Source organism: Bemisia tabaci, chromosome 6 (assembly GCF_918797505.1).
Source record: "Bemisia tabaci chromosome 6, PGI_BMITA_v3".
NCBI classification, from domain to species: domain Eukaryota; kingdom Metazoa; phylum Arthropoda; class Insecta; order Hemiptera; family Aleyrodidae; genus Bemisia; species Bemisia tabaci.
Genome location: NC_092798.1, coordinates 28,578,157 through 28,650,245, shown reverse-complemented (window position 1 = coordinate 28,650,245; position 72,089 = coordinate 28,578,157). Strand labels below are relative to the sequence as shown.

Genomic DNA, 72,089 nt, shown 5'->3' with positions numbered 1-72,089 from the left:
TGACGAAAGTTAGAATAATTAGAATTAAAATGGAGATATCTTACAGTTTTATTAATGGGATTGTTGATGGATTCCACGAAGACAACCATTTCAGGTTTTTGAATTGTGTCCAAGTTGGTGCCGTGAACTGTTATCATTCGACCGCCAGAGATAAAGCTCATTAAAGGTTTGATTTCGAGTATTGTTGGATCAGCCTTGAAGATGAACGGCCGACTGGCTAGAGTTCTATTGGCACCATCGATGGAGACAGTTAGCACGTTGATTGGCCGAGGGGCATGAGAGCGAGAAGTGATGCACGTGATCCGAGTGCTGGAAGCTTGTGTGATGTTCACTAAACAAGGAAGCTCATCCAAATAAGCACTGACATGGCTCCCTATGTTCAAATGCTGGCCTGTTATTGCTAACTGGGTGCCCCCGCTGACTGGACCAATCATTGGCGTAACTCCTTCTAGTTTCACACTCTGTGAGAGAAAATAGGAAAAAAAAGGAGAATTATTAATGATAAGTTGCGAACATATTGAGGCGGTTTCCAGTTGGAAGTGGCTGTTATTCATCATATTAAAATGGATCCTCCGGAGGGTCCATTTTAGTATGATGAATAATAGCCACAACAAACTAACATTATTTTGCTGGATAAATCAAATGGGTTAAATTCTTTCAAAGGGTAGTTTATGTAAGATGCGTTTTGAAAATTTTCTGCTTTGTGAAAAATTTAACCCGTAAAGAGTACTGGTAATCACAATAACCCAAGTGATGGACGAGAGGTTTTCCTGTAAAAACAGGAATTCGAGGGATGGAAAAACTACAGCAGTTGATGCTATTAATATGTAAAAGTCACTTCTAGGAATGTCCTGAATGCAGAGAATAAAGTCATAAGGTGTTGATGTTGAGAGCTACAATGATTCTGCGATGACTTATTGACCACTGAACATGGCGTTTTTTGTGAAGGAAGCATATGACCTCCCTGGCATGATAGCTGTCATTCCCGGAGGACATTGTTCGAGTGAGCAAGTATTATGATAGTAAAACTTCCTTTCCCTGTCAGCTTTCTTAAGGCTAACAATAGACGCTGACTATAACTTTTCAAATGGAAAATGATAAAAAGTCATGTTGGAAGAAAAATAAGTGGCATACCACATACCTTATAGCTAAAATGGACGGAAGATTCTGTTAATCCTGCATCGTTACCGACAACGACAGACGCAACTTTTTCAATATCGGATGCACCAGTTTTACAAACGATCTTGACGGAGACTTCATACTCAGTAAGGCGGCAAGGAGTTTTTCCTATGTGAATTTTTCCAGCCACATCTTGTTCTTTCAAACCAAGGTTACTTCCCTCAATAGTAACTAGAGTGCCTCCTTCCACAGGACCGCTCAGAGGTTTGATCTGCAAGACGATACAAAGTCAATTTAAGAATCTACACAGCGTAAATAATTGCAGGGGTCATCATCAATCAAGAGGTAAGCAGTACCATAGACTGATTACAATAAATTTAGATCTAGCTTTATTGGGGAATAAAAGCGGCTTGGTATGTTTTCTGACTCGATTTCACAGAATTTATAAGATAAATAGAACTTCTTCAACTAGGTGATAAAATCGTTCTTTTGCCACTTCAATACAAATAAACTTATTTAAAGGGGAAAAGCATCAAAAAGGCAAATTGGGTTTGATTAGTAGATGAAATTCAATGATGAACAGCGATATAATTTTTTTTTGCAATCAGTGGCTCCACAGAGAAGTTACATTTATTTTAAGGAGCAACAAGGAATATTTTTAAAAAAACGATCAAGCGAATATGCAACTTTTGATAGAGAACATTCAAAGAAATTTTAACAACCCGGTAGTAATAATGATATCAAGCCAGAACAAAACCAGAGTGAAAAAAATGATGTGCTGTTGGGATTTCATCATAGTGTAAGATATCAATTAAGCTTAGAGGTGGTATTTAATTACCACTAAAAAATGAGAATGACTCGGCTATTTAAAGAGAGACGACAATAAAATTTAAATTATCAAACAATTTGGAACATGATCATTGAAACTAACCATATCAATCCTAGGCTTGGGACACTCCTGGGCTGGTGGTTGTAGGCAAGATTCGAAGAACATACATGAGTTGATACACCAGGTACATTTATACTTGACATTCCTCGTCATGCACAATGAACAATCGGGATGTTCTCTGTGTGAACCGAGTATTTCACACTTGTACAGAGTCACTTTGATTGTATCGATGTGATGATTACGGTTCCATACCATAGTCACTGTTGCCTCGTACTCACCGGTGTTAGCTTCATAAGAATACTGAAAAAAAAACGGAAAAATTTCAGTAATTATCAGAGCTCTGTCAAAAATGTTTGACTACATCATATAAACAGAGATTTTGATCCATCATGGATATTGCAAAAATATCCAGGTGATAATTCGTTTGCTACATCTTAAAAAAATAAATATACTTATGCTGGAGGTAATTTTCAGCAATCAACCAAAACTCACTGAAACTAAAATCTGTTTAAGGACGTCTCCGTTCTTCAAAAAATACTTTTGATCGAATCATCATGTGATGTCCACTTCCTTCAATTCTGACTTCTTCGACTTGGAAGTATTTTCAAAGAAAGATTAAGCTTGTATAATTTATGATCAGACTCTTAAGTACTTTAAAGTCCTTAAAGGAAGGTTTCTTATGTGGCGGAGAGGCACATATATCATATATCATCTCTCAATGATATGCGTGACGAGCCGACGCACCTTGCGCACCGCCAATCTGATGGGGAGCTGGCGACGGAGTTTAAAAGACAGCCGGGGCGTAGGCCGTTCAACCAGTCCGAAATCCAAATTTCAGAGAATGAGTCTCCAAAATTACGGCTTAGACCCATTCCTCGCGGCCTGGACCTGCTTCACTGGTCACGGCTTGGACCCGTGCTACCCCCCCTCACGGCCTGGACCCGTGTTCCCCCCTTGCAGCCCAGGCCCACTTCTTGCATATACTTCAGCAGTGTCTATTACATCGATATATTTATATTCTTATGTCAGTAACCCTCGGCTTATTATTTGTCCTTACTAAACTTACCACCAACATATCACCCTCTTCACACTCTTTTGCTTTGATCTGAATATATACACACCTTTGCAGTTCAATACAATTTTCAGATCAGTAAAACATTAAGTTAAAACCAAGACCAATCCACACAGGTCAGTCATTCTTGAGGACGAGTTTTGGTGCTCTACTGCGCAGTGACGTAGTATTGAGTGCCTGCAATGCATTTCTTATGGGAGCACACATTGTGACGCAGCATTGAGTGCTGCGAATTAGGGCCGGGCGGGGGAGTGGATTTCAAAAAAGCTGCGCAATGACTGACCTGTGTGGATTGGTCTTGGTTAAAACATTGAAAAGTAAAGTTAAGACTTACAGTTGTTTTATCACAGACAATAAATCGATCCGTTTCGACACGAGCAGGCACCATCATTTTTGCATCCTCTATGTCAACAACACACTGAAAACCTGAATGACCAGCCTGAGGGTGTGGCAAGTTTTCTACTTGCAAAATAATCTCCTTCGGTACACCGTTGGGAAGCAGAATGGGAGTGGGTGGTTTTCTGAATCTCGGGCAAGCATTTGCTCCATGCATCGATAGTTTCGCTGGATTCTGAAAAAAAAAATTGAAGATGAATTAAATACTTTGTCGTAAGAAAATTTAGAGATAAACTTAATGGTTAGATAAACTTTCGATGGTGGCTTGATGGAGATATTTTGAATCATGGGGACTACACAAAGATAAGCCTATAGGATTACAGGAGTCCATACATTAATCATCTGAATGATATGCTAGTTGATAGAAGGTACTCCCCCTGGGACCGATTTTATAATACTTTGGGTCCTGACTGTTCTTGAAGTTTGGAATGGGCCACTACACATGGTCTGAGCTATAAAAAAAGATTCATGTTTGCTCCTCAAATCTTAGATAGAAAACAATTCAGACAACAGGAAGTTTGGAGATCAAGTCCGGAGCGAGATATTATCAAGTATTCTTAACCTAAATCAAATGTTAGTTAGATTATACAAGTGACGTCATTTGCACGTATGCACTTTAATGCATGCTACTGTGGTAAGTTTAAAAAAAAATGTGAAGGAAGGATAGGGTAAAGAAAAATAAAATATTCCTGGCTATTACTACTTACATTCACACCGCTGATAATTGTTGATTGACAAGCTGAGGCATTGTGTGTACACTTGTTTTCGTAGACACACCAATTGCAAGCCCATTGGGACTGGACACAAGATGAGCATTTGTTGTGAGCTGAGCAGTCATAAAATGCGAAGTTCCTGCTTACAAAGTCTTTGTTGGTTTCCGAAGATCTCACTGATAAAGCAACATTTACGTGATCTTTGCCCTCTGGGATGCTGGGTCGTTTGCTAACCTCTGGTGTTGGACATTGGAGGCCAAAACTAGTGACTGATGCATCAATCGGATCCGCTGAGCCAAAAACACATCGATACTTGGCATTTGATGGTAACTCTGGAAGTGTGCGAATTGTTAGCCTCACCTGCAGGGCAAATAGAATTTTAATTAGTACGAATGATTTCAAATCCATGACATAGCTACTACCATGTATGCTATGCTTTTTTTTCAAAGATGTTAGATAACATCTTGAGGATGAATTGTGCACTTTCTGCGTCTGAAAAGTGTTATTAGGATGGCTATAAAAAGGATGTTTGACACTATCATAGGAATTTGACATTATGAAGGGACGAAGTGCCTTAGAAAGTGGAATTGAATAAGATCTTGAAGTAAAAAGTTGAGAATTAAATATTCAATACTTCAAGGTTTAGTGAAGCAATTTCCAAAAATTAAAAGTATTACATATTTTCGTGCACAGAATAATTGAACCATTGAGTTAAAAAACGCACTGATTTGAATTTTCTCAAATAATGTTTACAATGAGGAAATAATTATGGGTAGATGCGCCTTGTTCAGCGCATTTATTTTAACTTGATCTTTATAATATTGCCAAGAATTTGTCACTCAGCACCAAAACACACCTCCACAGGCCTACAATGCAGTTTGTTGTACTTACAGAATAATTTTAATATTCGAAAATGGCATTATTTCATTCTCACTAAATCATGTGAAGCTCTAAGTTTACAGGGATACAAATGCTCAAAACTAAAGGCACAGTAAAACTTTATCTCCAACTTACTCATTCTCTTTTCCTCTATAACTCTCTATACTTATTTTCTATTACTAAAGACACATCTATCATTGCACTTAAATAGCGTCAACAAACTACAACCAAGGTATGGCTGGAGGTAATATTTGATGGCTTTCAACTGAGAGGTTCAGTTGTTAGTTTTGTCAGTAAAGTGTTTAACTTACATTAGCCATTTGGTTGATCGGAATTCGATCAGGCAAGATCTGCTCGAAGTCTATGCATTGTTGCCCAGCATCTAAGGAAAGCCACCGAGGTGAACTGTGGCTTGCTTTCTGACAAGTGCTCCGCACAGTGCATCTGAAAAATGAAATAGATTCATAATGGTTCTGTACAAGAATTTACCATAATTAATAAATGCTAATGCGGATGTTCCCCAAATAATTGTGTAAACTGCAGCAGTCACACCAGTTTGAAAAGTTTTTCCTGTTTACTAAATTTAGGAACAGTGCCTACTACCCATAGGTACCGCTTTCCCACTCCATGCGGGCAGTGGATACGTGGTACTGGGTACCAGTTCCACATCCCACATACAGAGCTAATATTCAACATTTATAGCTTGGTCTCAACATAATTTTCCGCCAGAGGAAAGGTAGGCTCACTCAAAAAGGCTGTACGTTGTTGATAGCAACAACCAGTGTTCAAAACTCACAGACGCCAACGCACCAACTGCGCCCAAGAAATCAGTCAGGGCGCCTAGAAAATGAAGGCTCAGCGCCAACGTGGCGCCTGAAAATCCCTTTTTTTTTCGTTTTCCTTAATTTTTCATTTTCCCTGTGTGGCGGCAAGCCACCCTCACTTCCAATCAGCTCAGCTCATTGGCTGTAGCTCGCTACAGTCGCAGCTACATAAGCCACGAGCTCATCACTCCTGCTAACTTAGCACCCGTCAGTCACACGGGACTCATCACTTGCACAGCACGCGGACATCATGCAGCCGGCCGGCTCACCCTTTTTCAACGGCCCTTCTTAGGTCCACCACACCACTCGTTGAGCACCTTTCATGGCTTGGTCCATAACTGTTTGGGTCTTTCAATTAATGAAAGGTTTTTTTCTTAGCATCTTATTGAATTAGAATTTAATAGAAACTAACCTCCTTTCGAGAGAGCACCAGCCACAATATGGATCTTTGGATTCTAGACAGGTGGAACAGCTTGTAAATCCACTGCAATGCTCCACGTTTATTTTCAAGACCTGAAAAAAAGAAATGCAGATCATAAAAAAAATTAAATTTTAAAGGAGACTAAACTTGAAGTAAAATAAGGCCTTGAATTACCATTTTTACCTGATATTTTCTATCAATTTAGGATTTAGAGAAAGATAAAATGTGCAACTAGTTGGACCACTTCAGCTGAAAATTTTCTTGATTTTTCCAAAATTACGGGTTGAATTTTTATTGATATCTGAGAGAGAGTACTTACGCAAGATAGCTGTGGACTAGTCATACATAATGGAAATTTATACCTCTCTGTATTCTTACAGAGAAATCTTTTTTTATTAACGGACCAATTTTTCTTTTAAAGAAAAAAAAAACATGAAGTTTTAATGGATTTAATTGCTTAAGAGGGTAATGAAATTAGTGTTCCATGAGTGTCAACTGCGTATTATTACTTCTTGATTAAATAAATACAATGAGAGTAAAAGTCTCAAATGGTGTGAAAATCTAGTTTTGTGACGACTCTGACAAGTTTGTAGTCTGACATGACGCCCTGAAGTCAGAGGCTACTTAACAATCAAAGGTTCCATCAAGGAACCACAGGAGAATTCTAATATTCTCATTTCTACGGATAGGGATGCAAGTGCCTATTTTTAAGGTCCCTACTGATAACCTCAGCCCACCGGGGTAATTCGAAGCACATACTTATTTTTAATGGGTAGAATTTCTCGGTAGTGGAATATAATGTCTTCCTTGCTTTATTTTTTTGAAGTAGGGGCTACTACATGGTAAGCTTTACATTTTGTCAATAGTTACTAGTGTATACAGTTTGATCCTAAGTTATAGTTATAATTGATCCCTGTATGAGTTAAATCTTCCCACTGATTACAAAAAATTAATTTCTTGAAAATAATTCAAATACAATGTAGGTAACACAAACCTTTGAAGTTGTCAGAACATAGAGGAATTCTTGATTAGGACTGATGGTTGTGTCTGGCAGAATGGCTTTGCCTTTGTCAAGTATCAATTCTTCGTATAGTATGCCTCTTGATGCACTTGATAATAGCACCTGGGGGTCAAAGAGAAAGATGGACGTTAGAGAAAAGTATACATTGATATGCTTTGGAATTAAGCCTCAATGATGGCATACCGCAGTTTCCTCAGAAAAAAATTATGTAAAATGCAAACAGTAAAATATAAAGTTGAATACAGGAAGTCCTCTATAAGTCTTATGATCTCTAAAGCGAGATATGTTAGTCTCGATTTTTAAATCAGCAAATTTTTCAGACTAAAGTTGAGCTGCAGCTATAAACACTTCTTGTTTCAACTGTTTTGTTTTTCTTTGGGATTTTTCTTTATTACAGTTCATGGAAGAAAAATTAAACATATATAGAGCAGCAAGATGTGAGCTCAAACTTTAAACATAATTATCCGACTCCTGACAATTAAGGCATTTTTTGTGGTCGAAGATAATACAGAATAGTGGGTGCGATAATGACTACAGAGTAAGGTACAAGGTAGAATATTGATTTCCAGATATGAGTGCCAAAGAAAATTAATATAAATTGGTATTCAAGAGGAGAGTATTCATCTTCATTTTTGTTCTGAGTGTCCCTTGAAGTGAATTTCAGAAGCGTACAACTTCAATTGCAAAAGTGTCTTAGCTGAGATAGAATTTCTTTAAAAACTGCATTGTTCTCCAAGCAATTGAAGAAAAACAAAATCTAACTAATTTAGGGTGAAACAGAGAGCAACTGGAGGTACTGATTTTGGACATAGGTTACAGACACATTTGGACAACAAGTTTAACAGGTAGAGAAGAATTCCCTTCTTTGCAAAACTTCAAGATCAGAGACTTCACTTACTTTCTTCAAAGATCCAGTAGAGGTCCCCAAAAATGCAACTACATTGCGGCCAGTTGTTGCAACAGTGACTGAGGTTATCAGATCCGTTGGTGCATGGAATGATGCCACAGCTGTGATGGGATCAACACCTGATATTTTCAAACCAACATCACAGAAGTTCAAGATGTTTCCGGCAGTCTGCAAAAAATAGTAAGGAGAAAAGAAAAAATTAATCTATGGAGTGGATGCAGCTGTAAAATGTATGACAGTCTTTTCAAAAATTCTTTAAAAAATAAAGAGAGGGTTGCCTCTTCCTTTCTGTTTCGTGCACTGCAATGCTTGCAGACTTTGTAAGCCGCGTAAATTATCAAGCTATTTTAGATGCATTGTTTTGAGAGTTGCAAAATATTTGAACGAGGACAAAAAACTGCAAGGGTGGAAACCAAAACCTTTGGTTTTTCTAAACTTTCCTTGAGCTTTAGATCTTGGATAGGTACAGCAACATCAACATTTTTGGGAGTGAGAAAAATTGATGATTAAGAGATAAAATGGAATTGAAACTTACTCCTGTGGTTGGACAGTTGCCATCAGAGATGAGTCCTGATATGTACTCCATATTTCGATACTTGATCGTTCCATTGAAGCACATGTGTATATTTTCATTGAATTTCATTTCAATATCTTGTAAGCTGTAGACACATAGTGCTGACTGCTGTGCTGGATCGTTGGAAATGCCTCTACTAGGTGAAAAGGAAGCTACTAAGATTGGTCTTCCAGGATCAATGCCAAGGCTTTGCGCGAGTTCATCTTCAGCTGACAGAATTTTGGCATCTTGAATTAAATTGTAGTTTATTTTCTGCTCCTTGTCAGGATTTGATGAATTTCTTACAAAACATTGTAGTGTTACCTCTGTGTAGCTATCATAATTCTGGTCTGTTATGCAGACTCGTGCTAGCCTTGTCGTATATCCCAGCTCTTCTTGTCCAGGTAGATGAGACTGTTTCTGAATTATCACAAAATAAGCAAAATCGCTTGAATTAAAACCGTAGACATATTTAACTAAAAAGTGGTCTCGATGTTTGACATCGATCTGAAGAAGAGACTCTTTGAAGTTACTTTCGAACACATTTAAATCATTTAGATTTCGGCTGGAGATAGCAGGAACATCATTCCGATAGTCACCACGGTTCGTAAATGTCGTTCCAACATAGAGGACATTTGATTTTTTCCACTTGTCATAATTTTCTGGGCCAATGAAAGCGTAAGTGGAGGCATTTTCATCATTGGCAGCAATACTATTAGGAACAAAGTCAGATGAGAGAGAAATATTCATACGGTATTTTACACATGCTCCTTGGGATACAGAGCCACAAGCTATCACAGACTTAGATTCAGGGTCAAGAATAAGCACTTTGTTCACATTATCGGTGGGTGTTTTGGGGATATTATCAGTACACCCGGTAGCATGACACAGAGGACTATCTTCTATGGGCCCAGTCACTTTGCATTCTTCCAAACGCAGATTTGAATTGAGTTGAATCAGCCGATTGACACCCGCAACATAAATGCGGCCCGATGCACTGTCAACAGCCAGATGATTCAACCTGGTGACGGAGCAGTTACCATGTTGTGTGGCAGAGGGGAAAGAGGCAACAATCAGGTTGGAATCATGACTACCCACTCCACGCAACAAATTCAAAAATAGCGCTGCCACTAGTACCTCTAAACCCATTCTGTGGCACCCAGTCGGCTGATACTCAGGAGTTCATCACTACTCCTGTAACAGACAAATGAAAATAATATAGAAAACTCAATTTCTTTTGACACATTTAGATCAACATCGTTGAACAGCATTGGCATGTCTGTGTATCAGATTAAATCTAGTTTCAGTTTTATGGTAAGGATCTTCATTCCAATTGAGAATTATTTTTGCATGGTATGACTGAGAAGTTGTGACAATCTATTTATTGGAAAATGTGAGAACGAAATTTCTCCAAATTATCTCAAAATTTCATGCATATCTATTAGGTACAGGTAAGTATATAACCTGGCAATATGCAGAGTTGACGCCAAGCAAGTTTAGACACTCTTAGAGAGCAACTGAAGACCGGCTGTCCTCAGTTGGAAATTGAAACCGATCAGTAACTTAATGAGCAAAAGTAGCAAAAGAATACAGGATTGGAAACCATAAGGCAATTCCATCTAAATTTGGTGCAAATGATCTAGTTTCAAAGATACCTGTATTAGGCATTTGAGAAGAGTACATGTCCATTTAAAGCGATGGATTTGATTTTGTCGAATTAGGTGAAAATTAAGTGATGCACATGGGCTCTGCGCAGAGGCAAAAGAAGAAAATAAATTGGAGCTCTCCAAAAGTAACTAAGTAGATGTATAATACCAGTGGTCAGACAGAATATCCAATGGGCAGTTCATTTGAGAGAGATTAACTACCTTTGAAACTAGCTCCAAATGTAAGTAATAACACTATCTATTTTTTTCTCCTTCTTTTGAACAGTTCAAGGGGGATTTCATCAACTTTTCATATTTTTTGCTAAGTATTAGAAAAGTGTAGGTGAAGAGCCTGGAATTCGGACACTTACACTGATTTAATGAAAAACACTTGGTCCAACTTGGTTTAAAGTTAGGCATAACCATTCTCTTGAGTTCCATATTTACACAGTTACATCTTAAGTCATTATTGCAGCAAAGCTAATGTTCTCTTCTGCTAAATTGATGGAAATGATGAGCTCAAGTGACCGATCGATTCACTCTGGTAGGGCAGTCGATAATATATACATGAAAACACTTCATGCCACTTTGAGATGCCATCAATTTAAATTTTGAGTTTCATAGTACAGCAGCATACAAGCTCTTTCAGTTTCGGCACTCAGTTTCTGTAAAAATACTGCAGCAGCACTTTGACATATCTCTAGAGCTATATACTCAATGATTCAGGCAACTTGTCTGACATTACCCTAAGATACATTCTGAACAGTAGTATGCAGCGGCTAAGATGTCAGATATCAGATGGGTGTGATCGGATTAAAACATTTTCATAATATTGACAAAAGATTTTGCTTGGTCAAAATGCATAATAAGAAAAGTACGAGTACCGCCGTAAGCTGTAGCTCAGAAACTCATAGTGCTATCTTAAAACAGACATGATCTGTTTAATTGTATTGGGTATGAAGTAGAGTAGAGTTGCAAATGAAAAAGAAGTGGAGTCCATGATTTTTCCAGCTCTAAGATAAGGGGAAAGGTATGATGAGAAAAGTTACAGAAAAGTTCTTGAAAATGGTGTTCCTTACCTACTGCCGACGGGGGCCTGATTCTGATGAGGATTCCACGCTCTAGTCTCCAGATTGGACATAAAGGCATAGCTCTTCTTTAAAATAGTAGAAATTTAAAACAACAACAAGTTTCAGTGAATGCATAGCTTGAAAAAAGTCATTAGAGTTTTGAAAAGTTGATGTTGATATAACTTGAGCACTTATCCAGTGATAACGTGTAAGATGAATTATGCTTCAAAACTGGACTATGAGTGCTTTCGGAGCACTCTTGCTAGGACCGATTGCAAAATAGTTACTTAATAACGCCATGGATAGTATCTAAAACTGATCATATGGACAAAATAATAAATTTAAAAACTGTCTCCGGGAGATTAGGTTAATGGATGGTCAAAGTAAGAATCACATCCCAAGTTAGATGGGTATTTTCGAGGAGGATCGAATGAACTGACGCAGTTGTTGAGACGGATAGGGCCAGTTATTGTAAAGGAAGAAAAACACTCGGCGGAAAAACACCATAAAGAAGCGATATTCACGTAAATTGACACTCAATAAACACTTGAAACTGACACACTGAAGCGGCACCTTTCGATACGATGGAATTCCATTCAGACTCGCGTTGAAACGTTCGTGAACTCTTTCCGACAAATCCGCTACGAATAATTTCTGGGAGTTGGAGGAGAGCAATGATAAATTTAAAGGAAACTTATCATGAATGAAAAAAAAACTTGCAGCACAAAGGATCTTCTAGGTGATAACTCTCCCGATACACAAGATGGTAAGCCTACGGAAAGGAGTTCTTGCGAGAAAGGAACACTTGTCATTCGCTTTCGTAGTCTTGGGAGGGAATGTGGGAGGGGCGCAATATTTCAAAACAATGTAATTGTTGTTTAATCCTTAAAATGCCTGCAGATAATAAGAATATTTTTTGTGATAGCGATGATGAAAGACATTTTCGAGCAAGAAAACGAGACAATTTTTACAATTACTCTAGAATTTTTGAGGATTTTTCATCAATAATTTACGCCGTCAAGTTGGCATACAGTAAAATGTATTCAGGGTTGTAATGTTGTCATTGTCAAAATTACACCAAAAGAAAAATCGGTCAAGCATTCCTGAGTTAGATGGTTACTCAAAACGTCGTAAATCCTTTGATTTGGATTAAAAAGTCATTTTAAAGCTTCAGTAAGAGAATTCAATCGATAGAGGAATTTACCATGGGAGCTTTTTCATCTGGCGTTCATTTTTCAGAATTCGATATATAGAAAGAATATCTCAGTGAAACTATTTAGGAGTGTGTGCCATCACTGAAGACACATTCCGGCAGCGCCATTTCCGGTTTTGGATTTAAAAGGAAATGATGGAAAGTCACTTTAATTTTATTTTAATGAGTCATGTAGGGAATGTAAAAAAGAAGAAAATAACCAGCACGATAGTACGTGCGAAAATTAATTTAAGTAAAATAGGCTACACCGCCGTGGTTATCGGTCTCATCAATACTTTACACCAGCTTTAAGTTGAGGACTGACTGTGAAGGGAGGGGGAGGGTGGTTTCGTATCATTCTATACCTAAATTATTAACTAAGTTAATTTTTATCCGTTTCTTTGATTTAGGACACGGACAGGGACACAGTAGGAAGTAAGTTCTCGTTACTAATAAGTAAGGGGGTCAAGAAACTTCTGCAAGCCAATTGTTGAAAATTCAAATCAGTGCAATATGAGTCATCTTGCATGCAAAAAGGTCTATTGCATGTTTCAGATAAGGATAATGTCTTATCTTGTTGTATACCTACAAAGAGTCAATAATTGGGAAGAATCAAGTGGATATATTGGTCATGAGGTCTACAATATTCTTTTGTAAAATGAAGTAGGTACTTAGGTACCTGTGTATTTCAATGGGAATTTTTTCCCCCTTATATATGCTATTTATAGTCCTTTATATCTTCCAGTGGGTTCTTAAAACTTTCCTCTTTTGTTCAGACCGTCAAAAGTTAAGAGAAAACCCTTCGCAATATGGTATGCGACGTTCTAAACTCCTTTGTCATAAATAGTTTTGGCTAATGGTTTGGGAATCAGGAAATTTCACAAAATTCTTCTTTCTGCAACGATAAATGTTCCAGTGTAAAATTCTTGAGTTTTCTTTCGAAAAATCAAAGCAACCATAATTCCAAGACAGCAATCATGATACCTACAAGATTTGCTGGCTTCACTCTAAGATTCAGGGACTTCCTTGAGCCAAAGCTTGCACCAGAGGCAAGGAGATTTTTCAATTAAACTCTATTCTTTTATGGGCAAAAAATGAAAAGGCTGAACAGAAAAGTGCGCTGATTTTTTAAATTTTTGGCTCAACTTGTGCTTTTGACCTATGTGCAAAAATGAGGAAAATTTGAAGCTGTTATGACTAATTTTTCCTTTCAGAACTTTCTGCACTCGTCTATTCCTCTGCAACATTGTAAATTAGCCAGTCACTGTAATATTGGCTTTGAAATCTTGATCATTTTTGAGTGGGAAATTAATTAAATTTGATACAACGTAATATTTTCAGCTGCATAGGATTCTAGGTAGGGTAAAAATTGGAGATGCACACAATAGTTTCTACCCTGGTGTAGAAAATGATTCGCCATGCCTACTGGCGTTCTTCCCCTTTTTTGAACTGGGTAATGAATGAAGTGAATGTGTGCAGTTGCAAGGGGAGGGGGGAGGTAATTAATGGGGAGTTTGACCTTTCCAGAGCAAATCCTGTCAGCATGTTTCTTAAAATTGTTTCCATCTGCCCACCTAAAAGAATTTAGCTCTCCCTGACTTGAGAGTATCAGACATGAAAATCTGGAGAGGGAAGTATGGCCATTCATTTTGTTACTGTCCAGAAAAAATGCACCTCTATAAATACTTGAGGACCACTCTCATGCCATACTCTGCTTTTAGATGACTGCTTAACTATCATTACGTATGATGAAATAATAAAGAAACTTGTAGGTGTGCCAGTATGGCAGAACCAGCTGGTTTCGGACATTGACAGTGAAGGTAGCTCTGCTCCACTTCCTCCAGCAGCAACGCCATGACGCTATCCAAGATTTAGAATTTTTTCTATCATGCTTAATGTTACGTATGGTGAGCGAACAAATTTCTTGGTGTCCTGTGTTTTCAGTAACAGCTGCCAATGCTGTGATGAATTTCACATATTCATCATACATGCTCGACATTCTCAAAATACTGACAGCGAATGGAAACAGGGGTTGATGGTTTTCGTATGACAGAAAATTTCTTTGGAAGAAAGAAAGAATATTCAGAGTAAACAGTTGTCTTTCTTGGTTGAGATGGCAATGATCCATATAATGCACAAGTTAGAACTTCATTTTCGATTTTTGCATTTCATCCCAGACTCAATTTTCTGTTACTTGATAGTAATGAAAACCTAGACAGCTTACTTTCTTTCAAACTAATGCTGTAATGTCTTTCTCCTAAAAGTTCATTCAAATTCACTGAACAAGGAAGAAGGAAGCTTCCTTACAACAGAAAATTGAAATAAATAAATAAATAATAAGTCTCTGTATTGTTCATAGATTTCTTGCCACAGGAGACACAGCTGCCCCAGAAGAAAATGTTTAAGGCAATGAGCATTTGAATCTTGCAGAGATTAACAAAATGTGACATGCCTTTCAAATTTTCAAAGTGATGCTATTTTTTGGATTTTCGGGAGAATGAAGAAAAATTTGACTTTGTAAAATAATGATCAATTTAATATCAATGCTTCTATAATCGAGAATTATAATATACATTTAATAACAAAAAATAACAATCCGAAATTCTAACTGAATTCTTGACTTACTAACATGAATGATTTACCGAATTATCTAATAACCAACGACATTATGGATAAATCAACTATGTACTCATGAAAAAATAAATAAAAAATAGAATGAAAATAATAATAAAAATATTAATATTAATAAAATAATAAATAGATGTCCAGAGGTAGACTAATTAGAGAAGTACTATATGATAACCCATAATCCCATTTATACTAACACGTTTTTACAAGTTATATACACAGAACAACAAAATTGAAAGAGGGAAAAGAGAAGCAGTTTAAACAGAGAGAAATTACTTTGAGATGTTAAAAAAAATAATAAATAAAATAAATAAAAAAAAACAAGTATATTTACAAAGAAAAGTTTACGAACTTGAATAATTGTTATTGGATACAGATCAAAATGTTTGGATTTTGATTGACAAGAATTTCGTTGTCTACTGTTAAATTTTCAGGGGAAAGAGAAAGACAAACCACTGCACAGTTACTGCTGAGTTAACAGGTTTTGGAATCATCTTTGATGAGAAAATAATTTTGCATTCCAACGAATGAACAGGAGTCCTCAGTAATAATCCTAGGACAATGACACAATCAGCTCACCCAGTACTTTATTAGGTAAGTAAAGGGGAAAACATCATAAATATTCCTGGAGATTTCTCCCCTATCATGAGCTGATCAACAGTACATGATTTGAGAAGGTAATTCAACGCTACCCTAACGTAAGCGCATATCTCAATTTCCATTAGAGCCCTCTTGTGCATGTGACATCATGCTTCTCGGGGCGTATGTAAAATTAAAGATACACCCTTGCGTCAGAGGAGCGAGGAATCGTGAAAAGAAGCATTTTTCAGTAAGCAATTGGCTCATTGAGTTTGGAGTAACATTTTGTAACTAAAGGACTTCAAGAGTTGAGTGATAGTTGTAATCACTTTTAAAAATTCAGTTATTAAAAAGATATTTTATCTTATTTCTTCACTTTACAGTGACAGAATCTAGTAACAGTGTCCTTTCGCGGTGCTTGCTGATTACAGGGTACTTGCTTTATTTGTCAGAGAGGCACACTGATCTTTGTTGGAATGATGAATATATAAGTTATTTTTCACAGTGTTTTTGAAAATCAATTGCAGTTCATTTCTAGCAAACCTGAAATTAAATCTATCGATGAAAGTATGAGGATAGCTGACTCTATTGAGTGATCGTAGACTCACTTGAAAGAAATTACTCATCGAGAAGTACTAATTTTAAACTTTCTCTTTCCTCCTGTTGGAGTGACATTGATCATAGATCATAATTTAATGGAATGAAATTAAGTAAAAAGTGGAAACCTAAAAAAAGACTCTAACTTTCCTGAACACAGATGATACAACACAGCCATGAAATGCATCGGAAAGATGGTCAAGTTTCCAAGAGCTAAAAATCAATCCTGTGAGTATGCTCGGGAAAAGTAGGAATGACTTTGAAATAATGATTAGAGCTAATTAAGTACACAGAGCCAAAGAAGATTCAAAGCAGTTATCGCAATAATCATCTACGATGGACTAGATCAAACTTAAGTAAATTATTCCTTTGCGGAAATAAATAATAAGTAAACAACTAGAGCATGTCAGAAAAAGAACAGTTCTACTGATTTCATTGATATCAGTCCAACTTAATTATTCTTATGCTGTTGAGTTGAGCAAACTACATGTAAATCTGCCTTCTGACAACCTCTTTTTCACAAGAAAATAGAGTGGGAAACATTTTGGAATATAGCATCTAGCAGTCTAGCTATTCAGCCAGGATTAAGTAGAAAATAAAATATATTTCCCTCAGAGGATAAGGCAAAACTTTGGGCATGAGCCTTTGATAAAACATAGGGCAAAAATATGATGTGAAACATAGAATGAGATTAAGTACATTCGGCCTTGTCTCCACGAGACGTTTTCCCATGATTTGTTGATGGAAAAAGTCGCACCAACTAGTGGCAAAAAATATGGACTCGCTCAATACTGATCGTCGCCTTAAGAATGACTGAGAGAAAGAGAGGAGGCGAAAAAAAACTGTGTGTAATTTTGTTGTTCACTTGATTGTTTGTTTCTGTTTACATTTGACAGGCTTTACTGATCATTTTACTTTACAGTGTCCTCTACCTTTGTTTCAAATAATTAGTTTAATTGTTGATTGTGTTCTGTCACAAGAACGTTAGAGCCCCATATAGTGGAGATAGTAATGGTGAAATAAACGCGGAGGTTTTCCCCGTGCGTATTGACAAATCTCCTGAAAACTACTCGTGGAAAAAAAGGCCTAAATCAGATGATACATACTGAAAAAATGACGATTTAAGGAGAGAAACAGTTTGGTCTCCTGAAAAAGTTAACCATTTTAAGAAAAGATGGAGAGCCTCCGAAACCCTAATGATTATTTAGCAGATTGTTGGAGAACTTGTTAAGATAACCAGATCTAGTAAAATACCTTGTTTGACGTAATGAAAATACGCACAACATTCTTCATGTAACTAAAATTTATTGAAGCGAGAGAGATTTACACTCATTTCATCACAACAATATTGAACTAGATGTTTCCCAAAGTTGTTTTATCAATTTAAAATAACTTTATGGATTTTTTCTAGAACAGTGCGATAGCTGGAAAGAAGAGGAGTTTCCAAGAGTTCCAAGACACTAGGGGTACTGAATTAGCAAATACAATGCTGGCCATTGTCCCAGGTGTCTTAAAATTGAAGGACTAATGCTTCTCAGGTCATTCAGCAAAGGATACAATGAAAAAATACGGACTTAATGCAGGTGCAATTGGGGGTACAGTAAAATCTGTTTGAAAAATATTTCTTTCAGGCCTTTTCCTACTTTTATTTGTAATCCTTTTTTACATAATCTTTGGTATATAAATCCTACAAACAAAAGAAATGCCATTATTAACTAGTATGGAGACAACTAAGAAGTAAAACCATGTACACTGAAAAGAAGAAATCTCAAGGAGCATGTTAGCTGTGAAGGTGAAGTGCACAATTTGTAACGAAGTCCCGACAAACCATTCGTCAATGCAGTGAAAATCAGAAATGACAAAATTACAACTGAAAATGTATTTTCTTTGCGCAGGTAAAAATTTGAATGGAAAAAGAGAAAGACAGGCTAACTAGCATTTTAAGGTGCTGAGCTCTTGAGACTTGAAATGTTTATTCAACAATTGTTGAGGATTCATGGTGTCATACTCTTCAATTGAGATAGCTTAGTATTGGGTTGAACATATGTTACTTTGATTACATCTGCTTTCAGTGATCAGCCGGACTAGATGGGTATGTGGCTTATTTTCACTTCAAATTACCATGCAATAAAAGCAGGCAAATTTCTTGAGAAATCATTATCTCCAGAGAACATGGTTTCACAGGTTGGTTGACAGTGATTTTCAATCACAAAATCTGTCCAATTAGGTACGCTAGATCGACTTTCCTTCCATTTGTGCTCTCATGGCATCAATATGAGGAAACTCACCCCTGAGAAAAATTCTTGATCTAGGTCAATGGTTTTGCTAACTTGTTAATCGATTTGAATTTTTGACTTTAGAATTATCCAACCATGGTTTGGGTCAATTTCAATATTTGAAAGGTCATAACTATATTAAATCTAAACAAAAATTGAGTATAAAACAAACAAACAAAAATATAGAATGAAATTGTAGATAATAATAAAAATATAATAAGTCAATGAACAAATGGATAAATAAATAAATAAAAAAAGAGGAGGAAAAACAAACTAAGAAATGATTTGGACGGTTCATAACACTCACTCATTGACAAAGCCTAATTACATCAAAATTCATCTTTTGGAAAGAAAAATATTTTAATGGCTTTATTATAAATACTTTGAGGGAGAGAAAAAATGGGGGAGGAGTAAGAATGACTAAATCGAGGAAAATAATTTGAAAGTGGGGAGGGTGTTTTGTTGTCATGAGAAGCCAATTTACAAACCAAGAAAACTCGAGTGTGAGATATTATGCATTCAGCAAAAATAAATACCTATGTACTTATTCAATTTTCTTCAATTCTGAATAAAAAAGGGAGGGGAAGGCTAAAAAAAATAAAATAAAATAATTAAATAAATAAACAAGGAAAAACATAAAAATAAACATAATAACTTCCTACTCCTTATCGCAATGAATGACTTGGAAATGATCTGTACAAGAATAAAATAAAATTCAATAAATAAAATAATAAACTATATATGATACAGACATGTTGAAACAAAATCAAACCAACAGAATAAATGAATATTACAACTAATAACTTTGAGCAAATTTATTCACAATTAAAAAATAGATGCACTAGATATTCATATATTTACTGTTGAATATATAAAGTGGTAGTATGTAACAGACTTTCTTTGGAAACCTCTCAGTTTTGTAGGCAGACTTTGGAATGGGCATTGAAACCGTTTTACTGCAATTAGCAAAAATATATTTTCTAAAAAAAAAGAAAAAAAGAGGAGGCTTTTGTTGGCTATTACAGTTTAAAATGGTATTATGCTTTGAAGTTTATCCGATCCATTTCTCCACACGAACATATTTCTAAACAAATATAACCATTCCTCCTTGAAATAGCTATTTCCAACAAACAAGTTTCATGATGAACCAAAAGATTGAAACATGGACTAGCTTGGTAACTTAACTATGGAGTAACAGTGAGCATTTTGGTGACAGATATGAGAAGAAGTAAGTGGAAATTTATCTTCTGTAGCAACAGTAAAATTTTTATGGAGCATACATTAAAAAAAAGTTTTAGCTGCTTAAAATTCTGGAGAAAAAAGTTAATACCTGAACATTTAAGAGAATGAACTTTAGGTTGTCACTTTTCTCACGATAGTCCAAGTGCTTTAAGATGGGGAAATTGTACAAAACAGAGCGGTTGGTGAATGTTAAGCAGCAAAGCGAAGAAGGCGTAAATGAAAAAAAGAGGAAATAAAGTAACAAAAAATAAATAAATAAGAGTAATGGTTTCTGAGCATTTGAAAATGACAAAATTAGATTAAGACTCTGATCCCCAGGGAACAAAGAAAAAATATTTTGCAAATTGTAACAAAAGAGACATAGCCAGGATATCTACAGACTTGGCAGGCAATAATTTCCAGACTTTTCCAGTTTTTCTCAGAAAAAAATCATCAACATTTCTTGGCTTTCAAAAATCAATAATTCCCTTGTGTTGAGCGGAATATGAAATATTTTTTACCTTAATTTCACTGCAAATGACAGAAAAGGGAGAGCCTTTTTTCTTTGGGTATTAATTATTCAATTGACTAAAATTGCAATTTTTTGTTAAATATTATTCTCTACTCAATGTTTAGAGTGTATCTCACAATCAGAGTGATAAACCCCGAACCAGAGTAAGATTCATGATCATTAAGATTGTGTGAACAGCAGTGATATTTTGCTGGATTAAAAGTTTCAGAATTTTTCAAAGTTCTAGTCTTTTTCATAAGATACTCCGACTTTTCCTTGATCTCCCTGACAATTTCTGGTTTTCCAGAACTGCAGACACCCTGCGTCTCTCTTGAACTGAATAAGCGGTTAACTTATTTTTTGGTTTACTCTTAATGTTGACAACACAATATGTAAGAACTGAAATACAATGTTAAAGAAATTTTTTTAGATGGAAATATCCAAGTTAAGATCTTTGCTGAGAAAGATTGTAACAAGCGATGAAGACAAACAAATTAAACAAAGTTTTTTCAGGTATATACGGAACACTTGCAACAGCTATTTTGAAAACTTTTAAACTTGGATGTTTCCTTTGAGCTTGGAAACATGGAGGCTAGACCTGGGAGTCAGAAAATTAGAAGTGAAACATTAGGCTGATATGAGCATAAATAAAAGCACTGTTTATCGCATATTTATACAACCAGATTTTTCGTTACTTGTTCGTTACTAAGTTGATTTCACAGAGCAATTAAGTTTGAGCAAATCTCAGCAAGAAACATTTTGAACAAGTAAGTTAAAAAATACCCATCAACAAATATAAATTTAAGATACACTCAAGCTGCAAATCTAAACTGAGGGAGTTACGTGACGTCTTTCCCGATAGAGTGGGTCCGTGTTCACCACTTTATCAATGATATTTAAAGTCTGAGTGCAGCATAAAGTCTGGGATACAATTTAAAAAATCAAAATATTCCTTTACAATATATTGCATATTTAACAGGTACGTGTGAGTTCTCATAAACCAACTAACTGTTCTCGAAACCGAACTCATCAGTACGTGAGAAACAACTGAGATATTTCCAAGACTTTAAGTGCAGCTTCATTGGCTCAGTGTAATACATTATAGCTTTTTCAGCAACTAAGTAGAGAGAAATCACGGCTCATAAGAGCTGGAAAATAACTAGAATAAATAGTTAATATCAATAACTAAAACAATAAACACAAAAAGAGAAAATCTTTCAAAAATAAAATCTCAAATTTGGACGGAAACAAAGGATCACATAAGTCCTGTACATTCACTCATCTAATTTTATCTTAAAAACAAAATGCATGATGAGGAAATTAAACGGAATAACAGAGGAAAAATAGAAATGAAAAATGGAATGAGGAAAGAAGAACAATAAGATGATCATAAGCCATTGAGTAATATCTTCACAAACATGAAATGAAAAACCACAGAAAAATGGCAACTGCAATTTAGAGTTATCCACTTATAAATTAAATCTTGAGTTCTACTCGCTTGTTCATGTTTGAAAAAGGAACTCTTTGGAATACTCATACGAAGTTACAATCATCTTGCTCATCAGTGTGATCACCATCTTAATGGACAGACTGTATTTTGTTTAATTGAAGTTCTTTTTGAAGTACTAAACAATGGAAATTTAGACTTACAGGAGAAATGGTTGAGGCTTATATAGAGCAAGATGAGAAGCTAAAATTGTTGTTGCTGTATATTTTCAATTTTTTTTTAAGCATCAAATTTGACTTGCACCTGAGTTTGATGGATGTAGCCTTAAAAATTCTGGTAAATTATTAAGGGGAAAATTACAACCTAAACAGAAATAAAAACCATATCACGCAACTGTCCAATCACTGAGAATAACAACTGTCAACGAGTAACGTACAACACATAAATAACATTATTATATAAGTAAAACTGAAGTTGAGAGACTTCATTATAATTAACATTTTACTAGAAAAACATTGTTCTACACACTATGAATGAGCTTCGAATCCCAAATATGAATATAATTCTCTAACTGATTGAGACACGACAGAGATATATTGTCAAAAAGACTGTTCTGAGCATCCAACTAGACGTGCTCAACATAATACATTTGTTAAATTAGAAAATTGAACGAGGCAATTTTTGACTCCACAGTGAAATAGCTTTGTTTCCTCAGTCATGACTGCAAAGACCAGCATTTGGTACTACTGAATTTTTTCGGGCATGCTTATTTACAGGCATGGAATTTTGGAATTTTGGCGAAAAATTTACATCCTCTGACTGACACTTTTGGTGTCACTATTACAAAGGCAAAATTACAAATTAATCTCTAAAAGTCATTAAATGTTCATCATTTGGAATGTCATATTGCGTGAGTGACCTTCACTTACAGCTGTCTACAATTCTATGAAAATATTTGAATTGAGTACATGCATTGAAAATTAAAAAAACGAGACAAGGATGGATCCTGAAAGAAAATTAAGGATTTGATTGGTGTCACTCATTAATCAAGTTGTATAACTTTCTTTCCCCTTTGCGAAGCATCAAACCCTTTTCAGCACAAGATAGTGAGCAGAGAAGAATTAATAATATTGTTTTTTGGAAAGTGTAGGCATTAAAACTGAATAAAATAGGAATGGTACCTGACTGAGACATTACACTTCTGTCTTAACCCAAAGGGTCTGATAACCTTGTATATATTTCAAGATGAGAATTTGTATGAAAGGCCACTTATGAAAGCTCTTTGAAAAGGCACCAATATTTCTTATAATTCAACTTCAAAATAGCAACTTCATGGAATCAAGATAAAATGCCCTGAAATAATATCTTTAAATATTCTGAAGAAAGAAAAGGGGAAGAAAAAAAACCTATGGTGTGTTAGAGAGAAACACAGATAAACAACTTGAGAGAAACAAATTATACTAAGAAGATTGTACAAACAGATGGAATGTGAGCACAGCCCTAATAAGATAATAAGTTAGGAGATCAAAAAAAAAAAGGAAAAAAAAAATAATAATAGCAAACATTTAGATGATAACAAAATCATTTAAAATTAAAATTAAGTAATTTGTGGAGCCATTCAAGTTTCTGTTTTCAGAGAGAAACAAGTAAATTTCCCAAAAAAACAAAGAAATCCTTCCAGTTGCAGCTGAAGATGAGAGAAAAAATGATAACAATGAAACATACCAGAAGTGAGTTACAGTTTTATAAACTAATATTAGCTTTTCCATTTGTTTTACTTTTATTAAAAATTGTTATGGTTAATTAATTAAAAAAGAGAATATTTACATAAAATACGTTTACATAAATGTTATCTTTTAGATATTAAAACAGTATTGAAAATTGAGACATTTTTGGTAAGGACATCAAATTTAACAACAATGGTATGCAATTGTAGCAGCGAGAAATAACCAAAAGACTCTGAAACTTCCAAATTTTTCTTATTTTGACATAATCAACAGCATATTTAAAAAAGTAATTCTGTATCAGCCACTCCCAGAAAATAAAAATCTGAGGTTAAACTAGGTCCAAATGCTTGAATTACAGTTTTTTAGACTATTTAATTTTTACGAATTAGGTACTTGAAAATCTTGAATCGTTAATTTGATTTTGGATATAAAGGTAGCTGTTCACTGTTGGAATTTCTTTTGTAACTATAAGAGAAAGAAAAACATTGTTAATATCATACGGAAGGAAATGGAGAATGACGATCTAAAAACCTCACAATTATAATACTGTTTTAAAATTGACCATCCTCCTATTTAAATAATTCATAAATCATTTATTTCATTTTGACAAGGCAAGTTCATACTGTAAAATAAATAAGTATAATTGAGGACACAAGAATAAAGAATAAAACTTACAGTTACGAAAATTCAGACCTTTTGGGTTTTTTCGAAGTTGCAATTAACAGGGCTACAATTTTCAGTAAATGTGAGAAATATTCCCTTGACTTGCGTATAATTTTTCCCGATTTCATAGAAATACTTCTTAATTTCCTGTAGTTAAGTACCCCATTGCACTAACAACTGAATGAGAGAGAAGAGACTCAGCCTACAACTAAGAAATTGGTTACCATGTTGTCACAACAACAGTACTTAATCTGATTTTTCGAACAAGATTATTAAATTATGAAGTTCTTCTTGAGAACAGATAAACATTAAGTCCAGCAACAAAAAGTTATAAATATTGACAAATTTGAAGTTTGAACTTTAAATTCAAAATAAAATAACAAAACTTAAAAATGTATTCAAAATAAAATTTCACTGTTCCGACTCTAAAACTCAAGCTGAACCTTTGATTCGAGATTTGAGTAAACTGAAAAATCAACAAGACTAATTCAGCATACTTCAATTCTCCGAATATTTGTGGCTCTTCTCGTTGTTTGTGAATGGGCACTTAGCAAGTGAGTAGACCCCCTGCTTAACTTTAGACAAAAATCTGAAACTTTGAGCCTGTAAAAAAATTAGACTGTGTAAAAGGAATAACGATAAGACACTTTAAAATTGCTACTTGTAAGGCACAGATTAGAGAATCAGAAAAATAAGGCATTTAAAAAGCACTTGATTCGTAACGCAGGTTGAAGTTACACGAAGTTATCAAGAATACAAATTTGAACTTCTGAGGCTTTAATGTACTTCTGAATCATCACATATGAAAGGCACCCATTAGAGGGGGAAGTGGCTAAAAAGTCAATCAGATTTTTAACCATGCAATAGATAATCAAAACAACTGATGCAGATAGAGACTTATAAACACTCGGATTAGTGGTCTTTTTCTCCGTCCTTTCAGGAGGTTTTATGAATGTATTCTCCTCTCAGCATAGCTTGGCAAATATGTGTTGTTGATGAATAATATTTGGAATGTAATTAAAAAATAAATTATTTGGGTCCTTTTTCAAAACAAAATTACAGATGAAAAATTAACAGCCAAAGGTACTTTGTCAAGCAAGGACCAAATAAATTATCATATTAAAAAATGGTCCTAAGATTTTTCCCATTTTAAGACCTTGTGAAAGCACCTTGCAGTGAAAGTTGTGCACCAACAAGACATTTTCGTTAGTTAGGTAGATCAAAAAAATCGTTAACTTCCAAACTATGCAGAAAAAAGTAAAACCTCTGAAAAAATAGAGAAACAAATCAGCAATCAAAGACAATTAAGTTCAGCTGCTTTGAAACTATCAGTAATGCTTGGGAAAAAAGAATGCTAGGCTTCATGGCAAAAATTTTTAGTAATAATTGAATAAATGTAAGTACCGGACAGAATCAAATGAGAAGAATGATAAGATTTAACTGATAACGAAGAGGATTTACTTCACTGATTAGCAAAATGGCGACATTTGATAGATGCTTTGGAACAGAAGGTAGACAGGAGAAAGAGTAATTGAAGTTTTTGAACAAAATGGCAGAAAACAACTTTGCTGGTGAGGGGAGGCACGTATTTTGTTCGTCATCTTCCACACAAAGGAGCGTATCTCATCTGCGATTTTTGAGCATTTCAACAAACATTTCATTTTTCCACGAGAAAACCGTCGCCAAAATAATTAGTCAGAAATTTTCAGAGTTTTTTCTCCTCAGGGAAAGAAACATCACTGGAGGTTCCAAAAAAAAATCAAGTGATGGTTCTCCTATGCACAAATAAAATGTAAGTAAGAAAAACTGAAACGGCAATCTAGAAACGTGACTTTGTGCGGAAGACAGCTATTTTAATGCTCTACCTATACTTCCTAAGAAAAACGCAAAAAAATTTTACACAGCAGTATATAATTATGCAAGTTACAGATTTGAGTCTTTACTTGAGTGACTTTTTTCCCTTTTTGTCTTCATTTCGATACATTTTGTATCTTCATTCAGGCTTTTCAAACATCAATTATTAAGAATTTCAATTTTTCTAATTGTAAAAAAAAGAATTCGTTAAATTGAGATAATTAATTCCTCATTTTCATAAAACAAAATATTGAAATAGAATAGAATTAGTTGCTATGAAAGAATGACAATTTTTGAGTATAATAAAATAGAAACTTCATGGAGGAAAAAAGATGAGCACCTACATAACAAATTCTGATCAATTTAGAGTTCATCGGGAGCAACTGATGTAAAATATTTCAGCGTACTTGGTAGTCCTTCAAACATTAGAAAAGAAAAACAGAGACTGAAGATTATTATGCCGATATAGATGTCTGCATACAGGTAAAAACGAAAATTTAGCAAGATGATGATATGATATTTGAATAGGCTCTCTCTGTATGCTCACAACTGCTCAGTCAAAACCATTTTGGAAACACTATATTGATCAAAAATTGGTCACTTTCTATCTTCCTTTATCTAATGTCTCATTATACGATACAACTAAATTGTACCTAAATTGTTCATCCTTTCTTAGGTCTAGCGGCCAATTCTTGTTAATCTGATTGAAAAAAAGCAATTAATCATCTTCGTTAAAATGTAGGAACGTAACATTTAAACATATATGAAAAAGTGACGTTGATGTGACTGATAAAAAAGTTGAAAATCATAGTAATTGTGTATTATAAAAGGCGAATGAGATAAGAACTTCCAGTATGAGAATAAAGGGGAAGTTGCCCAACCCATTAAAGTGCATAATTATATACGACAGTTTCTTTGCTGCAACGTAGGATTCAACTTCACTGCTGCGCTGAGGAAAAATACTGTGAGAACATTCCAGAGTTGCCGCCGAAAAAATGTTTAAATTTCAACAGTGTTACAAATATTCCTTCTTCAAATTTTCAGGTAATTTCAATCAGACTACAATTAAAATTCTCTGAAAAATATTCACCAGTCTCGATGAAAATTCATGTTTTATGGGTGGAAATTGGTAATGTCTGAAGACTCATATGGCATTCATTCCTACCACAGCAGTTCATTTTCACCAACTTCAGTTGTATCACCTCAAATCAGCAACTGCAAAATTTTCAGATTCTGCTCAAGAGTTACATTCAGATTTTCAGATGCCTGATGTAAGCTCATAGATCTATTTGAATTTCCTCTCTTGGAGGGTCTTTCCTGACAAATCAGCAGAAATAAAACTTGAATCTATAGAGATCATCCAAAAATCTTCAAGTGGAATTTTGTCCCAAAATTTCTATTTCACAATTATTTTTAGTTTCAGACGGTGTATTTTCTCCACAAAAAGGGCAAAAATGGGCGATAAAACGGCACCATCACTCGTTGGTTGAAGCTGTGTATTTCTTCACATTACAGATATTTTTCAATTTCAAGCTGCTTCTTATTTGGGCCAAAAATTTGATTGCTCATTTGCTGATTAACTCAGTGAAGTAAATCCCCTTTTCGTTCTTTTCTTATGATAACCGTTCAGAAAATTCAAAATATGCGAGAAAAATGCAGCGTTTCTTGCTTGAAAAAAAATAGCAAGAGAGGAGGAGAAAAGTTTTTAGAAAATCTTGACAGACTATACTAAATATGTGATGTTTCAGCTAAGTTTCAAGGATTCAAAAACCTTTGGAATCTAAGTTCCTACGGCATGAAGGCAGAGCTAAGAACTATGCAATAAGGATTCTGGATGGAGTAATTTGTCTAAAGAAAAACAGAAGGAGGAAAATAAGAAGGAAATCTATGAAAGGCCTATAGTCATTGATGAGACTTACTGAGCAAATGTGAGTTGAATTCATAAACATTGCAACATTGCTCACCACAGATGTTACATTTCCATGGGTTAGCATCTGAATGACAGCCTTTGTGCAGAAAGTAAAGTGTTTGGTCTGGAAAGCCGATACCGCAGAATAAACATTGCAGATTCCTGCAGCGCCACATGACTGATTCCTGAGGTGGCGGCGTCTGATCATTGCTGAACCTGGCCTGTGAGGATGATGTTGGAGAATTTTCTTGTCGTAGCCGAGCTGAAACTCCTCGTCTTTTCAGGTCTTCGCGAAGTAACGACTTTAAGGGTGAGACCTTGATGAAAGACGACAAGCTATTGGTGGAAGTGGCTGACTGCAGACGCACAACAGTTGTTTCTGAAGTTCTCGTTGTGCTTAAGTTGACAGGTCCGTTGAGACGGGACTTTTCATCATCGAGCTCCTGTTTAATGGGAATTAAAGATACAGAAGGCGTAATTGGACTTACTTCGGGATCAGCTCTTACACTCAAACTGCTGCTGACTGGTGTGTTGGAATTGGAATCTGCTGATTGTGGTGAGCTAGGACAGTCTACACTGGTTCCTGTGGGCGGTGTTTCGCCATTGACTTGAGGAGTTGAATCACTTCCAGAACTAATTGAGGTTAAACTAGTATTCTGGTCTCTGGCCTGGAGAACAAAAATAATAAAATGAAGCACTGAATCAAGAAGAAAAGCTTGTTTTACGATTTGAATAATAAATAAGAAACTTATAAACTATTAAGGGGGATGATAATATTTACACTTGAGAGTAAGATAGGTGACTTGGGCTCTGGGATGTGTTAAAAGCAACCTATTAAAAAGAGTTCATTCAAATAACCAATCTTGATCCTCCTTTTTGAGCACTCAGTCATCAGGCTGATTTCTTGGTGCTTGTAAGAATTCTACTATTAAATGATTAAAAATAATGATGTTTTCCCATTAATTTTCATGCATATTCTCAAGGCCTGATATATTATTTATTTGTTTCAGTTTAGCGCTTTCTTTCTTTGAAAAAAGTTCCTCTACTTGATACTTTCTTTGATTCAATAAAACAATCACAAATAGCTGAGACAAAAAAAGTAATCAGAATATGTACTAAAAATAGATTAAATATCAAGGTACTCTAACATACATGCGAAATATCAGAGGCAGGATTGTGAAAAAGATCCTGAAATATGATCCTCTGACGAAATAATACATTTTTATTTCTGTGCTTATTTGCAATATCTAAAGAGGCACAGAAACCAATTAAATTTATGCCTCTGTATCATCAATATCGCTGCAGAGAATGAGTAGACTTTCCTTTTGCTTGTAACTAAGTCTCCAGAAACAGATTAAGTAAGCTGTTGATTGATGTCTTCTTTTCTTTTAAATGCATGTGCAACGCCCTCATTAATTATGTACATCCGCAGAATCTCACTCTCTCTTCCTTTCTTTCCTGTGCTTATTATAAAATATAGGACAGTCCAAGAATATGAAAGAAAAGGCTCCCTCCATGTTGGAGTTATTATGGTGTAAAAGTATTAAAGAGTTCAACTTTTGCTTAGCCTGTAAGTGTTTCAGAGGAAGACAATGAGCAATGTCAGTATCACTCACTGCATTGTGACTCGAGAGGTAGATCTTACCATACTGATAAGTAGAATTAAAAAATGCATACTTACTTCTGCTTGAAACATTGCAGATCTGTGCTCAGATCTCATATTTTTAAACGACAAATGACCAACTGTTTTTTTTTAAATTTTCTTCACTTCTCTATTTTAAACTCCCATGGAGCAATCTCCCATGGTAAAACTGCATTTCCTTATGTATCTAGCTTTGTTAATTGCTGTAGTTACTTGAAAATGTCTGAAGTTTTGTGCATCACATGGTGTCAGTGAGTTCACTGATTTTTAGCAGATAATTTCTTGATAAAACAAGGATTTCTTCCCTTGTACCCTTGAATCATCTTGGAAATATAATTGTTTCCTTCGAGTTTCCAAGCAAAATTATTGATTACTTCATCTATTAATTCCATAATGTTAAGTCAATGCTGACTACCAAATTCAAAACAAAATGGACTTTGAACAGAGAGAGAGAGTAGAAATTTCTGTTTTGATAGACGATTCTCTAATTTTCCCGGAGATTTTTTGTTCCCAGGGGAGTCTCATTATTCCTTGCTTTTTCAGATCCTAGATACCATGAAATGCCAATAGGTATAAACATAAAATGTCCCGTCAATCTTTTCTGATGTGGTTGTTAAGTTTAAATGAAATGAATAATGAAATACCTGAACAGGAGAGAATGGGGTGGCAGGCTGCTGTGGTGCATCTGCCATTGAAATTTCCACATGAGGAGTGAGGAAATGCATGGGAGGGGTGGCATTGTTCTCTGATCGTGCACCAGTTGAGTCACCACTATCACTGCAAGTACCACCATTGCCAGTCGTCTGCTCTAATTGTAAGTTATTGCCTATCACAGCGTTATTGTTACCTAGTAAGTTAGGCCCAGGATTATCTAAGTCAATACCGTGCCTGGGGAGAAAAATCAAACAATTCAGTTATGTAAGCTTCTAAAATCGAGAATCAAGATTTAACTAGAGGTTATTTCTGTAATGCTTCAGTACATATTTTGGAGACTATCACTTCTTGCACTGCATTAACATCTTTTGAATTAGCAAGCAAATTACACAGGTTTCTTAAAATTATTATTCTACTAATTTTCTCCCCTTCCAAAAGTTACCAAGAGCTAGTTCACAAAGTGGAATAGGAATCTTTAAATTTAGGGAACTGTTTAGCATTCAATAGTTGGAAGTTTTTTGTCTCTGATCTTGCGCAGATAATTTTTCGAGAACATGTTTTGGTAGTTGATAATGAGCCATTTGATGATAATCATAAAAATATTTCCAACCGAAGGATTGTGTACAACTAATCACAGATACATCGTTTCTCTAGGTTGATGACTCCACAACGTCAAAAAAAATATCAAAAAATCTGACAGCCTCCTCCGTTTGATGTGACCAAATTTAATTAGATTCAATATTTAGGATGAAGAATCTAAATACAGACCTGTTGAAGAAGTGAACTCGTAGACTCTTCATGGACCCTGCTTGAAAGGAACACAAGGGACATGATTTAATCATGTCATGCTGGCCAACGTGCTCATTCTGAAAATGTGCCCTCATCGCTATCTGTCGCTGGAAACCTCTATTGCAAATTGGACAATGATATGGAAGGGTTTTGGTGTGTGTTGTAAAATGCTCCGCTAAATGATCTTTCCTGAAAAATCTCTTCTGACAGACTCTGCATTCGTAAGGTTTGACTCCGGTATGTCGCATTTTATGTCTGCGCATGTTTGCACCATTTGAAAATTTCATGTTACAGACATCACACTCAAACATTTTTCGATTATTCGTGACAGTGGTTTCACTGTCACCTCCTTGGCACTGAGCAGTATGGGCAGCAAGAGCTGTATGATTGTAAGTTTCGTAGTCGCAACGTTCGCATCGATGGATCGGCATTCCTCCTTCACTCGAATCATAGGTAACCAGGGCCAAAGCTCCACTTTCAGTTTCTTCGTTACTTGCTGCTCCTCCATCGACAACCATCCCTGAGTCAGCTTCCGATTCTGCAGTACAAACCTCAGGCTCAGCCATGATTTTCTGAAAACTACAGCATTACCTGCGAAGCAAAAAAAACAATAGAAAATTTTTTACATTCAACTTTTACAAGAGCTCATGCTTTATGATTAAGAGAGGTAATCAATAATATGTAATAGTAAGGATTAAAATGAAGAATGCATCAGTTTCTTCAATGGCATATTGGGCCACAGAATGAATTTATTAAAGGCTAAAATCCATCCCTGAACTTAGTCACTTCCTAGGCAATTAAGTATGCTTGGAGCGAATTGGGTTTAGTCTGCAAATGCGCTGACTGAATTTCAGTGATATTCCATTTTTTCCTCAAAATATTGTATGAGGTAGAGCCACAGCAATTATCTAGACTGCTAAAGCTGTGGATAATAGAGAGATGCCACCTGGCAATAGAAGGCACATTCAAAGGTAGCTGTGAATATGTTTGAATCGGAGTTAGGATAGGAATAGAAAGTAGTGCAAAAGCTGGTTGCTATATGTACTTTTAGGGGTGAGATGAATTTAATCATGCACCTGTCTTAGCTGAATATTTCAATCTTGTGCATACAATAATTAGTGACTTGCTTCATGAAGTTACAGCAGATAATTGCTGACTGTGGCATAATTTTGAATTGGGGCTCAAGAAATTTTGTCATGTGTGGAAGTTGGTGTGAACATGTCAGGGAGTGGACAGGTTGCACGAAATCAGTCCCAATTAGATGTAGCATATGAAATCATAATGGATAGGGGACTAAAATTGACGAAGAACCCAAAATTCAGGAGCTGATGACAGATGCGCAAGGGAAACTTCAACTCGGGGAAGTTATCAGCTCCAGGACTTGAAGGAGGAATCTTAAATTAATAACTGGGTTGATGATTTGGAGGAAGCATATGGCAAAAAGATCGTGCACACCATAATGAAATTGTTATCCTAGGGGAAGAAAGGGAATTAAGACGGTGATATTCCCGAGGGTTTTGCATGAACTCAATTCCATTGAACACAGATGAGGCAAACAAATAAACTAACCTCCAACACTGAGATCTAAGCAGAAATAACTACACAATTTCATGGCATTTCACAAAAATTTCACAGAATTATTGCACTAAAACATCAAACTAGAGAATCATGAGCAGAATACATTAATAGGGCCACCGAAAACCAGCTTGATAAAAATGAGGACAAATGCAATTGACACGGTGTCAAAGAATACCTACACGGCCATAAGATAGGCCAACACACTCCTTGACCCTTAGGACAAACTTAATTGGAGCAGCAACTAAATAAGTTGAACGGCGATATTTACCTTCGTCCGATGCACATTTCGGGACAAAACTAATTTGCTGACATTCGTAGATCACATTAAAAAATGTAAGAGAAAATACGGGTTCACTAACATGGTTGAAAGATAAATATTTATGATGAACTTACACTGTGCCAACCTCCTCAATCCACATTCTTTATACAATTATACGATATACGAAACTCGAAAGCGAATAGCGATCAACATCACCGCCAAGTGGCTAACGGTCCCTCTGTGTATATGGTCATCCTCTGTTCTGTGCTTCGGACACCTCTCAACCGCGAATTTTACCTGCACTTTTAAAACTAACTTTAGTGTGAAAAATATTTCCGGAGGTGCAAGAATTAACTTGGGATAAAATTATTGCATGCAGGTTCACTGGCGAGCGACGGGAGAGGGGAGGAGGGAATGGAAGATCCTGATTCTTGAGATGATTTAGCCGCCGACGACGTAGTCGCGGACCTAATGAGATTCAGAGAACTGGTATATAGGACACATACCTGACCCCTTTTTCAGATATCTCTCTTGCACGGTCTATAAAAATCAACTTATACCGCCGGGCGATCCTCCTCATTGCCCAGAGGATTTTTAAAGTGGGCAGTGGCACATCTAGGTTGAATTTTTAATAAACTAATGCCTGGTACTTATGTGTCCCCTTGCTGCTCCGTCGCGCTTCAGTCAGCGAAAGCTTTGCACGGGCGGGTGGGGGCTCAAATTTTAAATTTTAGGAGATTATAGTGATATCATTGCGTGTCATAAATTTAATGATGACTGTTTACGATCATTAAATGGTGATAATCAAACGTAAGAAGAGAGTTTTAGCGCAAAAAATTGATTTTGTGTGCTGCGAGAGGTGGGCGGGGGAGGAGTGGAGAGTCAGTTGTCGCGTCCTCGGTATTGATAAGATTCCAGAAAATTTTTAAGAATGTGTGGGGGAAAAATTGTGGAGGGAAATTCTATAGGAGGTAAAGTCGCAACTCACGCAATTAAACTGCGACTTGCTCGGCTGATCGGGCCGGATTTACCCATTTGCCGCCGTGGGCGGATGGATAATTCCCGCCTCTCCACCCCCTCCCCGTCCTGGCGGTCGCGTACGGATCGTCCGGGAAAAGACGCTGCGGTTGGAAGATCCGGGATTTTTCTCCTGAGATACTTTAAAAGCTTAATAAATGTGTGCCAGTGTCATAGGCGGAAAAATGGAAGCGTTACGGCAAATGTATTATATCTTGATCTATCTACGATTCGTCCAGATAAAGCTACAGTCGGATAACATTTGAATCTCAAAAATTAATTTGGGCATATTTTTGTCGAAAACAACCTTTTCCGGTAAAATAAATCCCTTTTCCTCTCGGCCCCTCCCCAAAAAATCTTTGAAAAGGGCACATATTTTATTCCAAAAAAAGTTACATATTTGTTCAAGGACGGCGCAAGGGTCAACAGGGATCTATGAAGCCAAAATTGGAGAATTAATACTTTTTTTTATTACTTTTCAGCTCTGGAACAGAATTTATGTTTTTACAGAAAATTAAATAAAATATTATTTTCTCGAGCGAGAACTGCTCAGTTTCTGGTTGTAAGTTTAATTGAACCTTTATTGTCACGCCGTTTCTTAACTTCGGAATGGATCGGTAAAAACTAATTTTTGCGCCTCAGCGAGATGCACGATACAATTATTTCAACTTTAAAATGGCTTAAATTGCATAATCATCGAAATGAAGGGGAACTTAAATGCATACCTCGAACCTTGCGGTATTTACAAAAATATCAATTACAAAAATAACTTTAGAGTTAAAAAATGCACATGCGCACAACATTATACGTCTTTGCTCATGATGAGATTTTTTTCTTTTTCTTTTTTTTTTTCAAAAAGCAAACTGAAATTTTCTTTGAATTTTCTTCACGTCATTCAAAAACATTTATTTACAGATTTGAACCAAGTATTTTAGTTAGTTCCCTTCAAAGAGAAATATTAACACCATCGGGACTTCGTACTTGTTGCAAAGGAGGCAGGTATGCATTTTTCAACTGTAGCATCGATAGTGAATGAGGAAGAAAATAAAAAATAGGTATAGAAATAAGGGAATGCAAAATCCTCTAGAAGGGCAGGAAAAAATACTGAGGGCGGTCAGTATTGTGAGGCACCTGGTTACCAGAGTAACTGTTCTTCCTCATTAACCAGTGTATATGTCCTTTCCCCATCGTGCTCTCGCTGCACTTTTCGTTTACTCTCTCCTCTACCCCTTCCCCTTCATTTCCTTCCTCATTCGATTATGATTACGACGTGTAAACTTAGACAAAGGGACAGACATACTGGCAAATCGGCCAAAATACAGTAACGCCTAACGCCTAACACTTGAGGCACGAAGCACTCCGATGGATTGGACCGCGAAGCGGTCAGGGGGCGTAACCTCTTAATGCGTATGTAAATCAGTTAATCCATGCAGTACCTATTTGCAATTTGTTTTCATTATTATTTTTGTTCTAAACTTGGTGAAATTATCAAACCTTGAAGTCTGCAGAGCTGCTCAAGAGCAAATTGCTGTAAACACAAAATCTTGTGCAAGAATTGTGACAAAGATCTAGGTGTATTTTTGAGAAATGAGACTCCAAAAGGAAATGTGTGAAATAGGCTTAAGCTCGAACTTTAATCATTGAACAGACGATGATGGATATTTATGTTTACCTATGTCTATACTTCGATTCAAACACCGGTGGACTTAGGATAGCGTGAACAAACGGAAACTCTTGACCGAACCGGTGAACGCGGAAAGAGCTCATCCCATGCAAGGAAACGCCACGATGAATATCACTAATGGTTCATTTTATTGGCAAGATAGGCAACGCTGGAAAAGTTAAGATGTAAGAGGAACAGTCAAAGCTTTGGTTGGTGACGAATGCGACAGCCGGCCGATGCCAGACGAATTTCATTAGAACGCCTGGCTGGATGCAACTATTCGGGCTCTGTGGATGTCCGGGTTGCATATGCATGAAAGAGAAGGCGTTTTAACTTCAGACCCTAGCCGCCTCACCAGCAACGGCGCGCAGTAGGGCGAGTCAATGATAGAAGTCTTACAAAATGAGGAGACACTAAAAGCTCATATCGAAGTCGATACGCAACGTTCAGAAGTTTAGTGGTGGTTTCTTTGATTTTCTCGTAAAACCTTCTTCATGAAGCACAGTTTGTATTGAGAAGAAAGCAACTTAAAAATTTGCAGTTTTGATTGAAGCTTTCATGTCCAACCTCTCTGAAAGGCTCCCTTAATTGTGCGACAAGCTTTGATGCGAGGATCAAAAATGACAGAGTGCTTTCACTCTTTCAGTTATTCTAATAATGTTCAGCACATCACGATATCAAAACTGAAGCACGGAAGATACTCACATCCTACGCCTATGTGCAACTATTCGTGCCTAGGAGACATCTTTGTAGCCTAAACGAAGAATTGAGAGCGTTCATAGCCATTTGGGATCATCGCATTTAAGCCAGCTTTTGGCGCCGCGCCGCAGGTGAAGCGGTGTGGCGAGTGCAGTGCGCCGCGCCGCGCGGCCATTCAAAACGCCTTCACTCCCGTGCGTATGCAACACGGACATCCATGGAGTTCGAATAGTTGCATCCAGGAGTCATAACATGAACGGTAGTCGCATTAGACACTCCTTAAAGGCGTTTCGCTTGATTCTGTTGAATGCAACTTAACTTCAGCGTTGCATAGTACGCTGATACAAAAACTATCCCCAATTGTCATCGCGAAGTTGCCAATTTTCTGAATAATACTTCGATTGCTTGAGTATACATATTATAACGTAACCGTCCTGAAATGGACCGCTGCCTTCACCTTATCTACTATAAGAACGACGAATGAGGCAAAGTCGTTGTATAGCCACCTCAGGAAAAATTCGATCGTGCATCTCAACATATTTGTAACTTTTTCGCTGAAGAGTTAGAAAAAAGTTCGGTCAGAACTGTAAAAAAAAATAATTCAGAGCCTGGTGCGACAGGACTCAAAGTTTGTAGAAAATATGTCTTCTGTTACAAGTTGCTTCAGGATGCTGATTGCTGCAAATTAGGTCAGGATTTCTAAGCCAGTTGCTGAACTTTTTGGTCATAAGTCATCATTAGATGAATCTGAGCGTTGAATACCAAAAGTAACTTTTAGATTTTAAGTGAGTCAGCAAAGTGGAATCTCTTGCCTCTGCAACCTAGGTTCCTACCCTCCTACCTCCCTATCCTCCTACCTCCCTACCCTCCTACCTCCCTACCCTCCTAACTCCCTACCCTCCTACCTCCCTACCCCCCTACCTCCCTACCCTCCTACCTCCCTACCCCCCTACCTCCCTACCCTCATACCTTTCTACCCTCCTACCTCTCTACCAACCCTCTTACCCACCAACACTAATAATTAACGTGTCTATCCATTCTTCCTCGCATTCAAGGTACTTGATTGACGAGACGGTTTTCCTCCTGAGCTGGCTGAGAGTTTCGAGTCTCGCTGCCAACATTTTCAAAACAATTGCCTCTCGACCAAGCGCAAGACGCGGGTAATGTTTTTATTTCTTCATACGTTTTCGGAGCTCGGCAATATTTCACGGTACGATCGCCGCTCGATTTCAATCATTCAGAGAAGTTTTGATTTCTCATCAAATTCCTCCTCTGGCTGCCTCAGCTATCCCCCTCTCCTGCTTGCCTCGCCCACAACTCTAGGTCAAATTGGTTCAAAGTTGTAGACGACTTCCTGTTATACTTCGTTTTCTTAAATAAAAAAAACATTCAAAGGCAATTCTGAAAAACGGCCGTAATTTTTCTTTTTTACAGAACCAAATTGTGTGGAAACTTCAAGGAATGATGTTGATTTGGACGTATTTCTACCAAACGGAATTATGTGCATTAAGACATGAGCCCTGAGACCCATAAGGATATATGCATAACAAAGGCTCACGTCATAATGCACATAGTTCCGTTTGGCAGAAATACGTCAATTTGCTCTCCTTCAAAAAAATAAAATAGAAGCGGAGATTTTAAAACATCGCAAACGAGGTACGTAGTTTGGAAGATTTACCGTCGTCTTACATTGACTGGTTAAAGTGCTCTTTTTTGAAGCTAATCTCTTCGTCCAATTCTGTTGCGGGATGTATCCAACCGATCTTGATTCTTTAGTGTTCTCGTGACAGCTGTAAAACTCAATTTAAACAAAAAAACATCACTTACCATTTACTGTTTTGATAATTCTGTTTCTTTCGAGGTTCCCCATGGTTTTTTGATCAGTTCAATCTCTTCTTTGAAAAACCGCAAAAATGTCTCTTATATCCTTCATGCACTGAACCTTACAATGGAGCACTTTCGTATCACGTGTCTTTGCGATTTAAATACGTTTACTTACGTAAAATCTTGCAATTGTACCTTGTATTTCTGGAAAAAGCCCTTAAGCTCAGAAAAAGCTTTCAAAGCTGAAATAGCAATTGAACGGACTGCCCGCGCCATGAGAGGAGTCCATCCCTAAATCCAGTCAAACTTTTTATGCATATAGAATAGGAGCGAATACATCAGCAGGGTTATAGGTTGCCGTGCCTCCAGCCTTGTTCCTCCGAGGCGAATTGGCAACTTTGCTAATGTATTTGCTCCTATCTGTGCATGGATAGTTTGACTCGATGTGGATTTTGTCTCTCATATAATGTAGGGATCCCCTTCATTACGGTAGAGATTTTTTTATTCATTTTTGAGCTTGGGATTTCGTTTCAGAGGAAACAAGTAGCACCATCGTGTTTCTTCCAAAATTTAACTGAGGCCATGGTACTTAAATCGCAAATTCCTCGAGCATGCCAAAAAGAGCTTCATTGCAAAAAACAAGTGAGCCTAAAAACATGTGATAACGACGACGATTCACAAGCGTACCGGCCCACTGTGTTATCGGAAAATTCTTGGTCGATACTGGTTGGTGCGGAACTTAAAAATATTTAAAGAAGGTGGAGTTACAGAAGAGAAAAAAAGAGGAAGAAAAGGAAAAAATAAAGAATATAATAATACAGTGACATAATCACGAAAATTGTTACGGGAAAAAATACAAGAAAGCTTCCTCTCATTCTCATGTTATTTTGTTATTAACAATTTGGCTAAGTGAAGGTGATGAGCCGGTTGATGGCTCACCTCTTAATTTATTAGGTATAACTAATTCTAACTAACTCACCAGAAGTCAAGGAAGTGACTCCTCACATAAATCGGAAAACCAAGGAAAAATCAGAGAGGTCCATTTGACCCACATTCCAGAAAATTTACGCAGAGGAGAGCGACAAATGTTGTAAAAAAGTTTCAGGCGTTATAAAAAGCCGAGAGCAATTTTTTTCAGAAACGGGTAAAAAAAGGAAGGAAAAATATTTCCATATCTCCTCCTAAGTGCGAATTACACATTCTATCTGAATAATCTGCATTGCTCATTTCGCACGAAAGTCGATCATAATGTGTAGCAGAAGTGGTATCTGACTATTTTGAAGGAGTTTCGCTCGTCAATTGGTGTGCCAGCATCATGATGCAGTATTTATTGTTGGCACAATAGTTTATCAATGTGAGGCAAAAGAAATTACTCTCTCAACTCTTCACCTCTAATTCTTAGTCAAATAGCTCTAAAGTGCAAAATTGTCTTACTTTACATAATTGAACTCTAAAGCAGAAGGAATCTAAAATTTAAATGAATTCAAATAAAATTAAAATACAGGAAAATTTCTCGTCTTCTGTAGCACATGTTGCAATAAACTGCAATTACACCGTAAAATTATTTCTATTGTATTGTATTGTATTGGAGTGCTGTATAAATTGTACACATATTCACTATAATTTATTGCGATCGAATTGAAACAAATTGAAATTTTTTACGTAGCAATTTGCCCTATTTTATTGAACATGAAATTATTTTATTGATCCTTAAAATTGGCATTTAATGATCAAATTAAGTAAAAATATTGCGATTTCGTGATAAATAAATTTAGTTTTTAACGCATCAAGAATTGCAATTTTTTTCAATATTTTTGTTGCACTGTGCTACTTTAGTAGTACTTTGATGAAGACGCGATCTCAAACTCGGGTTTCACATGAGACCTTCCGAGGGATCTAGGACTTAAAAATGAATAAAGAAGTACGAGTGGGCACATCCAAACGAACAAAGGCGAATCCGAAAGTGCCCTCGAAGTAAATGGGCCCAGAAACTTGAAAAAGCGCCAATGCAAACGGACTAACAATCAGAGTTATTATCACCTCGATTTCCCGCTTTCGCGTCTATGATGTAAAGATTATGAACTTTGATAATATCCCCCGGATTATGAAATGAGAAAATAAAAAATAAACAAGCAGTTTTAACACAAAGACATAGAATAGCGCGCCCAAATCGAAGAGTAAATTTGCTGAGAGTACCTTGATTCTAAAACCGAACAGAATAATAATTGATAATTCGATAGCAAAGTTTGGATGATTTCTTAGGCGCCAAGATAGCATTTTAGGCAACTTCCGCCATATTGGATTTTAAAATTTTGAAAATGTGACTGACAATTCGAATTCCTCGTCAGAAATACTTCCTGATACCGAGTTTCACAAAAATCAACCGAACAAGAGCCGATATGGCATTTTAGACCACGACTGCCATCTTGCATTTTGGCATTTTGAAAATTTAAGTTGACGTTCAAGATCCCCGTCAAAAAATGCACGTTGGCACTAAGTTTCAGAAAAATTGATAGAAAAGCAGCCGCATATTGTACGATTTGTAGGACCCCATTCAGTGGTGAACGATACCAGTCAGTTTGCAGACGTTAATGCGCCTACATTTTCGTTTGATACTGTGCAATACTCCTGTGGCGGAATAGTTGCTCAGAGCGCCTTCAAGAGTACCGCTTCGGCATGACGGCAGAAGATCACGATTGCCGCCGAGCAGTTAGACATTTTTTCATCACCGAAGGTGAGTTTAAAAACCTCCTAATCTTAACTTGCGACGTTGCAAGAATTTGCCTATTTTTTGAGGACAAAGCAATATAAAAACTAAAAAAATCTGCCGTGATTATTCCGAGATTTGATGAAACATATTTTTTTACTGTTTCATTCAAGTCAATTTGTTTATGCTTTTGTCAATGACCTGGAAATGAATTACTCAGGAGAGCGATTTTTGTCAAGTTCAGATGCAAAATCAAAATCTTTACTTAAATTTCCCACTCAAAACGATTCTTATCAAAAAGTCCATTTTAATGCTAATAAAGGATATAAAACTGCCTTGTGCATGAAACCCGAACTTGACAAATAAGGTCAAAACTTTAAACGAGCTTTTCCCCAAAACGACCATCTTTGAGCTGCAAATTTCAAACTATAAACACTACGATTAGCTTCGACATTTTTTTAGCCGAAATGCTTTTAAAAAACTTTTCAAAGGAATGATTTAAGTTTTATGGCAGTCAGCACCGTGCTTCCTTTCCTCAGCGATGACCGGCAATTTGAAGAGTTTGATGAGCCAGCGAATGTCCGAAAAAGAAGAAACAACAAAGAAATAATAAGGTATGATAGGGAGTCGCAACGTCGGATAAGGAGATATGTGGTTCCGCACTTTCATGGATATATTTATTTCGCTCATCATTTGTTTACAAATTATTACAAAGAGCACATGTGAAAAACTGCATGTTATATTATAATTTCCTCCGACTTGGTAAAACAGCTCACTGTGAGGTGCTGTACTAAATCGCCTTTGCGTAAAACGATATGACTGTGAGCATCTCTTCGGCGGTTGGCGATACTGGAATCGGCTAGGGATTTCCAAAGAATATTCTCATCATCACCGCCGCTATTGTGGCAAGTCCGTTACCTAAGTAATCGCCTACATTAATGAGGTGATACATTTGGATGTATTTATTCTAAAAGGAACTATGTGCATAGGTTTTGACATCTTCTCTCTCGTTCGGAAGAAAAATAAACGGAAAATAAATAAGAAATAAACTGCGCTGTACAAACGGTTAAACTCGACACGAATAGCACGTTATTTGTTTATAACTACAGTAATAATTGAAATAGCCTTATACAAGCTGGCTTTTTCGATTTCTTTTTACATTTTTGCAGTGGTGAATGCATAGATGAAGTGCGCTCCACCTAGAAGTGTATTCAGCAAATGGGTGGTTTTTATACGAGGATTCAAAATAAACAAGTGGTTAGAAATGAAAACAAAAGAACATGAACTATGCAAAACGATAATCCGGATATCGGAACTTGGCCGTTTTGAAAACGCCTTCAAATGCGGCGTGATACCTTACGCATTCCGGAGAGTTCAAATAGTTGTATCATTGCGCCTTAGAAATGCGACGGAAGATTACAATGGAAATAGCCTTATACACGTTGGCTTTGTCGATTTCCTTTTACAGTTTTGCAGTGGTGAATGCATAGCTGAAGTGCGCTCCAGCTAGAAATTGTATTCAGCAAATGGGTGGTTTTTATACGAGGATTCAAAATAAACAAGTGGTTAGAAATGAAAACAAAAGAATATGAACTATGCAAAACGATAATCCGGATATCGGAACTTGGCTGTTTTGAAAACGCCTTCAAATGCGGCGTGATACCTTACGCATTCCGGAGAGTTCAAATAGTTGTATCATTGCGCCTTAGGAATGCGACGGAAGATTACAATTGAATCGAGGTATGCGAAAACGTCCGATGTCCATTTTTTTGGATTTTGAGTTTTTTGGCTTAACGTCATCTTCGAGGGTAGGCGCATCTATGTGTAGACGGATTTGACCTGTTTTTTGTTTTTTCGCCCCCATTTAGGGGGTTGAACCTCAAAAGTATGCGAAAACGTCCGATGTCCATTTACGAGGGTCATCCAATGTGGTTCCCTACCTCTTATCTTCCAAACGGAAAGAGATAAATCAAATCGGTAAAAAAGCTCTTATAAAGCATACTCTAAGCTTTAAAAGAAGCTCAAGTTTTTGAAAATTGGTCGAGGGGTTCGCGAGGAAACTTAATTTTACTGCGACAACTTCCTGTCGCCGCGCGCCCACCTTCGGAGTCTGGATGCGCGGAGAGTTGATTATTTCAGACTTGGGTTTTCGCCGCTGAGCATCATATCAAAAAGAAATTTGAAGGTTTTTATTGAGTAGACCTTACCTTACTTTTTGACGTAGTCTCCGCCTCTGTTTTGACATTTCTGGTGTCAATATTGCAGCTTCTTGATGCCTTCCGCGTAGAGGCTGGCTCTTGTCTTGGCACCGGAATCCGTCATTGACAGCGCTCTGTACTTCCGAATCATTCGGATTCCGCTTTCCTTCGAGGAAGTTTTTCAGCTCAGTGAACAGACGAAAGTCACATGAGGCTGAATCGTAAGAGTACGGAAGATGGAGGGAAATTTTCTTATGCAAAGCAACTGATTCGGAAGTGTAGAGGGCTTGTCAATGACTGGTTTCGGTCCCAAGACAAGAGCCAGCTTCTACGCGGAGGGCATCATGAAGCTGCAATATTGATACCAGAAATGTCAAAACAGAGGCAGGGACTTCGTCAAAAAGTAAGGTAAGGTCTACTTAATAAAAATCTTCAAATTTCTTTTTGATATGATGCTTAGCGGCGAAAACCCAAGTCTGAAATAATCGACTCTCCGCGCATCCAAACTCCGAAGGTGGGCGCGCGGCGACAGGAAGTTGTCGCAGTAAAATTAAGTTTCCTCGCGAACCCCTCGACCAATTTTCAAAAACTTGAGCTTCTGTTAAAGCTTAGAGTATGCCTTATAAGAGCTTTTTTACCGATTTGATTTATCTCTTTCCGTTTGGAAGATAAGAGGTAGGGAACCTCATTGGATGACCCTTTAAATTCTGCGAAAACGGTACATGATAGCCCATGATTTTTGTTTAACAACCTGTATAAGTAATCGAAACTTTCCCAATCTTTTTTCAATTTTTAACTTGTTTAAGACGCATTTCAAAACCATTTTACTGACTGTAATTTTTTTATAGATGGAAAGTCATGATTAATGCTAAAGTTTCCGTCCGGTAAATGTATTACTCCAGTATTTGTCTTGTTCTTTCTCCTTAGCATGAGTTTTCCTGTTAAAAAGTTCACACTTTATTTTGTTTAACATCGATTCACCCTACTATATATAATTACACTCGATTTTATGCATTCTAGGCAATCCTAGAGTAGAGCAAAAGAGTGGAGTGGTTGCGCGGACTGCACCGCCCCGGAAAATCCATTTTGAGACGGTAACTTTTGCAACGCTGGGGTGCCGTCTCGTTACGCTCTAAGGACAAGCTTGATACACGAATTTGTAGCATTTTGAATCTACTTTCATTTGAAAGGATCTACTTACTTTAAAGAATAGCTGAACAACAGTTACAAGCAAAAAACCATTAAAAAACGAAATTTTGAAAATTTTGGGCTATCTATGAGAACCCTGTAATGACCGCAATTTTCATCAGAAAAATTTCAAAACCGGGTTAAATAAGACCGAATTTTTATCTGCTTTCATGTGAGATCCACAAACTCTGTCTTAAAATCAACGGCTTTGGCGATAATAGCCGTAAAACGAGAGAATAACCTATTTTTGACCGTTTTTTATCGGGGGGGGGGGGGGGGGCTTAGAGGGGTCCCCATGATTGTTCGAGGGGGCAATTTTGGATTCTCGTTAAGGTCCCGCTATAGATGAGAAATTAAATGAGAAAAAAAGTTCTGCTCCCAAAACATGCGATGGTAGCCGAAAAACGAGAGAAAATAACCGATTTTTGACAGTTGTTTCGATTATGGAGGGGTTTTTGGGGGGATCCCCATGATTGGTCGAGAGGTCAAATTTGGATTCTCGTTAAGAACTCCCTATAGATGAGAAATTATATGAGAAAAAAATTTCTGCTCTCAAAACGTGCTCTAGTAGCAGAACAACGAGAGAAAATAACCAATTTATGACTGTTTTTTTGATGTTGGGGGTTTTCGGGGGGGTTCCCATGATTTGTCGAGGGGGTAAATTTGGATTCTCGTTCAGGACCCTCTGAAGATGAATAATTTCACCCTACTTTATATAATTCTAATCGATTTCATGCATTCTAGGCAATCCTGAACACATATCTTGAGGGGCAATCTCAAAGTATGCGAAAACGTCCGATGTCCATTAATTTTCTTCTTCCGCCGTCACGTAACTTTCACTGAAGCCTCGAAGAAAAGAGAAATATTTTTTTTTGTGTTACTGGAGGTCTGACATTATGTTTTACTCTAGTTCAAAGGTTTTTGGAGAGGTCAAAAATAATGGTTTTTGGGCAGATTTTTGCAATGTATGCGAAAACGTCCGATGTCCAAAGCCCTTTTTTTAAAATTACTCAGCACTGATTGGGAGTTGGAATGGGACACAGTTGTGTGCCTTTTCTACAACCCTTTACTAAGAAACACATGCCTTGATTTTCTTCAAAACGCCGATTCTAAAGGCCTCCACAGTTTTTTGCGGTTTACCAAAAGTTGATTTTTTGGACATCGGACGTTTTCGCATACCTCGATTCAATTGAGGACACAGCACCAAGAACAGCCTATAGGCGTATAGGTCGTTATTACGCCCATCTGCTTCTCGGATTCTGCGTACCCTGGACTATGCTGTGGTAGCGATAGAATGTAGATAGGTAACGGCTCGAGGTCGAAAAACCTTTTTTTTCCGAGTTATGTCAGGCCTCTGGATCGATGGGTACAAGAACGACCTATAAGCGGGCCTATAAGGCGCTAGTTACCCCTTTCTTTACTCATTATCGCTATTCTGTCCTTTTGCGTTAATCATGCTTGATTAAAATGATTTATACTTCATATTGCCACCAAAATGATTGTTGGGGGTAATAATGGCCTATAAACCGCTTTTTTAATTCAAATATATTAGAGTGTAAACCCAAAATGTATCGCAAAATCTACCCGCAATCCTTCGATAGAAGGGTTAGGTCACCCAAAAACACCAAAACAGGGTACCTGCATAGAAAAGTCTGCGCAGTCTTACATCAGAAACAAAACTTTAAATGCGTTTTTCTCAAAACGCGGTTTCAAGTTATAGGCTGTTCTTGGTGCGGTGTCCTCAATTTTACCATGCTTGCATGACATTGCCTGAGAACAATCAGTTTTTTTAAAGCATAAGGTGGTAAAAGAGTGCTAGGTTCACACTACTTTCCGAGGAAATCAAGGCCAAAAAAATTTTGTCTCCAATTGAAATTTTTAGCCCTGTTTTCCCCCGAAAATAGCATGGACCCAGCACTATCTTACCACCTTGTTACATACAGTTCGGACCAAGTATCCTCTTGTCGTTTTCTTGTTTTTATATTTAAAAACACTTGAAGGTCTCATATTTTTCCTCTTTTTTTTTCAAAGTGACATACTTCATTCAAAAACAAATACACCAAGTTTAGACAGATGATTACAGACGTTGTCACCGAGCAATTTTTTGAAGAGAGCTAGAATGGTGAGGGTGAGGAGGAAACCCAACTCGTGATAAATTCCGAAGAGAACTTCCAACATCTCTTTGGAGAAAGGCCCCAGAGTCAGGTCGAGCGGGAAGAGGAGGATCTCTGGAAATGGTAGCGATCTAGAGGCGCCCAAAGTCAGAAGTCCACACAAGTAGTAGATGCCGAACGCAGCGAAAGGGAGGACCTTCAAAAACTGCTCTTCTAAATCCGTTGTCTTCATTTTGTACGATTCCGCCTGTGCGCCTTTTCCGTTTGAGACAACCTCTGGAAATAAATAAACACACTATTATTGCAACCTGTAATTCTTGAAAGTTGGCAACACTGTTCTCTTCCGCTTAAATGTATGTTAAACAATCGATCCCTGATATAGCAGCTTACCTCACCAAAAATCAATATTTTTAATGGATTTAAATGCAGGAATAATAGTGACCAGTGGCGTGGCGTGAATTGCGATATATCGATTTTTATGACATTTAAACCTATGGAAAAGTATCGATATACAGGCTGTTCGCAGCGAACACCTTAATAATCGATTCTTTACCATAGGTTTAAATGTCATAAAAATCGATATATCGCAATTCACGCAACGCCACTGATAGTGACGCCAACTTTCAAGAATCGGCACTGCTGATGATATACGGTACTCTCATAATTTTTACTCAGGGATCGAGAAATGACCACAATTTTTAAGGGGCTCATTCATTTGGGAAAGGTTTTATCCAATTTCACTTCTGTCAAAATACATTTATTGATCATGTGGCCATCGAGTTACGAAATTCAACAAGGTTTGTGGATACAAAGAAGACCTAATCAGGTTTCTCTCTACAACAGTTACAGCCTATCCCTAAAAACGTCGACTTTTTTCGATACGTTGGCGTTTCTTGTCTCCTCCACATAAGGTGTTAAAATGATTTAATTATGTCGAAAGAGTTAAACTTATGAAAAATGAATACATTTAATAAGAAATGAAAATACTAAATTTTTACCATTAATTAAGTGTGTTCGATGGTTTGGTTTACCGGTGTACATATTCAAGCGCATACACTTTTGCCTAGACTCAGTATTGAAGGGGTTTTGTCGGTCAGATGCGAGTCCTGTTCCACAGGAACGAAGCGACGCGACGCGACGGACGCGGGACGCTGCGCGTCGACTGCTTTTGAGCCAACCATAATCTCGCGCCCATTCGAATCGCTTATATATAGTTAGTTAGTTAGTTAATATATTTTTAGACATTCAGCGTCACATGCTATTAACGTCTTTACAGAGAATTTTGAAAATGGGAGTATACACGAAAATTTAGATTTTTAAATTAAGATAGGTGAAGAGTTTCAGAATTTTGGTAGTAACATTGGGTTCATCGCATGTAAGTGGGTTTGTAATATACTTCCCAGAGATCGTTACAGATTTTATACACCGCAAAAAATTGTGCTTCTATGGGCCTTTCATGTGTATACTTGAAATAACAGCTGACTAAAGGACGGAATAATCACAGACAGGATTTGTTGGACCGAGTTTCAAAGAAACATACCAAGTTATATCAAATTTTAACCTAGAGGAATTTGAGGTTCATACATCTGCAGGACTCGATGTTATAAGGGATGCGGACTAGCTGATCTCTAAACTACTCCCAACAATTTTTTTCTTTCTAAAATGTTACTTATTTCCGTTCAACTGTGTTAAACTGAATAAAACAAAACAACAATTTGTTAATCGACAATTCGCCTTACCTGAAGATGACGAGATATTTCGAGTTATTTTTGAGGCGATAATACTGCCGGTGTTCATGATGATAACGATATGTAAAGGGAAAGCGACGACCGTGAAAATGGCCACGCAAAGTTTACCTGGAGTTGTGGTCGGAATTGGCAGTTGCCTCAGCCCTGTAAATCAGGCAACACAAAAATCCTTGCTTAAAAATATTGGTCATAATAAAGTACTAATCTGAGCCATAAAAATTATCAGTTCTCTGTCCACATCGGCAGTGCCTAAATATTCTAAAAGGTTCCATTGGATCATAATCATCACCATCACAAAAAAAGGAGAAAAAAGAAAAAGTACTGACTGCTTAACAAAAGTTAAACATTTTCGTGAACCATATATTTGGAAATAAAAGAAAAATGAAACTGTCATGCCTACGATACTACTACTCATGTGTATTTCCTATATATTTTCTTTAGATACTTTTGTAATTTGCTATTTGATGAGAATTTCTCAGGCGGCCGTTCATAAACTACGACGCCCTATTATTCGGAAGTTTAGACCTTCTCTCTCGGATGTCTCTGATTCTATCAAGTTCAATTTCAATAATTGTGTTGGCAGTACGAGCACTTTGGGAGCATGAATAGTTACGCTTAGTAGTTTTTTCACTTTCGCTTAGTCCCGGCAAGGAACACACGTAAATTACTCTCTTACTACTCTGATGTAGGTACTCTCTTTACTAAGGATCTCTCAATCAGTCAAGTTCGCCTTCAATAACCGTGACAGCAATATATCTGGCTTGGGAGTGCGAATAGTTGCGCGTTGTAGATTTATCATTTTCCCTCGGTTCGGCTAGGAACACACTAAAAATTTCCTGCGTATTTCATTCCCATTTGACCCGTAAGTGTTATCACCCCACCATATACTTCAAAAAATTGTGTATAAGACATTTTCATTCTCAACATTTTTTGCCGTCATGGATTTGTTGTGATAATTGAACTCTCTACGTCTCGCGGCAATATTTGATCATATCGACTTTGTCCCCTCCTCGCTTGTTACGTACCCGTCACGCGCTGAACTAGATTTCCTGCCTCCTCTCATTGTTTGACGTAATTAATAAACGATTCCGGCACGGGACTTTGATGTAGAAACAGATTCCTGTAAAATCCTTCCTATGGGCGGATCCAGGCACTTCGAACAGGAGGAGAGGAGGGGGGAGGGTGTACAGGTGGCTTTCCCCAGAAAATTTTCGAAAGTTTAAAGCATCTAATATGCAGCTTGAGTCCAATTCATCATGAATAATTACCACATCTGAGCACGCCCTTCCTTCTTTCAGTTTTTCTTTCCTCCGTTTCTTCCCTCTTTTTTTCCTTCCTTTTTCTCCCTCCATTTTTCGGGTGAACAGGGGGGCGTGCGCCCCTTACGCCCCCCCTCTTGGATCGGCCTATGCTCCTTCTAATTTCACTTTGAAGGCTACTCACCAAACGTCGTCAAAAATGTGTAAAAGAACAGGAGGCAATCGCTTAGACTCCAAGTAGTCTGTGATCCAGTGCTCATGTTAAATTGAACCAGAATTTCTTGATGTTTGTTTACATACTTTTTGATCGTCTGAAGCCAAACAGATTCCTGAGGGATTACTTTTCTTAGATCAGTAGCAAGTTCAACCATCAAATCATTCTCCCGCCTTTTGAAGTTATCTCTCTGATAAAATAGAAAATCATAATGAGGAGAGGATACAGTACAGGGACCTAAAAATGTTGATAGTAACATTTTTAAATTCCGGTTTTTTACCCTCGCCTATGGTTCAATTGAACACTTTAAAGGTATTGGAGCTCCTCTACTACTTCTGAAAATAATGATTTCGTTCATATTTTCCTTTTTTTAGGAATCCATCACATAGTAGATTCAACGTGTGTCTTATATCAGCTGGACTTCTCCTCACACCAATTGGATCTCTACTCATATTAATTTGTCAAAAAACGAGTAGAGAGATTGTACTAATATTATTCAACTTTATTCTCTTGTATTATGGAGATTTCACTGATATAAGCGGTGACCCATCTGATATCAGCAGACTTTTTAGGTACATATTCCTTACCTTTCATTTTCAGTAGGGTGGTATCTATTATATTTCATCATGGAATAATAAGTTCCACGGCGGGCTAATTATTGAAATTGATGGACAAAGCGATAGTCAAAGAAAACACAGGGACCATGGAGCGATCCTAATGGTTGAAACGAGTGATTGTCATGGGCTAAGGGGGAAATTATAGACTAACTATAGGGTCTCCCGTGGGTTGCTGATAGTTAGTCTATTACCTACCTCCATTGCCCACTGCAACCACCCGTTTCCACCAGTATATACTCGCTTTATTTCCCATTTGTCTTCTTTGTCTATAGCTTTGTCTATGAATTTCACTAATCAACCCGCAGTGTCAGCAATAATATTTGTCGAAATTCCCTCCCTTCTATTGTTCAAAATGTAGTTCACTGCTTTTGTATAGTCACCACTCAAATTTCCATTTATCCAGTAATGCCGCGATGAGCAGAGCAATATATTGAAAAAATGAGAGAAAAAACTAACCTGACATTTTCCTTGAGGTTCTTCCGCCACATTCAGTACGAGTGCGTTCAAGAAAGTCCACAAACAGAGGATAATGGTGAGTCCGCAAAGAGATATAGTCCATCTTGTGAGCAAATTTGTGCAGCTTTCTGGTGACGTCAAAATTTTTGGAAAGCACCGCAAGTGCCGTGTGATAGACGGATGAGTTTGACTTTGAACTGTTTGGCATAGTTTCGCTCCTGATCATAGTAAATCCAGATTTGAAGCGATCAGTCGGGTTCGATATTTGTAATAGGACCTAAAATATTATTCTTAGGCACTCGTTTAAAATAACTCATTCTCACAAATCTCATTTTAAAAGCGCCAGCAGTAAATTTTAATAATTGGGTATAACGGTATTTTTTGAGGAGCGTTCATTGCATTTCAAGGAAATTTTAGCTAAATATATAGACAGTCCAAAATGTTTCACAGAATTTTTTAACCCTTTTTGACTTACCTGTAGCGAGCAATTGACCAACCAAGAAAGTTTAAGAAAGCCAAAAAAAAAAAAAAAAATGTTGTAAAAAGGTATGGTCGGCCATTCAATATTGTTCACTGATTGAATGGTTGAGAATGACATTGAGTACAAAGTAGCAATACACACTTTGTTTTATTTTCTTTTTAAAGAGAATTTTAACTATAGAAACGCTTGATCCTTCTCGTGGATTGAATTCGAAATAAGGGTCACTAATAAGTCTGCCTTCAACGGCAAACTGTAACTCAGAAAATTGCACAGATTTCATTTTTCGAGTTCCGCTGGAGGGAAAGTTTAGTGTTTCTTTTGATACAATTAAGCACCGCCCGATGATGGACTGAAGTTTCAAAAGTCCGTTCAAAGATTCTGTAGTCAATGAACGAAAAGGCTTTTCTCCAACATCAACCACATAATCAATTGAGCAAAATTATGTCACTAATTGTTATTTTTTCCTCCGTTATTATTTTGCGTGTACTTATAATTTTAAGCGCAGAGTTACACTCAGATTTTTTGAGCAAAATTTATCGTGCAAGGGAAGGTGGATGATCTCAGTATCTCCTCTAGTACGAATTATTATAACAAAATTGCATGAATTACCTTGCGTGTGATGGATATCTATTCGTCGGGTGACGTGGGTGGAGGAGATGTCAGAGTGCCCGTTTGGTATTTCACTGCTGAAGCGGACGTAATTTTCAGACTTCTTTGAGTTTTTCAAAAAGGACTCTTTCTCTGGATGCTTATTCTTTAGTAAGAGGAAAGAAAAATACTGAGAGGATAGTTTTCAACAAAATAACTTATAGAGAACTAAAAAAACATTGTTTCAATATTTAATCATGTGAAAATTCATTTTTAGTAAAAATTTCTCTCAGCTTTAAACAAATATCAGTAACTAGACTGGGCACATTATAACTTTAGAGCAAATGAGAAGAGTTAAAAACAGTTGGCACGTACTGTGCTAAAAAGATTTCAATTGATTATTGTCTAATAATATCATTTAAATTGGTTTCTTTCAGATAAATTATGAACATTATGATGAGTATCATTAGCTTTAAAAATGCATTCAATAATGACGAAGGAAAGAAACGAAATTTCATGGAATTTACTTTTATTTGTTGCAGGTAGAACACAGAGGTTGAAAACAATGACTTCATTTGTAAAAAGCAAATCATCGCTATTAGCGCCTCCAAATTGGAGGCTAGGCCAAAGTACAAACACAAAACGTTGTCTGCGTATGTATCCAGTAAATGGTATGTTAACTTATTGTTAGCATAACTTGCATTATCAATGGCAACCCTCTTCAAAGTACGCTGAATCGGCAGATAGGTCACTAGCGGATTCAAACGCCCCTCTAATTAGCCAAGCTCAGATGGTGGAGACGTGGTCGGTAGGAAGAAAGGGTAAAAAACACCATATATTTAGACCGATAACTTCGGTTTGTCCAAGATCTCCACTGAAAGTGGCCTCTTAAATCCGGCCAAGGAAAAGGGGATAGAAATTAACGTTGAAGTATAGTGACGGTCTTTCGTCTGGGAAAGGCCATAGTTTTCTACTCCTTAAATTTGTTTTTTCAGTCTATAAGAATTAATTTTAATAATCAACATAGAAACTCACCATGTATTCAATAATTTCGTCAGTCATCCTTTCTTTGCTCTTGAAGTTTTTCCGCCATGGTTTTTTAAGGTTTATCGAAACACTCGTGATTCGGTGGAGCCTTTGCAAAGGACACTTGGTATTGGGTGGTCGTTTGGAACTACTCTTGTTCTTGTTGACGCCATTCGAGCTAAGATGTGTGAGCTTTTGACTGACGGATGTGCGAAAAGACCGCACGACCTTGGTACTTGAAGACGGATAAGTTGTGGGAGGACTGTTTGTGGATGTCTCAACTGGGTAGAGAGGTGAGACTTCGGGTTGTCTATACAGTGATGAAATCTCCTTTCGCTCCATTCATACTACAGTCATGATATTCGAATCTATTGAGCTAGGTAATTTTAGCGAGGAGAATTTGGATTGTATTAGTAAGGAAAGAATCCTGAGCAGAGGTTCGCCTAATTTCTTTCTTATCGAGATCACACCACTATCATACAGCCGGTATGAACATTATGCCAAAGAAAAATTATGGTGGTATGTGATAAAGGTAAAGTGAAAATCTTTTACCTGATTTTAACTGACAGGTTTGTCACTCTCTAAATACATCGCACAAATCGTAAATCGATTATTTAAAATAGATTTGCGATTAAAAATATTCCTGAGTTTCGTTTTAAGGCAAGATTTACTTTTAGTTAAAATGAGATTTCTAGCGATTTTATTTACCTACTCGTGTAATTCTGAAGAGGGCGATCAAAGAAAATCAATATTTGTTGGTTACCAGTCCAGATAAAAGGCGACTCTTGCTTCAACCGTTCTTACGTATCAGATTTTTTTTAAAATACGGATCTTGTACTATAATGTTTTCTGCGATCAAAATTCATGTTATTTATGTTAATCACGTGTGCTTGGTAATAAATAAATTAGGCACGATTGTAAATTTCTACGTATTTTAGCACCACCAAAAAGTTTTTCTTTACCCGAGGATTTCTAATCATACAGATTTTAAAATAACTCCACTTTGATGAAACAATTAGTTCACTTGCCGAAATACAGTTATTGATGAGAGAGTGATATTTTTTATATTTTGAAGCTTACATTTTTGCTCTTATCGAACATAGTCTCATGTGCTGAGTTAAGAAGCGTCTTTTGACTTTTCACAGATCACTATCACCTTTTAGCGAAAAACTTTTTAAGAGTTATTGCTCCAAACTGTAAAAATGCACCACTTTTTAGATATGGAAATTATATTCAATCACACTATCACTCTTTTCATCTCAAAATCTGCCGCTTTTGCTAAAAATTCACGGAATGGAATAAGCAAGAACTTGGGAATAAAGAAATTAGATGAAAATGAAGGGCGAGAAGAAATCCGAGGCACAAAGCAGCTCGGCTAGACTTTCACGAATTGAGCTTTCAGGGTAGTTGTCCCGAACGAACTGCAATGAACTTTGACCGAGCTTTGGCGCAAGGCTTCTTCCGTGCAACGGAGCTCGGAGCTTCTGCCATGAGGTGCCACTCAGAAAGTCATAACTCGGCAAATTTAATCAGCAGTGCACCGATACTCTTGTTTGCTCTTGCCTCCAGTGAGTGAACGACAAAAATGCCTCGAACTTTGCACTCAGGGCAATGAACTTTCATATAAACTTGCAGAGCTTAAATGCAGAGATGTTCGATGCCATGCAGGTGAATAGGGCAATGCCCTACTAAAGTTCCTCTCGAATGGCTCTTTCATGCGTACCGCTGTGTTCTAATCATACATTTTTTTCTGCCCCCCTTTCTCTTTATCCTATCTTTGCAAATTGAAATAATTATTTAAATTAGAGCTGAAGCATTTTAAATCTTGTGGCCTGTTCAAATATCGGGAAGGACACCGGATGTGAGCTCTTGTGCAAAATTAACGGTCATATAGTTCATGGAAATTTACGTGCATGAATAACAACATTTTATATATTTTTCTCTGATCATGTCTCAAAATAATTTTCTACCGAACTAAAACAGGCCTAAAACAACTTAAAACAGGCTGAAATTGCGTTGAAAGTGATTGAAATTTGCAATTTTGTTTCATCCGAGACTACCAGGGAAAGACTCCTGGCTGACCTCTCAACCAGGACTAGAATTACATTTTTAGTGCCTTAGGTTGAACTAAGGTTAGGGCCCTAAAAGTAAGTAATCTCAGGTGGGAGTGGGGAGTCCTAGACCTCCCCCTCCCTTAAAAAAAGAAGGATGGTAGGCGAATAAGATATCTGAAAGAATGAGTCGAACCCACCTTAAATAAACAAGATTTTTGATATTTTTGAGCTACCAATTGCAAAAATATTGACGCTGGATGAACCCGGATTTGGAAAATAAAAAGTTACAAAAGACACAAGGTGTAATTTTTAATGCACGCAGGTACTGACGTTTTCGAATGACGTCTAAAAATTGTGCGCCCCTCAGAATGTTGCGTCCTCAGCTAGGCTATAGCTCAAGTAGCCTAATTGCAAATGTGGCCCTGAATTCTGTAAGCTCATCTGATCAGTTCGCCTTCAAAAATTTGACAGGCGATTTCAGCGTCTTCGGTGCAGTAATAGTTGCTTGTACCGATTTGAGTATGCTCATTTGACTCTAGCGGGTAGAGGAAATAAAGTTACTATATTTATTGTACTTTAAATTTACTCTGACCAATTTGCTTTCCAAATATGACAAGCAATATGAGCGTCTTAGGAACAGTAATAGTTGCTTGTACCAGTTTGAGTATGTTCATTTAAAGTTTTTGCAGGAGGAGGTCATGAGCACTGTGAATAAAAAGTAGTCCACGCCAAATAAGTTTACGCACTTTTAGACAGCGGTAGAAAATCCGCCATATTGATGCTTCCATTTACTTTACAATTAAAATGACGTCAGACGATCTTCCGTCGCAGTCTAAGAGTGTGTAAACTTATTTGCCGTGGACTCTACTTTACTCAAAGTGCTTTCATGGCCGGTTTTACATTTTAAGGGCCCAAGGTTGAACTTAAGTTGGTGCCCTAAAATTAGGCGCTCTCGGAGGGGGGAGGTGCGTCCCAGACCTCCTCCTCCGCCCTCCCAGAGGAAAGAAGGAATGGGTCGGATGCCAGAGAAATTTTTTTAGATTTACCTTCAAAATATCATGATTTTAAACATTTTTGAGATACCAATTAAGAAAGGATTGACGTCGGAAAAAACCTGGAGCTAGAAAAAGAAAATTGACAAAAAAGACAAAGAATACATTTTGAATACTCAAGGACTGACGCTTCGGAATGAAGTCTCAAAAATGTTGCGCCCCTCAGAATGTTACGCCCCTCAGAATGTTACGCCCTTAAGCTGTGGTCTATTAAGGCTGATTTTAAAACCCGCCTTACTCTCAACCTTCCTCCCACACCCAAATGAAACCCTTTAGATGTCCCTATCCCTTGTCCTCTCGGTCTAGTCCTCCCCTGTATTGCACTGAACCTGCCATATGTGGACCAACTTTGACAGAGACGTACCAGGCCGTATTTGGGAAAAATTGAGTTGGAAAAATTGTAAATTTTCATCTGTTAAATACTCAAAGTCGAGAGAAAATATTTTGAATATGAAAATAGTCGTTAAACTTTGTCCTCGCAGCACCAAAGTCTTCTGGAAAAAAGACATTTCAAACCTCCTTTTTTTAGTTTCAACTTCATGTGACCTGATATGTTTCTATTAAAATGGGTCCGTTTCTCCTACAAGCAATAGTAATACCTTTCCCGAAAATTACGGCTTTTCAACAAGCATGGAAGTATTAGAAATTTCAGAGTATTTAGTAGTGGCGGGAGGAGTGAATTTCTCGGCGCGACGGGTTTGTCGCGAACTTTTGGTGGACAAACAAGAACTGCTTCTTCTAGAAAATGACTCTAATATAACGATGAGTACATCAGCAAAATCTGACTCCTAACTAGGAACTACAAACTTAATTAAAACAATAAAGCTCTCAGAATTCTTTTAGACAATAATTATTATAATATTATGTTTAAAAAAATAACATACCAACATAAAAGAAAGAGAAAAAGAAAAAATAGATTCTTTTTTACGGAATGAATGTTAATATGAAATGAAAATGACAATGAACTTAAGACTATATTTGCTGAGCTTAGGAATTTTATAAAAATGGTTCAAAAATTCAAATTACAAATTGACAGCAGGGCCGGATGTAGGAGGTGGCCACATGGGCCGCGGCCCATGGCGGCAAATTTTGCAATTTTTTTAAATGTAGCCATAAAGAAGAATCGGATTCAGAAAAAAAATTACAAACGAGAGAAAGTGAACAAATCTCTCATTTCCTGAGAGTATATCTCTAATTTTGTCGTCTTTCTGTGATACAATAGACAGCATCTTTAATTAGTCGAGTTAAGACTGAGAGAGAAACCGAACACGGAATTTGGCCTGGAACGGCGCGGCGCATCAGAGAGCAATGATGACGAGAACTTGAGATGAAAAGGAGAAACCCTCGGCGCGGCGGTCGATGTCCGTGAAGTTAGCACCCCCTTTTTTAAAATTTAAAATTTTCTCTTTTGCTCATCATTGCTCATCATTTGCTCACCTCGAAAATCGCTTTCATTTTTTTTGCTCAGGCATGTACCCCCCAAAAATCGAACTTGAACTTTCAGAGAGGTCATTGACCCTAGCACCCCCACTTTGTCCGATTGACCTGAAAATGGTCTCAAACGACGCAGAATCATTTGCTCACCTTTGCTCAGTCCTTAGTTTTCGTTGCTCACCCCTCCGTCCCCCCCCCCCCAAAATGAAAGGCGGCATTTTGGGGAACATCAAAGGCAGCACCCCCACTTTGTCCGATTGAGCTGAAATTGGTGTCAAACGACGCAGGATCATTTGCTCACCTTTGCTCAGGCCTTCGTTTCCGTTGCCCGAATCCTACCTCCTCCCGAAAACGAATGGCGGTTGAACATAGTCGGGGCGCTGCCTTTGATGTGCGCCAAAATGCCGCCTTTCATTTTGAGGGGGAAGGGGGAGGTCAGGAACGAAAACTAAGGCCTGAGCAAAGATGAGCAAATGATCCTGCGTCGTTTGACACCATTTTCAGCTCAATCGGACAAAGTGGGGGTGCTGCCTTTGATGTCCCCCAAAATGCCGCCTTTCATTTTGAGGGGGAAGGGGAAGGTCAGGAACGAAAACTAAGGCCTGAGCAAAGGTGAGCAAATGATCCTGCGTCGTTTGACACCATTTTCAGCTCAATCGGACAAAGTGGGGGTGCTGCCTTTGATGTCCCCCAAAATACCGCCTTTCATTTTGAGGGGGAAGGGGAAGGTCAGGAACGAAAACTAAGGCCTGAGCAAAGGTGAGCAAATGATCCTGCGTCGTTTGAGACCATTTTCAGCTCAATCGGACAAAGTGGGGGTGCTGCCTTTGATGTCCCCCAAAATGCCGCCTTTCATTTTGGGGGGGGGGGGACGGAGGGGTGAGCAACGAAAACTAAGGACTGAGCAAAGGTGAGCAAATGATTCTGCGTCGTTTGAGACCATTTTCAGGTCAATCGGACAAAGTGGGGGTGCTGCCTTTGATGTCCCCCAAAATGCCGCCTTTCATTTTGGGGGGGGGGGGGGGGGTGTGACGGTAATTTTTCCCGTCACTTAAGTTCGAATAAGTATTTAATCATATGTAAAAATTTCGATGACTACAACGGTAGCAGGTGATGGCGACAGTAGCGCACTCTGTAGGGACGGTGAAGTAGCGGAATACCGTAGTACACCGGTCGGCCGCCGCGCGCCACTCGAGCGCTCTCGCGGAGCGATCCGGACCCGACTACACAGCTGTTTAGCGTGTGCACGACGTCTCGGTCGTTCAGACTCCTGAAAAAAGTCGGTTTTTTTATTATTTTTGCTTTATTAGTTAATTGGTTTCAGCAAATTTACTCAAGAAAGTCGCAAAGCTAATTTAGGCAAATCATTTGATGTAAGAATGAATTTATTTGATTGTATATTTAACTTTTTGAAGTCGAATGAAGTTGGTCGATGCATCGGAAGGTAGATGAAATGAATTTGATGGGGTCCCGACCGGTACCTCGCAGCGCTTGTCCGATTTTTCGGATCCCTTCATTTGCGTAGCTGTGCACGTGGTGAGTAGCACGCTAGCAAATGAGGTTTGGTTTCTCATCGCATTTATTTTCTTGTGTGACGCACCCATTTCTAGGTAGCTCCTATGGTGAATAAATGCATGAGCATGGGTTTTTTTAATTAGTAATCTCTTGTTGAAATTTATTTAAACGAATTTTATTCTTATTCGGAAGCACATCTAATTTAATTATATTTAATTTAATTTAATCATGAAAAATAAATCTCTCATAATTGATCAATTTCCAAGTGTGCACGTGTTGAGTAGCACCTGGGATTTTGGTTGTTATTGGAATTTATTTTGGAAAATATTTATTTCGTATCCTAAATCTACCATTCAAGATTGAGTGCACGTGGTGAGTAGCACCGGTTGTTTGGGAGATTTAAGGTAAAATAAATAATTGAAGAGTAATTCATTCGAAAGTTCGAACCCTTTTTGTCCCCTTTTCCGTTCCTTTCAAAGTACCTATTTTAAAAAGTCAATCCGATCAACAACATTCACCTTCAATCGTCCTAATTTTGATCTCGTATTTAGTTTTAATTTTTTTTGTCTTGAGAATTTTTTAAGTTTGTAATTGTGTTCAAAAAGTAGTTTCTTTTCTTGTCAATAAAAATTGACTCTAGTACGTTCAAATTTGCTCTCATTATTCCTTCCTGCAACACCTGTCCTCACCTCAGGAAAATTTTATTTTTGATTACGCACTTCGAGTGTGTTGGCGCCCGAACCCAGGCGTCCCGACGAGCATCTGGCACCCAAAATTTGTGGCTTGATCTGCTGAATCTCGATCCTTTCCGGAAGGCTTGCTTTCTGACGATCAGGATCGTACGAGCTCTCGCTTTTCCTCGCCACAAATAAGTGTCGGCCCGAACTGGGACTTTTTTCAACTTGGTTGAATTTTTTCGACTTGTTTCGAATTTTTGGAATTTGTCTTGACTGTGTGTCATGACTTTTATTTTCTTGAAGGACAGGAAATTTTTGGAAAATTTTCGAGACAAATTTGAATGTTTTGAAAGAAAAGAAAACGTTTTACAAACTTTGCTACAATTTTTTATTCTACTTACTTTATGATATTTTTCGGATTGATTTTTTTTTCAATTACCATTCCCAAATTTTTCATTCCTTTCCACTGTTTTCCACACGTATTATTGAACTTTTGAGATTTCTAAATTGTTTTAGAAAATGTTTTAGTAGTTTGACTGAAATTCGATTGTATGTAGTCAATTTTTTTTATTAGATATCTTTATTAAGGTTTTATTTTGTGAAGTTTCACAATGGTAGCTGCTCGCGAATTTAATGTTGATTTTTGTTCTGAAATTTGGAACGCTTACTATTTTATTTCTTTGAAAGAAAAGAAATTCAGCTGACGTGAAAGAAATTATTTGGAAATTCATAGTATTTTTAGAGCATTATTTTATTTTGGCAAATAGGTATGTTTTTTTTATATTCAACTCTAGTATTGAGTTCGAGAAGATTTGCCAAATTTTTCAGGAAGTTCTCTTATTTTTAAATATTCGGTACTGTTGTCAATTTTCCTTTTCAATTTATGTTTTTTGTCGTTGAAATTGTCGTTATGTTTTGAAGGACTTTTCGGGTGATTTTTTTTTTTTTTTTGTCTTACGGCAGTATTGAGATGTCATGCGGTTTAGTAGGTTTCATTTACTTTGTTGTGGGGAGAGCAATTTTTTTTTTTGTGTGCCGAACTGGTGCGATTTCCCAGCGGCCGTTTTTGGTTGTAAGATATATTGCAGATCCAATGTAGAAATGAACCTCAAATTTTTAAATTCGCAAATTTTAGAATGACATTTAAAGTTATTTTTCGATCAGTTTCTTTTAAGTCCGTACCATTTTGTTCTTTAAATCTGATATTAGTCTGAAAAATAATATCCTGAATAGTAAGTTCTAGGATCAGATGGATTTCAGTAGGGTTTAGGGTTTACCTACAAAGTCGTGGAATGTTGTCCTCGGTGAAGGTTTATTTGGAATAACCGCTTTGTGGAATTCTCAGTGACCCTGACAAATCTGAGAAGTGTGATTGTGGTACTTTGGTTCAGTGGATTCTGACAAAGTTACAGAGCAATGGGAAATTCCAGTTGTAATTCCAGTGTCTCAACTCAGTTTTGTAGTTTGGGAGTCCGATTTTTTGTGTGGACTTAAGAATTGGCCACCATATGAGTTGCTAGGTTCATGGATTTGACTAGCCAAGAGGTGTTGTCCAATCTCCCGTTTTGAGGACTCTGCAAACAGGTTTTCGAGTTGAGCTATGTTTGGTTGCTGCGAAGTATTTGCGAAACCCCAATCACCAAGATTTGTTGTTTACATGGTTCACAGAGATTCGTTCTCACAAATGAAGCCGGACACATGGAAGACTAAAACCATTTGGAACAAACTATTTCAGTAAGGATTAAGTACTTAAAGTCATCATCTAAAACTCAGATCAGATATGGTGTTTCTAAATTATGTAACTTTGAATTTTCTTCGATTTTTATGCAAAGAAACTGTTCTTTATTATGTTTCTCAGAATGTTTTGTAAACTTCCCTCCTAGGTAAATTGACGAGTCCGAATTTTGTGTTTTTCCCCTGATTAATTTTTATATTTTTATTTCTGAGTATATGAAAAATAAGGTCAGTTGAATTCCTTTTGAATTGTTTTAGAGATTTTGCCATAAATTAGTTGTCAACCCCAGAATCTCACCACTTCAGCTGGAATGTGGGCAAATTTCCAAGAATTTCTAAAGATTGAACTAAAGAATTTTTGTTTTGAAAAAACAAGAAATGTATCAAGATTATTTGTACGTTTCAAGTCATGTGTATCAGGTCTATTATTAATTAATGTGTTCATTCTCTTTTTCCCCTGAATTAATTAATGATTAATTCCTTATTAATATATTAAGCCTGTATTATTTTTGTCGCGGATTGCCGCTCGCTTTAAGAGGGGGGGTATCTGTGACGGTAATTTTTCCCGTCACTTAAGTTCGAATAAGTATTTAATCATATGTAAAAATTTCGATGACTACAACGGTAGCAGGTGATGGCGACAGTAGCGCACTCTGTAGGGACGGTGAAGTAGCGGAATACCGTAGTACACCGGTCGGCCGCCGCGCGCCACTCGAGCGCTCTCGCGGAGCGATCCGGACCCGACTACACAGCTGTTTAGCGTGTGCACGACGTCTCGGTCGTTCAGACTCCTGAAAAAAGTCGGTTTTTTTATTATTTTTGCTTTATTAATTAATTGGTTTCAGCAAATTTACTCAAGAAAGTCGCAAAGCTAATTTAGGCAAATCATTTGATGTAAGAATGAATTTATTTGATTGTATATTTAACTTTTTGAAGTCGAATGAAGTTGGTCGATGCATGCGGAAGGTAGATGAAATGAATTTGATGGGGTCCCGACCGGTACCTCGCAGCGCTTGTCCGATTTTTCGGATCCCTTCATTTGCGTAGCTGTGCACGTGGTGAGTAGCACGCTAGCAAATGAGGCTTGGTTTCTCATCGCATTTATTTCTTGTGTGACGCACCCATTTCTAGGTAGCTCCTATGGTGAATAAATGCATGAGCATGGATTTTTTACTTAGTAATCTCTTGTTGAAATTAATTTAAACGAATTTTATTCTTATTCGGAAGCACATCTAATTTAATTATATTTAATTTAATTTAATCATGAAAAATAAATCTCTCATAATTGATCAATTTCCAAGTGTGCACGTGTTGAGTAGCACCTGGGATTTTGGTTGTTATTGGAATTTATTTTGGAAAATATTTATTTCGTATCCTAAATCTACCATTCAAGATTGAGTGCACGTGGTGAGTAGCACCGGTTGTTTGGGAGATTTAAGGTAAAATAAATAATTGAAGAGTAATTCATTCGAAAGTTCGAACCCTTTTTGTCCCCTTTTCCGTTCCTTTCACAGTACCTATTTTAAAAAGTCAATCCGATCAACAACATTCACCTTCAATCGTCCTAATTTTGATCTCGTATTTAGTTTTAATTTTTTTTGTCTTGAGAATTTTTTAAGTTTGTAATTGTGTTCAAAAAGTAGTTTCTTTTCTTGTCAATAAAAATTGACTCTAGTACGTTCAAATTTGCTCTCATTATTCCTTCCTGCAACACCTGTCCTCACCTCAGGAAAATTTTATTTTTGATTACGCACTTCGAGTGTGTTGGCGCCCGAACCCAGGCGTCCCGACGAGCATCTGGCACCCAAAATTTGTGGCTTGATCTGCTGAATCTCGATCCTTTCCGGAAGGCTTGCTTTCTGACGATCAGGATCGTACGAGCTCTCGCTTTTCCCCGCCACAGGGGGGACGGAGGGGTGAGCAACGAAAACTAAGGACTGAGCAAAGGTGAGCAAATGATTCTGCGTCGTTTGAGACCATTTTCAGGTCAATCGGACAAAGTGGGGGTGCTAGGGTCAATGACCTCTCTGAAAGTTCAAGTTCGATTTTTGGGGGGTACATGCCTGAGCAAAAAAAATGAAAGCGATTTTCGAGGTGAGCAAATGATGAGCAATGATGAGCAAAAGAGAAAATTTTAAATTTTAAAAGTGGGGGTGCTAACTTCACAGATATCGGCGGTCGGCAAGTAAGACATATTAGCGCATACAAGACTGCACGAATACTTCACGCATTCCGTCAAAGACAGCGCGGTCGCTCCGGTCAGCAGCGCTGCAGCGCTAGCGGGCGGCGTGAAACGCATAGCGCCTACAAGACTGCATGAATACTGCGCGCATTGCGTCTTACACAGTGCAAGCACGCCGTGCAGCAGCGGTCGGCGTGAGACTGTAAGAATACTTCACGCATTGCGCCAAACACAGTGCAGTCAGCGCGGCGGCGGAAATTAAAATTATTAAACTATACATTTATGTTTGTTCTTTCATAATTTTTTCGTTCATTTCATACAAATGGAGGGCCTTGTCCGCACGAAGATAGGTTTATGGAACTTAACTTTCGCGCCAAGTTCCGTGAACTTTTGCCAGTATTGTTGACAGGGCTTTGAGTAAACGCGTCTTATGCACCCCTCCCCCTCCGGCACGTTCACTTGAAGGTTTCTATTGAGGTTTCAAAATGAATGAGAGGGGGGCGGCAAAATATAGGCGGCCCATGGCGGCAAGTAAGTAAATCCGGCCCTGATTGAAAGTTGAGAAAAAAAATGCTATACTATAAAGCAATTTAAAGCAGGAGAATTACTATGTGACTCTATGTGGCTATTAACGCAATATTTGGAACTACAGTGTAAATTTTTCAAATTACTTATTACATATACACACTATGAGAAAGTCTCTAAAAAGTAGCAAAAAAGTTAACGAACTCAATCCAATCGGATTATGAAAGTTAAAGAATTCAAATGATAAAATACAAATCATATAGTGCATGTTGCGAAAATTCAATTTCAAACTTTTTAAAATTGTAATTTCTTCCTTTTAATGGAAATTTTAAAATGAAAAATTTCAGAGAAGGCAAGACTGGCACTGACAGTATTAAAACACTTTGAATGTTTTTCTGGTATTGAATGTATCAACATTTTTTACCCCTCTCTTACTGGATTTTCCTTCTCCCTACCACTCTCCTCTTACTTGACTAATATTGAATATTTAGAAGCTGGACAGGGGCTGTCGCCTCCAAAATCCTGTCATTCTTCGGATCCCCTGGAATGAAATCTTCTCTTTAGTGTCTTCAGTCAAGGTTAAAAGAGGCAACTAAAATGGCTCTGAGGTGAGGCTTGAAGTATCGCCTGATATTGAAGGCGCCTGAGGTCGGAATATTTTTCTAGAAGGTTGATCTCGTACGGAAAAATGTTTTACCAGTGTTCTGTGAGCCACGGACCCGTGTACTGATGATCGGGTGTACCAGCAAAAAATAATAGAATTTCAAACGCCAAAGTATTCATATTCACGTTTAGCATTAACGGCCGTAGGTTTTTTGTTTTGTTTTAAGAAACCTTGAGAATGGCGTCATCTTGTGCGTTATTGAACACTATAGTTTCTTTTAAATTGGTCTAATTGCAGGTGACTTTTTGGGCACAAGATGAAACTCCCTGTTTCCATTCAAGTTTCATCCAGTGCCCAAGAAGCCACCGGCTAATTATTTGGCTAATTAGACCAATTTGACAGAAACTATAGTGTTCAATAACGTACAAGATGATACAATTCTCATTTTTTTTTTTAAAACGAAAACAAAAAACCTACGGCCGTCAATACTGAACGTGAATATGAATACTTCGGTGTTTGGAAAAATTCTATTATTCCTTGTTGGTATATCCGACCTTCAATAGTATGAATACACAGTTCCGCGGCTTACAGAACACTGAATCGTTCTAAAAATGCTAAACAATTTCCTATATGGATGATATCAGTACATTTATGATGAGATAATAATAACAACTATCCATATACATATTACTTATTACTACCTATTACAAATCAGCCAATTTCATTCAGCACCAGTTACTATTACATTTGTGAAAGTAATGACTCCTGACACTTCATAATCCATCAAATGAAATGAAGACTATATATTTTGGATGGTCTTCCATGAATTGTGCTATTGATTATGCTTATTTCGCATTTTGAATCCAATGATAAGTGCCGAACATCTGTGCGCCATTGCAAGATTTTTAGGGATGATCCAACGATGAGTGACACTTAGATCGCCCGTACCTGAGATGCCTAATCTGTGAGCTACATGAACAGAAATCACAAATTAGGGTCTCAGGGAGCGGGAAATTAAAGGGAGCGTCCTGTAGTGCTTCAGTGCCCAAGTCGAACCTGGAAAAATAGAACAAATATTTCAGTTTTCTAGCGATCGATTCGCAAAGGATTTACATGTGCATTTCTTTGTATTAAACTTCAATGCACACTTATTTCACTTCAACACATTTTATCGTTGCAACATTTCTACTCTCTGATTTGATTTATATACAGAGGATCAGTTGAGGATTTCTGAGTAAGAACTCTACTCGTTTTCCTTCTGCTTAGGCCCTAAAATTAGCAAACTTTTGAACAGGAAGGGCACAGTCGAATTTCTGTAGCATCCTAAGTCAATTTTGCAAACTTGGAATGAGAGTACGTTCCTTTGACCGAAACGATGAGGCGCATACGGAAACCAAAGGAAAAACATCAGATTCAGAGACTTATGTTCCAGATTAATAAACCAAGGTTTTGGTCGGTAATGTACTCGGAACAGATAGCTAACTCACCCTTGCGTCATGGATTTCAAGCCTTGTAAAACTCTTTTTCGGCGAACAGCCAAAGAGGAAAACCAAACTTGTCACTAAACAGTCAAACATTCGGAAAAATTATTTTTTTCGCAATCCATCCATTTACGATGCAAGTCCTCTCGAAACGACTTTGTCCGTTTCCAAACTCTCTGATAAACTCAAATTCCAAGAATTTTTATGGGAGACTTTGAAATCAAAATTTTTTGGAACGTGAGTTTCTGCTTGCAATCGAGTTTATGCGGGCGCTGCGTAATTAAAGTTCTTTGGCAACTGCACTTTCTCAATGCTGAGCCGGTTATGGCTGTGTTACACTTGATCCCGTGTCAGTAAAAATCAAAGCTTTTGGTGGATTTGAGAGGTTGGTGACATTTTTAAATTACAAATCCAGATATCGGTGATTAAGAATAAAACTTGTTTGCAAAAAATTGACACCTAGAACTATATTTTTAGCTCTGCAACATCAGTTTTGAATTTCTTACCATCCATAAAAGTCACCGCATTTTTAAAAGTTCGACTCTTCTTTCTCAGAGGAACACTTTCTAACATTAGACATGACGCAACAACTCTTTTATTGGCGACTGCTACTGTGAATTCTTGTGCCTAAGTCGCGGAGTCTGCGGCTTATTATTTTCAATCATTTATGGTTATTAAAGTCTGAAGAAAAAGGGCTTAGTTTACGTACCTTCTTTCTCATCATTTACCAACAATGGTAAATGCCTCAATACGAAATTAAAATGGTGCTTACTGATTTTGATTACCAAGACAGTACACTCAGATGCCAATATAAACCAATTCCGTTCTTTCACTTTAAAATGATTCATTGGATGTGGCGTTGACGTGACGTGACGTGACGTGACGTGACGTGACGCGACGTGACGTGACGTGACGTGTCGTGACGTGACGTGTCGTGACGTGACGTGACGTGACGTGACGTGACGTGACGAGACGAGTTTCTATCTGCTTCTCCGTAAAAATGGACAGAAACTGGTCACTCTATGGATGGACAAAACATGTGGCGAGCAGCCGTTATGACATCAGTAGGACGCAACATGCATGGTGCACTTACCATTAGCTCTTTTCTCTCATGTCTGTAGCTATAGTTTGGTAATGTTCTTACCACATTATATAACTTCAGAATTATGAAATAATGAGGAACGGGCTCAGAGGCGGATCTAGCAATTTGGCAACATAGGATTTCCTCCATTTAAATATATGCTAAATAATCGATTCTTGTCAGAGCACCTGGCCCCTCCAAGGATCGATACATCTCCATAGGTTTAAACGGAGAAAAGACAATGTTGCCAGTTTGCTGGACCCGCCCATGAGCGGGCTTAAAATACTCTGAACGTAAAAATTGTGGAATGAAAAAAGTAATTTTCTAAATTTTGCGCATGATATGATAAAAAGATTAAAATCTTTGCAGAGGAAAGATGTTGCTCAAACAAAAATTCATCTGGCATATAGAAAATATAGTACATCCAGAGTTTAGTCGACGCAAGTTATTGAGTGTAAAAGGAAATTAGTGAGCTCGATGTTTCTGTTTAAATGAGGTAACCCATTTATGAAGTCAAAAATTTTTGTGTTAGTATGGCCTAATATCTCTGACTTGATTGAAAATTATCGATTGCTAATTTTTGTCTTTTTTTTTTTATTTGATCTATTTATTGTTTCCCTCCGATGATTTTCAACTTTAATCGTAAAATAAATGAAAATGCGTGTACTTTACCCTTTTAATCTGAATACGAATTTAAAGAAACCTGAAAATTTGAAACCACAACTTACGTTTACCTCTCGATTTGATCCTTTATTGTTTTGTTAATCAAAACCGTCATTAAGCTGAAATTATTAATTCTCTCTTGTGCAAAAAAAAAGCGGGAACCGTGTTTTGTTCTTCATCTGATGATCTTTCAATCGTTTCTGGAAAGGGTCGGCCTCATCTGAAAAAAAAGAAATAATACTAAATCAATAGAGTGTCTAAAAGTGATATTCAAGGTACAATAGAATAAAAAAATTTTACCTTCCAAAAAATGATTTTATGATCTAAGGAAAAACGCCATTAATTCTATTTTGACGTTAAATTAACTCTTAGAAACCAGTAAATTAATTATCGTAAAATATAATAAATAGAGCAGCAGCATGTGCTCCATTTAATTTTAGACAAAATAAACTACATCGCCACTTGTATTAAGGTTTACATCCTCCAACAAATGACTTTACGAGACGACCTCCCGAGGTTGACCCATAAGCTAACGCATACTTTGAAAAGACAATAAATATACCGAGCTGTATTATCATTAGAGTAAGACATGGTCAGACTGCTTGGGTCAAAATATATTCAGTGATTAGGTTCAACTTCATTTGAATCCTCAGCATTAGTCATCAAAGTTCCATACATACATACAAGTCGCTTTACAGCACTCCCTCGCGCTCTACGACTCCTAACCTCCACTGCTCTCTTTCAAACCACAAATCTTGGGGGATTGAGCACCTCAACATTTCTGCTTCAATCCCGTCCCTCCAACCTTTCATTGGGCGCCCTCTGCGTCTTCTCCCAGGAGGAACCCAGTCAAGGACCTTCTTCGGCAACCTGTCTCCTGCCATTCTCTGGACATGACCATACCAGATGAGTTGTTTTGTCATAATGTCATGCACGATGGTCTGCTTGGCATCCATGATATCCCGTCCCGGGGGGGGGGGGGGGGGGGATCAAAGTTCCGATTTTATAAAAATATGATGCTTATGTTTTCCTCTCTCGTGTGTGTTTTAGAAAATGGACACATATCACAGATACGCCTCTCATTTTTCGCTACTATTCGTATACCTGATTGTGAGTATGGTATGGTATCACTCTCGATTGAAGGAACTTTAAAAGACCGGGAACGCACAACTCGCGCCAAGGCCTTAGCAGCGATGAATGCCAAATCGATGATGAAACACACCTATCAATGGCCAAAGTGTGAAACCACGTACCTCAATTATGGTGTCTCAAAATTTCCGCTTCGATTTTTTTTTTTTTTTTTTGAAGAGGAAAAAGAAAATAGTATGACTCGAAATTTATATACAATAGTCCAGGTTCTTATGTACTCCCGTGGAACGGTAAGTGAAGCAAGTGTGGAAAATATCTTAATCTCTTCATTTCGATGCGTAAAAAAAGAATTTCGATGTTGTCAAGCTCAATTTTGCGTCTAACCCCCCAAAATCAAGATGGCGGCCAAAATGGGGGCTCGGGGGGTGAAAATTATGGAATTTGATTTTGATGTCATGATTGGGGTCAATTCTTATGTAATTTTGGTCGCAAAATCCGAATTTGAGGTCCAAAATACTCTCCGACCCAAAGGGATGCCCCAAATCCAAGATGGCCGCCAAAATCTCCAAGATAGGGTCAAAACTGCGATACGTATGTAAAAGTGCCAAGTAGGGTGTCCTTGGTAGGGTTCTTTGGGTCGTAGATTTTACCTATGATGTCAAAAACTTACCACGGATCCATTGAAGCCCAAAAAAATCAAAATGGCGGCCAAAAGGGCTGCCGTTGCGGGGTGAAATATTTTGTTGAGGCAAATATCGTCGAATGAGGTGTCACTGTATAGGTTTTTTGGGTCGTAGATTCCAAAAATGAGGTCCAAATAACAAAATAAGCTGATAGAAGTTCTCCAAAAGCCAAAATGGCGGCCATAATGGCTGCCGCCCAGGCATTGAACGCGTTTGAACAGTAGGGTGTCCCATTTTGGACGTTACAAAAAAAAAATTGCGAAATCCAACAGTGATACCTGCCAAAAAGTTGTCTCATAGTTAGAAAAAAAAGCACAAAAAAATCTCAGGGTCGTAGCTAAAGTTTGAGTGGTCCCGCAAGGTACTTAAGATGTTTCACCGATTTCTGATCTTGGCAATCGTGGCGATCTTGCAGATTTTTTTTCGGTAAATGCAATCGAGGTAAAAAGTCGCAAATGCGGATAATGAGACTTCTGATACTATATTTTAAGAGAAAAATAACGGTTTGGACCCACGAGGATCAGAATCCCTCGTTCTTAGCTCTCAAAATGCAAAAATCAGCGATTTTAGCATTTTGTAGTCAAACCGCTGCTCGACCGTCGCTCGACTTAAATGTCGCGGCATTTGACGCGCTGTTTCACAATGATCCCATTGTAGGAGTAAAAAGTCCTTCAAGTATGTTCATTAGAGGTGTAAGAGGGTCACTTTGGCCAATTTTTGTTGCTTTTAAACATTGAGCTCATTGTTTAAAATGTTTTTTGTTTTTTGTTTTGTTAATATAATTGTCCTGTTTTTCATCATTTTTTAAAATGGTTTAAAAAGGGCGACTCATCTTACACCAAAATTGAACTCTTTTGGCGAACAATATACGTAGATGGTCAAATACTTCCTCTAAAACAGTTTTTGGATTCAAAGCCTCCCAAAAAAGCCGATGTTGCCATATTTTATCCCCGGAAAACACAAAAAACCGAGTACCTATTTCAGTATTTGGAGGCTGTTCCTCACCGAGCTCATTGAGCAAATTTCAGCAAACCTTGAATTTTCATACGTTATGACCAGATTACTAGTGATTATGTACATGTGTTTATCTATACAGCCATATGGGTCATTCCACGTCAACGCAACCAAGCTTGAAACTCGACCCCCTCCGATTTGGCTGAAAATTGGTATACGGGTTCTTTATATCATATTAAGAAACCAATTTTGAAGGGTTTTCCTATCTGACGCCCCGTTCGCGAGATATCGACCCCCAAAGATGGGGTGAATTTTAGCGGTATTCAAAACAGCCCGTTTTAGCGATTCTCATTTTCTCGACTCTCCTCTCTTAGACTCTCCATAGCGAGACTCTTTATCAATCCATCATGCTTTGAAAGAGTGTATCTAGACCACTTTTTCATGTAGATTCTGAATATGCCATCGAAATTGAGCTAAGTATTATTTAAATGGCCGTAATTCAGGCTTTTTTAAAATTTACTATTTCTTTGCATTCAATGTTCGAACTGAAATATCAAAAATACAGTCCCTCCGATTTTGTGTGAGTACTTCATAGAACAGTGCATAGAGCGCGCTAAATATGCTCGTATAAGTAGAGTAACAACCTCGAATTCTTTTTTAGGGGGTCCGGCCCTTCCCGCATTGCAGGGTCCAGCCCTGCCTTCTTCAGGACCCAGCCCTACCTTCTCCAGGGTCCAGCCCTATGTAATTAGTGCTCGGCCCCGCCTCAGGTAGGACTATGCCCTGAGGCAGGTAGGGCTGAACCTTAACTTCAGCATGGGCCTGCCCCTTCGATGTTTAGGTGAAGCAATTTTACCTACCCCGGGTGTAGGGCCGGCCCTGCCCCGCAGGTCCCAACCCTAAACTCGTTTTTTCCGTGGAGATAGAGGGGGATCATACCTTGTGCCAATATCTATTATTTTAAGACCCTGCGCTTATGGACGACCCATTTCCTACGATTTCTAGTCATGATGTTTGTGCACGAGGATGCGACTTTCAAACATTGACCGTGATCTGAGGACCAAAAAGAAACAGTGCCACATTTCAAAAACACGGGTTCTCAATGCTGAATTTTTGCCCACCCTTAAACCTAGCCCCCCCCCCCCCACCCCCGTCCTTTTGGACGGGTACCGATTGCTAAGAATGCTGCCTCGTAATTTCCCCATTTTTTTCTCAAACCGCAAAGTGGAAATTCCTCTACCCTCCCAAAGTCCTTCAAGGAGTTTGCACTCCCTAAGATTTGGAGACATCACAAACATCATGCTTAGAATTCGTAAGAAATGGGTCGTCAATAAGCGCAGGATCTTAAAATAATGATTATTGCCACAAGGTATGATCCCCTTCCATCTCTGAATACTGCATTTTAAGTTTTACATAAGTATTCCATGTGCAATATCCGAAAAAATGGCTCAAATTTAAGGAAACGCGGATTTCTATCGAATTTTATCGATGGTATGTGGCAACGTCGCGCCGCGGTGGGAGGCTGT

General features: G+C 37.5%; 3 protein-coding genes across 7 annotated transcripts in view; all 3 read right to left on the bottom strand.

Annotated features, from left to right (window-relative positions):
* The window catches only part of PlexB (plexin B), a 33,945-nt gene extending 21,504 nt beyond the window's left edge, over positions 1-12,441 (bottom strand). Inside the window, exons 1-11 of one of the 2 annotated variants that reach the window (XM_019047567.2) lie at positions 11,520-12,441; positions 8,777-9,988; positions 8,233-8,409; positions 7,308-7,436; positions 6,305-6,405; positions 5,380-5,512; positions 4,184-4,549; positions 3,415-3,651; positions 2,051-2,308; positions 1,142-1,390; positions 45-461 (exon numbers count right to left, since the gene is read on the bottom strand). In XM_019047567.2, the coding sequence (XP_018903112.1) occupies positions 45-461; positions 1,142-1,390; positions 2,051-2,308; positions 3,415-3,651; positions 4,184-4,549; positions 5,380-5,512; positions 6,305-6,405; positions 7,308-7,436; positions 8,233-8,409; positions 8,777-9,943 (3,234 nt within the window). In that variant the 5' untranslated portion in view covers positions 9,944-9,988; positions 11,520-12,441. The remainder of the gene's footprint in view (positions 1-44; positions 462-1,141; positions 1,391-2,050; positions 2,309-3,414; positions 3,652-4,183; positions 4,550-5,379; positions 5,513-6,304; positions 6,406-7,307; positions 7,437-8,232; positions 8,410-8,776; positions 9,989-11,519) is intronic. The other variant, XM_019047568.2, reaches the window with a different exon arrangement.
* A 2,775-nt stretch (positions 12,442-15,216) lies between these two features.
* LOC109034444 (uncharacterized) lies at positions 15,217-33,961 on the bottom strand. 4 transcript variants are annotated; one of them, XM_072301968.1, is made up of 4 exons: positions 33,543-33,961; positions 31,179-31,790; positions 30,401-30,644; positions 15,217-28,782 (listed from the first exon to the last, which is right to left on the bottom strand). In XM_072301968.1, exons 2-4 carry the CDS (start codon positions 31,763-31,765, stop codon positions 28,108-28,110), a joined length of 1,506 nt encoding a protein of 501 aa, XP_072158069.1. In that variant the 5' UTR covers positions 31,766-31,790; positions 33,543-33,961; the 3' UTR covers positions 15,217-28,107. The 4 variants fall into 4 exon arrangements, with proteins under 4 accessions (XP_072158069.1, XP_018903136.2, XP_018903134.2 ...); XM_019047591.2 differs by lacking the exon at positions 33,543-33,961 and adding an exon at positions 33,171-33,522; XM_019047589.2 differs by lacking the exon at positions 33,543-33,961 and adding an exon at positions 33,046-33,182.
* An 11,563-nt stretch (positions 33,962-45,524) lies between these two features.
* LOC109034419 (uncharacterized) lies at positions 45,525-57,414 on the bottom strand. Its single transcript, XM_019047545.2, has 6 exons — positions 52,845-57,414; positions 51,831-51,975; positions 50,741-50,958; positions 49,638-49,857; positions 48,186-48,338; positions 45,525-46,722 (listed from the first exon to the last, which is right to left on the bottom strand). The coding sequence occupies exons 1-6, from the start codon at positions 53,175-53,177 to the stop codon at positions 46,373-46,375; spliced, it is 1,419 nt and encodes a 472-aa protein (XP_018903090.2). The 5' UTR covers positions 53,178-57,414; the 3' UTR covers positions 45,525-46,372.
* Between the last annotated feature and the right edge of the window lie 14,675 nt (positions 57,415-72,089).

Excerpts from the sequence above, each read along its gene's own strand:
- LOC109034419 (XM_019047545.2), bottom strand. The coding sequence starts at position 53,177 with ATGGAGCGAAAGGAGATTTCATCACTGTATAGACAACCCGAAGTCTCA. Across the intron at positions 50,959-51,830 it reads AGATATCCATCACACGCAAG|GAGCGAAACTATGCCAAACA; the intron begins GTAATTCATGCA and ends TACTATGATCAG. Across the intron at positions 48,339-49,637 it reads CACATTTTTGACGACGTTTG|GGCTGAGGCAACTGCCAATT; the intron begins GTGAGTAGCCTT and ends CCTGATTTACAG.
- LOC109034444 (XM_072301968.1), bottom strand. The coding sequence starts at position 31,765 with ATGGCTGAGCCTGAGGTTTGTACTGCAGAATCGGAAGCTGACTCAGGG. Across the intron at positions 30,645-31,178 it reads CGAGTTCACTTCTTCAACAG|GCACGGTATTGACTTAGATA; the intron begins GTCTGTATTTAG and ends TTTTCTCCCCAG. Across the intron at positions 28,783-30,400 it reads CCCCATTCTCTCCTGTTCAG|GCCAGAGACCAGAATACTAG; the intron begins GTATTTCATTAT and ends TTTGTTCTCCAG.